This window comes from Amphiura filiformis, chromosome 1, assembly GCF_039555335.1.
Source record: "Amphiura filiformis chromosome 1, Afil_fr2py, whole genome shotgun sequence".
NCBI lineage: Eukaryota > Metazoa > Echinodermata > Ophiuroidea > Amphilepidida > Amphiuridae > Amphiura > Amphiura filiformis.
Window position 1 is genome coordinate 84,443,026 of NC_092628.1, and position 72,089 is coordinate 84,515,114.

General features: G+C 36.5%; 1 protein-coding gene across 1 annotated transcript; it reads left to right on the plus strand.

Annotated features, from left to right (window-relative positions):
* The first annotated feature begins 25,988 nt into the window (after positions 1-25,988).
* Positions 25,989-59,602, plus strand: LOC140155319 (1,4-alpha-glucan-branching enzyme-like). Its single transcript, XM_072178114.1, has 14 exons — positions 25,989-26,185; positions 30,410-30,579; positions 32,819-32,934; positions 33,534-33,801; positions 34,516-34,606; positions 37,618-37,827; positions 39,351-39,466; positions 40,879-41,006; positions 41,609-41,707; positions 42,379-42,661; positions 46,245-46,429; positions 47,025-47,155; positions 51,874-51,991; positions 59,352-59,602. Exons 1-14 carry the CDS (start codon positions 26,073-26,075, stop codon positions 59,397-59,399), a joined length of 2,076 nt encoding a protein of 691 aa, XP_072034215.1. The 5' UTR covers positions 25,989-26,072; the 3' UTR covers positions 59,400-59,602.
* Positions 59,603-72,089: the final 12,487 nt, after the last annotated feature.

The following is a 72,089-nucleotide window of genomic DNA, read 5'->3' on the forward strand; positions in this document are numbered from 1 at the left end:
ATATCTTATATACAGCAGCTTTTGAAAGTTTCCAAACTTTTTTTGAAGAGATTAGATGACACACCCCTGACGCCACTTAATTATCCCGGTGGCCCGTAACCAGTGGCGGCGCCACGGGGGCATGAGGGGGAGGGGGGACTAAAATGTTGAACTTCCAAACCTATTGTAAATTGAAAAAATGTAGCGCCCTCTGTTGATTCTGGATTTAACTAGCCAAATGCTAACTAGCCAAATAGCCATCCCCTAGATGAAGATAACATATTTAACTCGATATTAATGTGATATTTTGGCCTAAAAACGTTTGTTTAGCAAGATACGGCTTTCGAAAGGAGTGATACGTGCAGTTCGCCTATACCAATGAGTGTCTGATTTTTTCGTAGTTAATTCACCACACACTGTGAATGGAAGATGTTCTCCAACTTTTTCTAATGGTTTTTAGCGTTCTTTGGTAGTATGTATTCCACATAATTTTATTATCAGTTATTATGCTAAAAAACATTATAAGTTACCATGGTTAGGGTCACTTTCGAGTCGACGGCGTTGCAGATGATGGTGGATGCGATATCGTCATTTTTGACGACGCCATTGGATTAACACATAATCATGAAATCTTCACAAACAATTCTAAATTTGTTATGTGGTGTCAAAGCAAAATTCTCTTACTTTAAAACCGTTGGGGTACGACAATGTACCACACTGTAAGTATGTTATTTTTCAATTTATAACTGCTAACCGTATAATTTGAACGTCACGTATTGCGTGCCCTATGCCGCCTGCGGCGTTGTAAGGTTGAGTTTTTGGGCAGTAAACTAGGAATTACAGATATTCTGTTTTATTCAAGTCAGTTGTTTCTAGAAAAGATACAGGGTGTAATAATAAAATGTATACAGTTGCATTTTGACTTCTCAGGAAAAAAAGTTATGACACCAATGTTATATACAATACAATCAGAAATATCTTGGATAAAATAAGACGTTTAGTTGGTTTCTTTACTAGCTTGGGTTCAAAAGCTATGTCTGATTAACTAAATCGTCCAGAAAACGTGTTGGGCCACTTTTGCCATGTTTATCAAGTTTGCACCACGAAAAACATACTTTATGCTTATCGTGCATTAAACATCAAAGAATTATAAGTTGGTTTTCTTCATATAATTAACATGTACTAAACAATAATATGATATTTCTTTAAAATTTCTAATATCCCTGAGATATCATCATTGGTAAAACTAAGAACAGTTTTTACATCCATAAGTACAAAACAAGCGGTAATAAAAGTTACAAAATTAAGTTCAGCACAATAAGCATAATAATGAGCATGATCAGTAACGGCAGACATGATTAGGCTCATAATAAAAATTAAACAATTATTTCTACAACTTCGAAAACCCCATTGTTTAAAACTACCTATCATAAGAGCACCGACCAATTAACTGGTCCATGGTTCAACATGGTTCGACCTCACTTTAAACAGCACTAATATAATTATGTGCGTGGTGCTCATGCAAGTTATCTATTATGTTGAGTTTATTATGTTGTTGCATTATTAGTTTGTTATTTGAAGTTGAATATTTTATCATAAATTTGTATATTATAGCATTGAGGGCCCCGGGTAAGACCAGCGGTCAGCAGATTCGGTCCTACCCTAAAGATTATAAGTAGTAATAATAATAGATAGGGCCTAATTATTGTTTATTAAGTCATATTTTACCAGGATAGCCCAGTCAGAACACATCACATGAGATACGCAGGGCCCTGGATACACAACTTAACGATGAATTCAAGTTACAGATCAACTCACATAATCCCTTGCATTTTCGTTTCTGAACAACTAACAGAAACTGAAAAGATAAAAGACCATGTGTGTGGGTTTGTCGTGTAACTGCGCTTCGACATTTACACCAGCATGTCTTTGTAGTAGGAGCATGTAGTCCAATGCAGATCGGGATGGATTCGATCTATCACAGTCATCCATTAATTAAATGGCCATCTATCACACTATCACTAGGTGGCAAATAATACATTATACAACTCGGTGACGGCACGGCAAATCAGATGGTTTAATTAGGTGCAAATTCACTTACCACACTCCTTTTAAATACAAAATAGTCAATACACATTTCTAGCTTCATCTTACATTTAAATATAAAACTTCACTTTAACAAGAGTGGATTGGGTGATGATGGCGTTTTTATTAAAATAGAGTAAAGCGAGATGCCAATTATCTGCAATTTAAATAAAGCGAGTTGCCAATTATCTGCAATTAAAATAGAGTAATTGGGTTGCGAAAGATTATTCGTTTAATGCCCTTGTCAACTTCGTCGCTGTAATTGTAATGCAATACTTGAAAAGCGACTCACTTGGTTCCAACGGGATTCGAACGGATGTATCTTTACAAAATGACAAAATGCAAGTAGTCTGCTACATATGTATAATAAATATGGTCGGCATATAAGACAAATAGAGTCCTAGTAGTCAGATGTTCTGACGTTTTCTATATTTGCGATGGATGAATTTACCAAATATGTTAACGTGCTTCCGGTTATGCAATAATCATATAAACAAAAGCAACAAACTTGCATTCATGTTATCAAGAGATTTGTTTCGATTCCTTCGATTTCAATGACAGCTAATTTTCAAATTTAAACTGTGAAAGCTCAGTGTTATATAAAAGATGTAAAAACCTTATCCTCTTGACACAGCAAGCTGATAGCATGTATGAATTTCAGAACCTGTCCTAAGCCAAGGAAATCCGTGTTTTTCTCACAAATTCATATTGATTACATTGAAATACCATGTCCCATTTATTTCTATCCATTTAATAATTTTCCCGAACTGGTCTAAGAACTAGGTTTTTATTTTGTCACCCATGCACCATGAAGACGATGTGTAATCTCCATCGTGTTACAGACAAACAATCCAATCCCACAATTTTTTGCAGCATAATCAGACTTTAACTTGTATGTGTATTGGTTTTTACAGTTAAAGATCCTTGAGAGGAGAATTCAATCAACGACCTCATCCTCACTTCTTACATCAAAATAAAAATTTTGGTATCAGTGGATTCGTCTGGATTGTGTAAGCCAAAATGTGCAAAATGGGTTATATGGAAGGCTTCATGTGAGACACACTTCTGAGTAATTTAAAGTCTCTATATCTTTAACAATAATTAGCTTCCTATTAGGGACAACTCGAACGAGCATTTCCATTATCAGAGAGATGTAACACCCAGGACGTAACATTTTGATTCTTGTTTTCTAAAATTAAAAACATGACTTACTAATTTTCTATGTCTTTTAAGACATGAAAGTTTTAAGATTATACACATGAACATGTATCTGGCAATATAGTTTTATTATTATTCATGAGCATATCATACCACTTTATTGGTCAGAAGCAAATAATAAAGCTAGCTATTTCCCTGTGCGATAGTTTTGACTATCTTCCCCAAAGTCCAATATCGGTGTAGTAAAACAAATACTACATGATTTATAACTTGGAAATGGAAATAGGTCAACTATATTTTCCCTCGACTACAGTACGGGCCTATCTACCGTAGACAGTGCAGAAGGGAAATTAGTTTTCCCAGTTATTATATACAGCTCTATTTCCCCTCTTAGTAGTATTTTTATCCTTTATAAACGTCAGAAAACAATAACTCAAATTTATGTCCTAATTGGTAACACCTTTTTTCAAACGGAGACAGCAGCCGAATTAACTTATTGAAAGGAGCGAATCGGTGAAATTTTGTACATTTTGATGGAAATGGCCTGTAGAACAAAGCACCGTAATGAATTATAGAACGATATTATAACAATAACAGATGCTTTCCAGAAGAAAGCAGACATGTCGAGATACACGCAGCGACAGTACCACTTCTTCACTACCGATAACAACAGAAATATCATGTACCACATTGCAGGCACACGTTTGCAAAAATGTGCTGAATGCCATTCTGCACCATATGCCTCGCGGTAGTTGTTTCAAAACGAAGTATGAATAAAGCCAAGTCGGGGAGGTGCCAGTATATGCTGCACCCAAGGTTTGATCTACTTTGGTGCGACAAAATCCACGATAAACTCGGAAAATGACGAATTAAATCAGCAAATCTGTATTTCCAATATCCTGGCGTAAAGTATTTTCCTGTAATTACTTCATACTAACCTGATTGTTTTTCTTATAAAATAGTTAATTAGAATATAATTTTAATATAGAAAACAATGTAAGTAGATTGACATCAGATTAATTAAGAAGACAATGTTCGTTCAATTTAAATTAGCATATCCTAATATTATTAAATTAAATACTAATTATTTATTGAATTGAACGAATTTGATTCATCTAATTAGTTTCATTTAATTTTGATGAAAGTTCAATTTAGAGAATCGATTTCTAGTAGCATAATGGCTCAATTTGATCATTTGGGTTTAAAGTGGATCAAAGCCTAAATGCGATTGCATTAATTCTAATGCCCTTATAATAACACCTTACTCAGTTTACCTGTTAAGCATGTTAAAGAACTTTTTTTTCTTAGAGCTAAGAGATTTTATATTAAAAGTGATTGAAATATTTCCAAATACAGGCAAGAATGTAAGTACACAATTGTGAGGCACGATTAACACTGTGATTTCAGTTAGTTACACGGTATGAAAATGGCACCTATTATTATTATATTCCAATTGAATCATTTATTAGTTGTGGTGAACCAATATTTGTTCCTCTAATTAAAAGCCTTGTACCTACAAATTGAAGTAGATCACCCAATTTCGACTAATAATCAACTTAAGGCAATTGTGGTCAATCAAGTGATGTTTGACGCAATTAGTTGCTCTAAAGCAAAGAATATCTACAAGTAGAAGATTTCGGTCTTTTTTTATTCAGTCAATTGTTTTTACATTCGACATTTATATGAATGTTCATGAATTAAAATCATTCAAGTGGGCGTTCAAGTTAGCGCTTCAGTTGTATCTTTCTCTCTCTCTCTCTCTCTCTCTCTCTCTCTCTCTCTCTCTCATAACATATCAATTTGCAAGCGCTCTTTAGCAAAGTCATAGTTCATTACAACCGTATGACAAAACAGGCGAAAATAGTCACTTTTTGCACAAGATTTGCAATTTAAAGAGATTTTGGTCAAAAATCGAGCTTGCATAGGTCGTTTTTAACAGATTTACCACATTCCATTGAATTGCGTTATCTGTCACCTAATGAAAAAAAATGTGTTTTTAGGGGGAAGTGTTAGCTTTCGTTCGATATACAAAAACTTCTGATTGGATGAAGGGAACACTTGAGGTTTTGACAAAAACCAATCACAGAATCCTATTTTCCAGCTACAAACTCACACAGCTCTTATGATGCTATGCACTCAACCATCTAGTGTAATCAAAGACTCTGTAGAGATAATTAAATTAATTTGATTGGAAGCTCTTGGACGAAATCAGCTAGGTGTGTCGAGGTGGAAACTGTGCATAGGGCCTAGATGTTTTATAAGAAAATCGTTTTTGTAGCCAAACCTTTCCATATATAATAATAATAAATGTTTGTCTTTTTTGTCTTTCAAGATATACCCCAAGCAGCCACTATTATAGCACCAAATCGCAAAGGTGTCTATCTTCTTGTCATTCTTTGTCATTGAACAGAATTCGTATCAGGCATGCAGCAATTGAGAAGACTGTTGCACGAAGTAACCGTACTTTGAATCCGAAAATAGTTAGCTATTTAGGATTCAAGGTAAAGGTGATCTTTTGTGATTTTTTTTATGATTGCTATGTAATTTTTTTTGCGTGATTTCTTGAAAAATAAAAACACTGAAATATAAAAAAAAAATGTAACAGTACCTTGAGGTTGATTGATAAAACACGGCTCTTCCAGATCTTTGACATACTGTGAGTTGTTGTTCTTGCCATAGCTAATCTGCTTTTGATCTCAGATGTGCTATTACCTTTGTTATCTGTCATTGAACCCAAGTATTCAAATTGTTTAACCTCCTCGATCTTTTGACCATCTATCAAAAGGTCCTATCCGGTATCGAGTTTCAATAACCATTACTTTAGTCTTCTTGGCACACTTACTTGAAATTGACAGATATATTTAAAAATCAAATTCGCACCACGAAATAAGTATCCCTATAGAGGGAAATAAAGTTGATAATTCTTCGTCAAATGTTGACTCAGTCATGGCAGACTAACATTTCCATTGCTTTTAAAAATTTTATATTTCTTCAATAACGATTCTCATGAGTAACATGTGACTAAGACAAATGTAGATTTTGCACTTTTTGTAAGAAATAAGCCACCTGAGATGATATTGTAGATTGCTCAATATCAGACTTGTTCAGGTTTACTGCAAAAGCAATATTTTTTGTATTAATAATAAATGCAATTGCCACCATTGTAGCCATATAAAAACACCTCAACAATTCTGCATTCGCTTTATAGATTTATTTTCTAATCCCATTGCAACCTCTCCAGAATCACAAATGATTTGGTTTCAGCTTAAACCGATTAAATTGGCTACAATTAATCTCATCAATATCCTGCTTGCATTGGCCTACAGTGTAGCTTAACCTAGATTATCCCTTGCCTAGGTATTTACCTCATACTTTGAAGATTAACTCTCCATACGCGTACAACAGTTAAAGGTGGGTAACCTGATTGACAGCCTCATCCCCACTTACCCCATCAAAATGCAGATTTTGGTTTCAGGTGAAAGCTCACATTTTTCTCATTATACTGAAATTAGGCATTCCAAATCAGTATATTTCTGAAGAAATCATTAAAAACTGTCGAATTAGTCTCAATTTTGGCATACCACAATTGAAAGTAATTCCACAGTTTTTTGATGATATCTTCGAAAATACACCGATTTGGAGTTAACGAGAAAAATAGGATCTTTCATTTGATATCAGTTTATTACAGGATCATTGCAAGTTTCAATAATAAGCAAAACGTCGCTGCAAACTGGCTCCTGGGCGGTAAATCCGGCATAAAATTTAAAAGGTTTTTTTTTTCAGAGAACCGCAACATAATATGATGTGGCCATCTCATCATTTTAAGTTCATTTTAGCTTTCCAGAAAAAAAATTGATAAATAATAATAAAATTACGTTACCAGTGCTCGTTCAAAATTTAATTATGTTATAATTGTTTTTGGTAAAATGTGCAAATTCAGATACGGAGGTCATCCTTGTCTTCTGTTCTTCTTTAGGCAGGAACTCTGTGTGAGGGGTTTGATCGGCGATGAGTTTTAGCAAGTTGATCGTTGATAAACAGCATTACTTGGTGGTCACTTGATAGTTGGCCCAACAATAACTTCTTAAAATATTCTTGATCCTTCACATAGCTCAAAGAGTTTGCCACGATTTGAAATGGATAAGTTCTGTATATTTAGTCCATTGACTAAGGTCAGTGACCAATCAAGAATATATTACACTCGATAGTAAAATATTGTACTCGTCTTCAACTCTTCATTCTTCATTAGACACAGTGCATCCCTCAGAATTGAGTATTGCTGCACCTTGAATATTAACATGGCGAGGCGAACAAAAGTGCTAGTGATGAACGTGAAGAAAGTTTATTATATACAGTGCTTCGTGCAAGTAAAAATAGCATCAGCAATTATGGAAGCTGGATGCTAGCAATTCCGTGCCGAAATGCTTCTACGGACGGAGCTGCACAGAGGAGGAAGATTATTCCATAGCTTGATGGTATATGGAAAGAACGAGTACTGCAAAGCTAAAACTCTTGCACGCGGTTGGATGAACTTATGACTGTGGCCTCTCAGTGAGTCAATGTTCCTGCCACTTCTGATGGTAAGGTAGTCAGCAGCTGGAATATCCACAATGAATGCTACAATAATTTTGTAACACATCACCACCTACGATTTCATCCTCCGTTGGTGTAGTGTATCCCACTGCAGTGACTGAAGCATGTCAGTGACGCTACTGGTACGGCGATAATCACTGGTTACAAATCGTGCTGCCCGTCTCTGAACAGTTTCTAGAATCTGGGTATTTCGGTGTGTGTGGGGTGCCCAGACAGATGATGAATACTCATGAATTGGGCGGACAAAGCTCTCGTAGCACTTGGTCTTAATCATGTTAATGTCAGAAGCACATTTGCTGACATTTCGCCGCAGGAAACCTAGTGTCTGGTTTGCCTTTTTGGTATGGTGTTGATGTGAGCATTCCAGGATAAGTTAGAGCTGATGGTTACTCCCAGGTATTTGGAATTGGTTGTTAAGGCTAGATGTTGGCCATGTAGTGAATAATTGGTGTGAATGGGAGATCGCTTGTTGGTATTACGCAGGACTTCACATTTATCAGGATTGAATGACATACCCCACTGCTTTTCCCATATCTGGAGACAGTTTAAATCTTCTTGTAACAATCTGGCATCGTCGGGACTTTTGATGACTCGGTAGAGCAGAGAGTCATCTGCAAATAGACGCGTGGTTGATGTGACACACTCTGGCAAGTCGTTGATAAAAACCAGGACGGACCCCTGCGGGACTCCAGATGTTACAGATGAGACTTGCCCCTCAAGTAGAACACGCTGGGAGCGAAGTCCTCAATCCACGCCAAGGTATTACCACCTATCCCGTAGTGAGATAACTTAATATGAAGGAGGCGCTCATGTGGCACAACATCGAAGGCTTTGGAGAAATCTAATCAATTTGTCAATTTGTTGTCTCTCATTCAATCCTTTTGCCAAATCATGAACAGTGCGTATCAGGTGAGCCTCACGCGACCGTTTTTCCTGAAGCCATACTGGGCATTTGACAAGATATGGTGATCTTCAAGGTGTGATATGATGGTACTATGTAAGATATGCTCCATTAATTTGCAACTGACAGATGTGAGAGTTATAGGACGGTAGTTGGATGCTTTGTGTCTGTCTCCCATCTTGAAAATCGGTGCAACATGCCCAAACTTCCAGTCAGTTGGAATTTCACTTTGAGCAAGTGAAGCTTGAAAAATCAAAGTCAGGCCATAGTGCAGTTTTGTCCACGGCAAATTCACCGTGACCTTTTCAGCCATAAACCCGCTTAGTGAAGATTAAACCGAAATATGCAGTACTAAACCATTATAGTAATCCATTGTCCAATGCACATTTCTTACCACGTGATAATATTAATCCAATGAGCGGTCGAATCGTCCGCTACGGGTACGGGTGGAGCTCCACTGACTGAGTTTTGGGGATTTTTCACTGGTTTGCTATCATTTACTCATCAAGGCGCTCCACCGTTATTATAAGGACTATGCTAATAATTTAAAGATTGACATGTAGAAAATAAACCATACTTGATTGACAGAAAATACTAAATGTGTACCTATTACGGTTTAATGGTACTCTTCTTCCAAACGCGACCAAAGTCAGGGCGGCCCGGTGAAGCAAAAATTGTGACCCGGCAGCACAAATGAGCTGTAAATTCCCTAAATTGTATTCTGAGTTACAGTGTAAAATGTGTACGAAGGTCATATTCATCGGTAACTTAAGCTGGCCCGACATCCGTCTCATTTTGATAGTCAAAACTAATCAATAATCCTATTGTTGAAGTGGATAATAAGCTTCTACCTTAGATGGCTATAGAACTTTTAATAGCTCTGGTCTTTTTGCTTTTGCTAAATTCTGTTCAAGTGGTGGGTTACCAGGCATCGTATTTTGTACAGGTATGCATAACCAACAATTAACAAAGAGAGAACTTTCTTAAACCTCGTTGACTTGGGGATGATTTGAAATGACCGCCAATTATGACTTTTTGATATTTATTGCCAGCAATGTGGAAAAGAGACACATGTAAAAACGTAAAAAGCTATAATTTTGTTGAAGGAGCAAAGTTTAACAGACCATAACCCCGCTTCTGGATATCGTTTGAAGTCAAATGATATACCATTTTAAGTTTATGATGTTTATTTTTAAACACGAAATAAAACAAAATTGACCGGGGAGGAATTTACGGCTCATTCGCCGTGAACGGTCACAAATGTGCATTGGATTAACACGGGAGTTTGGATAAGATGAGATGGTAGATTTCCTTTCTCATACAAATGCATGCTCCCCCGTTATTAAAGCTTGTACCGGATTTAAAAATCAGTTATTTTGAAAAGAATGAGTAATTGAAACATAGAGCAAGTACTAAAATCAGAGCTTTTACACTTTTTGATATATGACGATAACTAGTTCATCTCCTATACCCACAGCACAACACTACTAGTACGGGTCAATTACCTATGTGAGAGTCCTTGTGTTGTGTGCATACATTGTAGTTAACAATAACTGCATGATGCATGGTGCAAGCTCATCTGCATATTCTTTGAGCAATCTGGTTGGGATGTTATCAGGGCCAGCAGCTTTGTGCGGCTTCAGATATTGAAGAAGTTTCAGAACACCTTCACAGTCAATGGTGATGTCAGGCAATTTAGGGTAAGGTGATGAAGATCAGGTAGATTATTGGTATCTTTCTTTGTGTAAACTGATGTAAATTGCTTATTCAGGTGATTCCATCTTGATACAAAGGGGCAACGCCATTGTTGCCACATCGTTTTCTCTGTACTGTACAACTCTCCAAAATTTCCTTGGATTCTGATCAACATTTCTCCCCATGTCATGCAATATCTTTTCTATCTCGTGCAATATATTCTTGTATCACACTCAAAGCCATTCAGTATTATATAAATATTGCATGGTACATTATACAGGAAAAATACCTCAATGATGTCAAAATTTGGCTCAAATATAATTTATGGTTCATACTATCGAGTGAGTTTGATATTTTTATGAATGAACTGTAAGCTACTGTACGATTAACGGTAGCACACAGCCTTTTGCACATGCCGGCGCTGAACGCATCGTGCCATGTATTGTTAATGGCATTATCGGGCCTTAAATCACAGTGAAATTCTTGGTTGAAATTACATCAGGTACGTGTATCGGTTTTTAAGTTTTTTTAAGTTTTTATTTTTTTTGCATGTAATATGAAGATAACATATTCAATTCAATATTAATTGTGATATTTTGGCCTAATGAATACATTTATTTAGCAAGATACGGCTTTCGAAAGGAGTGGATACGTGCAGTTAGCCTATACCGATGAGTGTCTGATTTTTACGTATACATTCACCACACACGCTAAAAGGGAGATGTCCTTGAACCACACCTTGAACTTTTTCTAATGAAAAGAACCTAATTTGAAAGCTTAATTTCTAGGAGTTTAGAGCAGTTATTCCAAATATTATTACATATTTTAAATATAAATTTGTTTTAGAATATATGGTGAAAAAATGAGAGACAAAGAAGCTAAATTAACAAAATGGCAGCAGTTTTACGTCAATGGGTCGAAAATCACTTTGTCCACACATTATTCAATGAGATTTATCCGATTACCATCAGCATTAAATGTTTTATAGCACTTTTGAATGACATGTCGACGCGTCGGCATGTCATTCAAAAGTGCTAAATGTTTTATATGCATAAATGAATTACAATCATCGCTATAATAATAATAATAATAACTAGAAACCACAGTTGTGTTTGACCAAACACGAATATCTATGCCCGTGGCCCACACTCTCTCTAACACCCCACCAGACCATCACTCTCTTATACTCCACCAGACACTCACTCGCTCTAAAACACCACCAGACTGGACCACACTCTCTCTAATACCCCACCAGACCCTCACTCTCTCTTATACTCCACCAGACACTCACTCGCTCTAAAACACCATCAGGCTGACCCATACTCTCTCTAATGCCCCACCAGACCCCCACTCTCTCTTATACTCCACCAGACACTCACACGATCTAAAACACCACCAGGCTGACCCATACTCTCTCTAATACCCTACCAAGCCTTCACTCTCTCTTATACCTCATCTCTCTAAAACACCACCAGACTGGACCACATTCTCTCTAATACCCCACCAGACCCTCTCTCTTATACGCCACCAGACACTCACTCGCTCTAAAACACCACCAGGCTGACCCATACTCTCTCTAATACCCCACCAAGCCATCACTCTCTCTTATACTCCACCAGACACTCACTAGCTCTAAAACACCACCACACTGGCATACACTCTTTCTAATACCCCACCAGACCCTCACTCTCTCTTATACGCCACCAGACACTCACTCGCTCTAAAACACCACCAGGCTGACCCAAACTCTCTCTAATACCCCACCCAGCCATCACTCTCTCTTATACTCCACCAGACACTCACTCGCTCTAAAACACCAACAGGCTGACCCATACTCTCTCTAATACACCACCAAGCCTTCACTCTCTCTTATACTCCACCAGACACTCACTCGCTCTAAAACACCAACAGGCTGACCCATACTCTCTCTAATACCCCACCAAGCCTTCACTCTCTCTTATACTCCACCAGACACTCACTCGCTCTAAAACACCACCAGGCTGACCCCAACTCTCTCTAATACCCCACCCAGCCAACACTCGCTCTTATACTCCACCAGACACTCACTAGCTCTAAAACACCCCCAGATTGGCGCACACTCTCTCTAATACCTCACCAGACCCTCACTCTCTCTTATAATCCACCAGACACTCACTCGCTCTAAAACACCACCAGGCTGGCCCAAACTCTCTCTAATACCCCACCAAGCCATCACTCTCTCTTATACTCCATCAGACCCTCACTCTCTCTGAAACACCACCAGACTGGAGAATACCCCTTTAATCCCACAACATTGTGTCCCTTTAAGCGGTTAACCTCTTAACCCCATTGTACGTCTTGACGTATATTTGAAGCCTTCATCATTGCAAATACAGGTAGCTACCAAAATACCACCTATTGCGATACACTGTGTTAACCGGTCGTACCTATTCTGCTTTTTAAAGCATATGAACTTTGACCTCTGGGGTTGCGGCTAGCATAGCATACTTCTAGGGTCATAGGCCATCATTGTACCAAGTATGAACCCTGAGGGCGCTATAGTTTTTGAGCTAGAGCTGTTTGACATTTTACCCATATTGCCCCCTGTAGCCCATGACCTTTGACCTCTGGGGTCGGGGGTACCCTAGGATGTTTCTAGGGGTCATGGGCCATCATTGTACCAAGTATGGGCCCCGAGTCTACTTTAGTTCTTGAGCTAGAGGAGGGCAAAGGACTGATCTTGAGAAGGAGGAGAAGGAGAAGGAGGAGAAGGAGAAGGCGAAGACTAAACACAACAAATACAATATCTATGCCCCGTTGCACGGGCATAGATAATAATATGTACACTTTCACTTGTAAAGCGCGCAGATCCGCAATAAACGCTCGAGGCGCATACAGAGCAAAAACAAAATATACTAGCAGGAAAAATGGAAACAAGGAACAAATGCAATCAACAATAGAACATTTCAAGAAACATGAAGTAAAAAATAACAAAGTATACTACAAATTAATCCAGCTCATAAGCAAGCTCGAAAAAATATTTCTTGAGTGAGGATTTGAATGACTTGATTGACGAGCAACTGCGTATAAAATTGGGGAGACTGTTCCATATGCGAGGGGCTGCCACAGAGAAGGCGCGATCACCCTATGACCGAGATGATTTTGGTTGAACAAGGAGAGTTTTATTTGCAGAACGGAGACCGGGGCGAGAAGGGTTGTAAAATTCAAGAAGTTCATATATGGGGAGCAATTCCATTGACAACACTAAGTTTGTATTTAAGCCGGAAGTTAACAGGGAGCCAGTGTAAGTCAAACAAAACAGGAGAGATGTGTTTAGAAGGTTTTGTGCGTGTGACCAGTCTAGCAGCGGAATTTTGTTTGAGTTGCAGTCTGTGAATCTGATCTTTTGGAAGTCCAAACAGAATGGCATTACCCATGTCCAAGCGAGATGATACAAAAGCATGGACCAATTGTTCAGTGGCTTGTGGGCTTAGGTATCTTCGAATCTTGCCAAGGTTTCTGAGTTGAAAAGAGGCAGATTTGATAACAGATGAGATATGAGGAACCAGAGTCATTGTACTAGCAATAATAACACCAAGATTGCGAACTTGTGAAACGGGGAGCAATAGTTGAATCACCAATTTCTATGTGTGGTATGGTGATCTTACTGAGATTATGTTTAGAACAAATGAGTATGAACTCCGTTTTATTGTCATTAAGTTTCAGGTAGTTGTCTTTCATCCAATGACCAATATCTTCAACACATGCTTCCATTCGAGAAATACAGTTGTTGGCAGCCTCTTGGTTTGGGTCAAAAGCAGAGTACAATTGGGTGTCATCAGCATATACTTGAAATTCAAGTCCATGTTTCAGGATTATATTGCGAAGAGGAGAAGTATATATGACAAACCACTGCGGGCCTAGCACTGAACCCTGAGGCACAGAATAGTTCAGGTGTACAATATTCGAAGATGATTCGCCTACACGGACACACTGAGCTCTCTCATGGGCTATTTTAGTGGGGAAAAGTCACTGCACGTCGACAAATGGTAATTTAATTTTCGGACGGATTTTGTAAACCACTGTCGTTCACAAAGGGTTAAGTTGTCAGGTGGTGGGGGTGTGTCATGGCGTCGCGCTTGCTCCACAGAGGGGGTGTTTGAGTTGGAAAAAGTTGACAAAATAAAGGTCCGATTAAATTTTGGTGCACCATATTTCACACTAATATAGCTTTAACAAAAAGTGTACATGCATGTTGTCTGACTAGAAACCAAAACGGCCACTATATTTTATCCATATCACAAATTTACAATATAGCCGACGTGGCGTTAAAATAATCCTAGACCTTCCACTCCAGTGGGAGTTCGGCACCTCTAAAAATGTTTAAAGAATTTTAGGCGATTTTGACAACATGTGTGCAAATAAATGTTCTTCTAGGATTTTTACATGATTGGGCTCTCAGCCCCTTTCCATTTCAAAACCTTAATCTTCTCCCGGGATCTTCCCCTAATAATTAAAGGAGTGCAAACAGGAGTCAAGAGATGATACAAAGGAAGAAAGTGGAAATGCTTGGCAGATATAAAAAACAGCTATTATGCATGCAACATTTTTCGCATTATGAGAAGCACTTTGAAACAATTGATTAAACAACTGCAATTACACCCAGAGGTGTATTGTACAAAAGCACTGTCAATTTATGTGTAGGGGTGCGTCTGTTAAAAGGTTTGTGAAAACGGTATATCTCTCCTAGCACAGGCTCTGTGCTGTACTCTGATACCTTATTGTATGATGGTCCAGTGGGAGTTCGGCACCTCTAAAAATGTTTAAAGAATTTTTAGGCGATTTTGACAACATATGTGCAAATAAATGTTCTTCTAGGATTTTTACATGATTGGGCTCTCAGCCCCTTTCCATTTCAAAACCTTAATCTTCTCCCGGGATCTTCCCCTAATAATTATACCTTGTGTCTTGTCTAGTCAAGAGATGATACAAAGGAAAAAAGTGGAAATAGAAGAAGAAGGAAAAGAGACAAAAAGAGGAAAAATCTACATATAGAAAAAATTTACATAATTTCGCCGCACCCTGCTTGGCAGATATAAAAAACAGCGATTATGCATGCAACATTTTTCGCATTATGAGAAGCACTTTGAAACAATTGATTAAACAACTGCAATTACACCCAGAGGTGTATTGTATAAAAGCACTGTCAATGTATGTGTAGGGGTGCGTCTGTTAAATGATTTGTGAAAACGGTATATCTCTCCTAGCACAGGCTCTGTGCTGTACTCTGATACCTTATTGTATGATGGTCCATCATGTCCAAGCAAGATATTCTCGCTGTTCGAGAGGCGTCGCGGTTTGTGAACGGGGCGAGTTCTAATCTCGCCAATCAAAGTGCTGAAGAAATGCCAAACCTGTGCTGGGTTATTTGCAGCAGGCTACCAGTTGATACTGAATCACAGTATAATACACCTTTTGGCTGTTTGCACCACAAGATTTCGACATTTTGGGGAAAATGCCATAAAACTTCGACCCAGTTCAATAGTTCAGTAGAACATTGAAATCCTCGAAATAGTCACGATAAGATTGACATAACCTTTTTTTCACTAAAGTTGGCCCACTGACATATAGCTATGATATTAGTTGTTAACGTTTTAGCTACAGTAGTTAACCCCTTAGCTTAGCCTTTTAACTGCGTTGTCTTTTTTAAAGACAGTTCTTGTTAGACACTTTGTACTTTTAGACAAAGTACAAACTCTTTCATGCGTCAAGATATGTTATGATTAAATTACATCAATACTTATGTATCGCTTGATTGAAATTTATGTACAATATCATGCATTTTGCGAGATGTTTATAGTACCGGTACAATATAACAGATGAATCGTAAACATATCATGAAATAATTTATTATTGTGATTTGTGTTTGTGAGATTGTGATCTAATGTTGTGTTTTAGTTTCCATTTTAACATAATACGTAAATTTTTATGCACATACATTTTGATCAAGGTTCTTCGTTTCTTTTATAATAGTATTATTATTATTCATTTATTCATTCAACATATTGAGCAAAATAATTATAGTAATCTATTAACTTAGGCTTGTACTTTGGGGTTTCAGCACTTTCATGATGTTCATTCAAAACAAGAGTTTATACGTCGTCAAAATATTGAAGAGTCTATGATTTAACGAGTCAGTTCACTCACAAAATGTATTAATATCTCCATTCATAATTTGCAGAAGCATAGAGTATGTTATGCTGCACGTAACGTTCAATCCGATTCAATCACAGCCTGTCACAACTCTCCTCATCATGTTTACCATACAAACGCAGCTGATATCCTGCTTAGGAATCCTGACACTTGAGAAGATCATTCATGCTATGATTGCACCTTTAATAACTCAGTGGGACTGGGCAACAACTGGACAGCACTGTAACGACACATGTGTTTATGCATCAATGCCGAATGCGACACAAATACTGGATACACACGAACCTTTTATATCATCTGCTGGATATGCAACTTACCCCAATGGCACAGTTACCTTGGGAGATTACTACCCATCTTGCGAAGAGTGCAGAGAAGAAGGCTCTTCCAACACTCTGAAATTATCCGGATTCATCGCAGCATTTTTGCTGATATCACCGATTACAAATGTGGCATTTTCCCCTCTGTCTGGTTATTTTGGCGACAAAGCAGGGTATGATTTCGCTTTATTACTTGGATTATCAACGTCGGTGGTAACGACGTTATTATTTGCGTTCTTCTCGAATTTTTCTGCGCTTTTCAGCGCCAATTTATTGATGGGTATTGCTGGTGCTTTTAATACGCCGAATGCATTCGCCAAGCTAAATAAGCTGTACCCACCTGATAGCGACAGTGGTAAAACTGCTTTAGGAATGGCAATGACTACGAATGTGTTTTCATTCATCGGGCCTGCTATAGTAGGAATTCTGTATGAGCATGCCGGACAACTGTTATGTTTTTTGACATTGTTTCTTCCCTTACAACTTATCCTGATTTTTGCAACTTCTTGGTCAGTTTACGTTATGATCCATGAAGCAAATAGACAAGATGTTTTTGACAAAAACAACAGTAGCCACTTCGATAACGAAGAAGAGCAAGACATTTTGGATCAAAGAAAGGCAAAATGCTTCGAAAAGGTGCTAAATCATCCCAAAATCTTGGTACTTTCGGGAACGATGCTAGTGGGTTGGCTTCCACGTAAATGTTTAGAAACGTGTTTGACAGTATGGATGTATGACAATTTCCATAGTGGACCTTCCGAAGTAGGACTCGTCTTAAGCGCAGGGGCCATCAGCGTCCTTGTAGCTAATATTTTTGCAGCGTGGTTTGTGATTAGTTTCCCTCAATATCTTTGGAAATTCATCTCCATTAATTTAGCATTTTGTGGCGTTCCAATCGCTTGTATATGGACAGCAAACTCTCCTATTGTAGTTTCAGTTTATATTGGTATATATATTTTCTTTGCTTGTTCCACAAGGTATGTAGGGATGCGAATCATGTCAACATTAGCGGAGACGATAGATAATGTCCCAAGGAGCAAAGTCATGAGCATCGCCAATATTGGGATGGGTTTGCCCAATTTTATTGGGCCAATAATAAGTATACCTTTGTACAATTACTTCGGATTTACTGTTATGACTTTAGCAATTGGTATCCCGTGTGTCTTATATGGAATTTTATTGTTGGTAGTCGGACAAAATTGTCAAGATGAGAATGTTGATTATTTAGCAAGCTACGTCCATTTGCCCCAAACACCAAATATTGTCACAGAGTCGATTCAAATTCAACATACTTCTGAACAGTGAACACAAAAACAATTTAATAATATAATACCCCTAAAACCCCTTTTTGATCGACCACCGTTCACGTTTGTAATTAATTCACATGCATGGGAAGATTTCTACTCACAATTATTTGACTATTAAATTGCACAGTGCGTATAATTTGTCTATTTTGTTAATTTTTGTTGTGAATTGAAAATCTGAATTTGCACTTAGGCAAATTTATAACTTTCTAGATTTGCCGGCAGTGAGTGAACCAACGCAATATGTAATACTAATAATGCATGAACTTGGAACCATGCATGGACCATCACCTTGCATTATTATTTCTGAGTCAATACACTTGGTCATTGTCCCAATTTGTGTGTGGTATATTGAAGGTAGGCTATGCTAATGAATAATAGCCACATTTCCAAACAAAAAACAAATCATACAAAAGACCGATTTTTGCCCAAATTTCTAACATTTTTGGTGAAGTTGGTCAAAATTCCAAAAAAAAAAAAAAAAAAAATGGCTCCTAGATATTTTTATCTAGTTTTTAATAATTAATGAAAACAGAATTTTGGCCCAAGAGGTTTTTTTTGGTTACGTTTAACGAAAAGAAGTGGGCCAAAACCCCGTTTTGGGAGATCTGGACCCAAAATGACCATTTTGGCCCAAATTTGACTTCACAGATGAACCAACACATCTTAACAACCTAAAATCACATTTTAATCATATAACTTTTATTTTGTAGCCAAGATTTAAGAGTATAATCATGGGTAGTTTCAACTTCCTGGAACATACGATAACAGAGATATGACGACGGAGGTAGAACTTTTTGAATTCAAAAAGTCCATCATCATATCTCTGTTATCTTACACACTCATAGAAATGTCTTGTTCGCCTTGTTGGCGCAATTCAAAAGGAGTAAGTTTGGACAACTCAAAAATAGTGTAAAAGTTGCCAAAACAAAATTCATTTTAGTTATCCGAACTTAAAAAATGCTGAAAAAGCTCAAAAAGTTCCGTCAACTAATCAACTTTGTTGGCATTACTTAAAGAGTTGATGTAAGTCGTTGCGTCAACTTTTTAAGTAATGCCAACTTTTGAATTCAAGTTCAGGGAACTTAGAAAAATAAACAAGGTTCAAAGACCCAATTAGTTGAGTTATTGTAACTCAACATGTAAGTTGATGTAACTCGTTCATATTAAGCTACTGGTACTTATTGTTTTGAGTTATTCCAATTTGGTACTTCGTTACTTAATTCACGTAATTTGATCATTTTCTGCACAATTAGCAGTATTCAAATATTTATTTTTGTAATCAGTGCAAAATTTTGTATATTATAGCACACCTCTAGAAAATTATGCTAACCTAGTTTCATTTTCTGAGTTGTAACAACTCAATAAAGTAAGTGCAAATGAGTGCGACCAACATAATGATATCGAGTCAGCATTACTCAAAATTGTACGCGTTGGCATAACTCGGAAAGTTGACGCAACGACTTACATCAACTTACTAAGTAATGCCAACGAACAATTTCTATGAGTGCATGTACCCGTCATGATATATTAAAATTACCCATTATTATACTCTTATTATCATTTACATAGCTCAAGGAAGGTGTGAGCTAGTGTGGTCATGGTGATGTTTAAGAGCAAGAGAGGAGGTAGAAAAGCAAGATCAGTGGAATGCTGCTTGCAAAACAATTGATTGTTATGTAGAATATGAAAGTGAGAGAGAAGTTTATCTGTCATATTAGCCTTAAAGGAATATAATTATCTGCCTTTGTTTCACTATGGGTTCACGGTCATTGGTTTTAGCATAGATGATCTATGGTTTTAGGAACAATAACAGAAAATGACATAACCTTAGCCTGTTCAATTTTGCACAGGTTTGAAAGATGATTTTGTCAGTTCTATTAATCTATTAATATCTACTGAATCATCTTCCAAACACCGACTCGTCGGTGTCACCGATGGTTTGCCTTAGTTTCCATCTTTTGTTATGTGTTGTGTGTATCGGTTTAAACTCTATCAATATCTTTTGTTATGTTTTTAAAATTGACAGCCAGAACGCTTCAAACTTTTGTCGGCAATCACCTCCCTTTCCTGCCCTTGTTTCACGGTCATCGGTATAGACTTGGCATGTGACGTCATTGCCCGGCAGTATGCGCGCGCATTATGGCAATTTCCATTGTTCGTTGCCCTGCAGTGTGCGTACGCACAGGGGCGACACTCCGGCACTTGTTGGAAGACATGAAGTACAGCAGACAGTTACATGTACAATGTGATTATTAATTAGGATTACGTCATTGCCAGAATGCCAGAGCTTGTTTCATTTGTTCATTAGAATGATTGACAGCGGTGGGCGGACTTATACTCTAAAAATGTGATTCTCTAATAAATTATAGATCACTAGTTTAATTCGGACCGTCTCTTCCTCAGATCTCTATGTAGGACTCTATGGTATCTTCTCATTACACGTTCGTAGTAAGACTTGGCCGGCGACGACGCTTGCGAATTGCATGTCTTCAACTGCTGTATAGCATGGTATAGGCAGTTTGTACAGAGTGTCGCTTCTCTATCTCTTTTTCTCGGGTACGCATCGTAGTCTGCTAAGGGCACGTGCATTTTAAATCGCCCGCCACATTTCATATAGTACAGAAAAGCCATTGAACAGTGTAGCGGCTCATTCGAGCATATCGATAAACGAGTCCCTCGCCTTTGTTGATAAACAGTGATGTCAAGTGGTCTATAGGAACAAATGTGACGTATCATGTCAAACGGAGACACTTTTGGGCAGGATCGCAAATGGAGAAATAGCCAAAAATCTGCCCGAGGGTGATTTTTTTACAATTTGGGTTTGTTGCAAATTTGTGATGTTATTAATGTTTAAAATATTGTCTGATAGTTTCAGACCGGAATATAACTGGCATATTGTATTTTTGACACATTTTTCAAGGTAAATCCTATTCTCAACATAATAATATTTTAAAGGCCGATATCTCAATTTTCAATTTTATAATAACATAACTTACTAACTCAATATCTTCGCTTAGGAATGTCCGATTTCATTGGGGAAAACGGCGTTGTGGAGCAAAATATCTATATATTTAAGATATGTAAAAACCTCAATATTGATAACCTGCCCAAAAGTGTCTCCTTTTGACATGACACGTCACAAATTATGACACGAAAAGACCAGTGAGTGGCATCCTAGTATGAAGGTAACATTGTTGTTTGTCAAACGGTATTACAATGTGATATGTTCAACAAATTATATTCAGTAGATTGTAGTTAGGCCAGTTAACCTTTTTGCCCTTCAATGAAGCTGAAAGAGAAATTGTAAGTTACGGGAAAAAAGATTCAGTTTAAGTGTATTTTATAGCAAGTTCTTCTTGACTATTTCCTAGTTTCACAAACAATAAAGCTATCATTAAACAGGGCAGGGGCTATTTTAGTGGGGAAAGTCACTGCACGTCGACAAATGGTAATTTAATTTCCGGACGGATTTTGTAAACCACTGTCGTTCGCAAAGGGTTAAGTTGTGAGGTGGGTGGGGTGTGTCATGGCGTCGCGCTTGCTCCACAGAGGGGGTGTTTGAGTTGGAAAAAGTTGACAAAATAAAGGTCCGATTAAATTTTGGTGCACCATATTTCACACTAATATAGCTTTAACAAAAGTGTACATGCATGTTGTCTGACTAGAAACCAAAACGGCCACTATATTTTATCCATATCACAAATTTACAATATAGCCGACGTGGCGTTAAAATAATCCTAGACCTTCCACTCCAGTGGGAGTTCGGCACCTCTAAAAATGTTTAAAGAATTTTTAGGCGATTTTGACAACATGTGTGCAAATAAATGTTCTTCTAGGATTTTTACATGATTGGGCTCTCAGCCCCTTTCCATTTCAAAACCTTAATCTTCTCCCGGGATCTTCCCCTAATAATTAAAGGAGTGCAAACAGGAGTCAAGAGATGATACAAAGGAAGAAAGTGGAAATGCTTGGCAGATATAAAAAACAGCTATTATGCATGCAACATTTTTCGCATTATGAGAAGCACTTTGAAACAATTGATTAAACAACTGCAATTACACCCAGAGGTGTATTGTACAAAAGCACTGTCAATTTATGTGTAGGGGTGCGTCTGTTAAAAGGTTTGTGAAAACGGTATATCTCTCCTAGCACAGGCTCTGTGCTGTACTCTGATACCTTATTGTATGATGGTCCATCATGTCCAAGCAAGATATTCTCGCTGTTCGAGAGGCGTCGCGGTTTGTGAACGGGGCGAGTTCTAATCTCGCCAATCAAAGTGCTGAAGAAATGCCAAACCTGTGCTGGGTTATTTGCAGCAGGCTACCAGTTGATACTGAATCACACCTTTTGGCTGTTTGCACCACAAGATTTCGACATTTTGGGGAAAATGCCATAAAACTTCGACCCAGTTCAAATAGTTCAGTAGAACATTGAAATCCTCGAAATAGTCACGATAAGATTGACATAACCTTTTTTTCACTAAAGTTGGCCCACTGACATATAGCTATGATATTAGTTGTTAACGTTTTAGCTACAGTAGTTAACCCCTTAGCTTAGCCTTTTAACTGCGTTGTCTTTTTTAAAGACAGTTCTTGTTAGACACTTTGTACTTTTAGACAAAGTACAAACTCTTTCATGCGTCAAGATATGTTATGATTAAATTACATCAATACTTATGTATCGCTTGATTGAAATTTATGTACAATATCATGCATTTTGCGAGATGTTTATAGTACCGGTACAATATAACAGATGAATCGTAAACATATCATGAAATAATTTATTGTTGTGATTTGTGTTTGTGAGATTGTGATCTAATGTTGTGTTTTAGTTTCCATTTTAACATAATACGTACATTTTTATGCACATACATTTTGATCAAGGTTCTTCGTTTCTTTTATAATAGTATTATTATTATTCATTTATTCATTCAACATATTGAGCAAAATAATTATAGTAATCTATTAACTTAGGCTTGTACTTTGGGGTTTCAGCACTTTCATGATGTTCATTCAAAACAAGAGTTTATACGTCGTCAAAATATTAATAAGGGTTGTTTGTTTACACGATGTTTGTTCTACGATTTTCTACGACTCGCATTTGCACAGTTTCTGAATCTGAGAGACCCCCCCCATGATTAAAAGGGTCGTATTTGCCGTAAAATTCGGATCCGCCCCTTCGTCTCTTTGCTCCCTTTTCTCTTCCTTTTTCTCTCCTTTCGCATTTCTACTCGTTGTCCTCCTTTTCTTCACCCCTTTCATGGGGAGGGGGTACCCCATGTCCGTGCCTGCTCTAAGGTAAAGTAGCGGTTCCTAAACTCGGCAAATACCGGTAATATTTTTGGTTTGTATAAAAGAACTTTAAAATATCGCTTCCTAAACTGTTTTTATATGCATAAGGCCATATGAAATGGTTTTCAAGAAAAGGAATGCTGAAGTGTCAATGAAGTGTTGAGTGCCCTCAAAAGCGCGAGAAGATATTGATATTTTACCTGAAAGTTGGCGTAAGAAAGGCTCTACAAGCATCTTAACTGTATAATGTTAAGCACGGATTTTCAATTGTCACTGCACGGATTTTTAATCTCACTGCACGAACGTGCCAGGAAGCACGTTAAAATAGCCCCTGAGCTCTCTCCTCAAGATAGGATTCACACCATCTCATATTCATGCTAGATACAATAATGTACTCGAACTTCACTCCCGTGATTGACAAAGAATTATGGAATTAACAAAAAAAATCACAATTTATTTTAAAACCTTTTCATCAAATACTCTCAAAAAGATGTTGCATCTATAACTGATGGGTTTGGGTGGGGATTCTCATATTCTGGAAACGAATTCGGATTCACACAGCACGTCTAAATAAAAATCCCTTTAAAGGGAGAGCTTGGCCTTGGAATACCCAAACTGAATGAAATATATCAAAAAATAAATACAAAGAACATACTACACTACACTAAGGAACTCATATTGCAGTAGGCCTATACTCGGTTATATGAAACGATCTGATCCAATTAGTCCAAGTCAGCACTGGCCCTTAATTTACACACCTGCTCCAACAGCAACTACCATCTAGGAGTACCTGACCTATAGATGCATTGTTACCTTCCTATAGGCCATAGGCCTATATACCTACAAACATAGACCATATAGTCTAGATGGCCTGTGCTATGAAATACCTTACCTATACCTACATGTATACAATCTACTACCAACGCACAACCTAAATACCCTACCTATAAAACAGTAGCTATCCATTCTCCCAAACGTCAAACATGACTGACAAACGCCACATATTAAATCAAGAATTTTGCAGTAACATAGACCATGGAAGTAAAACACATGAATACACTGTGGTAGTACACTCTCTTAATATACCATGTATACTGTGATGCGAAAGTTCATTAACCACCAAAATTGTTCTTGGTCAATTGTTCCATGTCCAAGGACAATATAATAATTATTGGAATTTGGTTAAATTTGTCTTGGAAACCCAAGCAAGTTCCATGTTAGGCTATATTGTAGGCCTACACCTGTAAACAGTCATTAAAACTCATCATCCTTCAGGTCAAAACACAATCACTACTGACCACTGCTTTATGAGGGAAACAAGGTTACCTGGGAGGTTGCTATTTCATCCCTGGGTTAACATGGTCAAGTCAAAGAGTTCACTGCTGAATATATAGCTAAATGAATTAAGTCATGGGGGAGTGAGGCTACTCTTTAGCCTCCTGCAAACCCACAACTTAAATTTTAATAATTATCCTACAACATTGTTTTACTGAGGATGAAGCAAATGCATGTTAACAAGACTAGTTTCCTACTTCAGGTCAAAGGTCGAGGTCGCAAACGAATGATAATATTGCTTGGCTTGTAGCCAAGCAAAAAACTTCCTGTAAAAGTCCTGTCTTGTATTGTAAATTGCTTTGGGACACTCGCATATATTGGCACACGCCATATGCCTGTCAATAGACCCCCTTTTTTCTGCCGCCACTAACCCCCCTTTTTATACCCGATGACAACAACAAAAGAAGGGGGAGCATTTGCTGCATTTGGGTGAGGTGTGTAGATGAACAGGATGCAAGTCAAGATACACAGAAGAACACAGCGACGAACAAGAACGAGAGTGCCCTGGCAGGGAAGACCAAATAGTAGCAGCATGCCACTTTCGATGTGGTCGGCCTAAAAAGAAGTGTCCCCGGAACGGTTGAAAAAAATCAGTCAGCTGAGTAAAACAATCGGCAATTGTTAATTAATTAATTTGCAATTAATTAGACCTAATTAATTCATTTATTAATTTATATACATTGTATTTATTTATTTATTTATTTATTTATTTATTTATTTATTTATTTATTTTAATTGACGCTTTTGAATCAGCGTCACACTCTTAAATTTGCTGTGCTTTCATATAAATAAATAAATAAATAAAATAAATAAATAAATAAATAAATAAATAAATAAATAAATAAATAAATAAATAAATAAATAAATAAATAAATAAATAAATAAATAAATAAAATAAATAAATAAATAAATAAATAAATAAATAAATAAATAAATAAATAAATAAATAAATAAATAAATAAATAAATAAATAAATAAATAAATAAATAAATAAATAAATAAATAAATAAATAAATAAATAAATAAATAAATAAATAAATAAATGGGTGTATGGATAGTTCATTCATTCATTGACATTGACATTCAATTTTCCCAGGTTTTCCCAGGGGCCTCGGCTGAAGTGCGTAGGAATCACGAGCTGTGTTTAGTCCATGCAAAGTCAAGAATTCTCGATGTGGACGTGTGGACTTACTGTGTAGAAATTTGACAAGAAAACACCATGGCAGTAAATGGCATGTTTATTGACCATACCAAGGTTGTAATACCTGATGTTGGCAACTTATTTGAGCTTGATCCGTACTTGAAAGAGCATAGCAAAGAGCTTCATAGACGGTAAGCTTAACTTCACTTAAGACAGAAGTATTCATCCAAATTCGACACCCTTGCTTGTAATCATCATGTAACTAATGGTCATTCATTCATTCATTCATTCATATTTTATTATCATATATCTTGCTAGCTCACCGATAGCTTCACATTCTAGGCTAGAGACCTTTGCATTCAAAATCTTAGTCTACTCTAGTCGGATTCGCAGAAGCATGACACCGTGTGAAGCAATGGAAGTTCAGAAGTAAAGACAGCCGATCAGGACGGGCGATTGCATCAAAAATGTTGCTATAATTACATTTCAGCAAAATTTTATACTGTCCAAAATAGGCAAATCTTGCTCAAAAGATACAGTTGACTCATCGAGATAACTTTCATCCATATTTTATGATTAACATTATAAATAACCACCGGTGCAAAAAATTGCACCGCTGTCCGACCGAAAAACGATAGCAACACACTCTAGCAGCGAATGCATTTATCATGTGCAAATTTGAAGCTAGAGTTCTCGAGTAACATATATCACATACAAACAAATCATATAAATCAAATCAGTCGCATACAAAACTATAATAAAATTAACTTCAGCAATAAAGTAAATCAATATAAACAAGAAAATAAGTAACATGCATGATATACATTGTAGCAGATCAATTTATAGTTCACCATGTAAATTTGTATGGATCAAAATTCGGACCACTCTCCATTAAGTTTTCTGTCATCCGTATTTTGAAATCTTGATGTTTTAATGATCCCTGATTCCCGTTCAATTATTTTAGCTGTGTCACGGCGCTTATGGGAACCAGCCAAATAAAAAAACAATCGCTGATATTGATGTGATGTGGGACTTGCATAGGATTGCACAGAGATTAAATTTGGCAAAATTTGACTTTTCTAGACATGTGCAACGCTTTTGGTGTTTTGATGTTTAGGGAGACTGTGAGGGCTAGGGATCCCAAACAACAGGTGACGGGTCTTATTCTTTACTGTAATATTCCATCAACAACTCCCCGTATGGTAACGGTTTTACATACACGTATATGTTGTCCAGTTCCTTGTACTAGCAGATCAATATGATCAATACAATGTACAATGCTAACATCAAAACATGGGCAATAACTTGCATGTACGTTTTATATAATTACACTTTAAAGAATTTTACATGGTGATCAATATTATGATCAAATGGATATTTCAGAAAAATAAAGCAAAAACTTAAACATGGAATATTTATTCGCCGGAGTAGGTAGTACAAGGAACTTATATTGTCCTCTGTCCAACGTATTTGACTCATACCGTAATAGGAATTGTTGAAGGAATATTACACTTACAGAATAGGACCCGTCATCCGCGGGTTGGGATCCCTCAGTCTCCCAAAACACCAAAAGCATTGCACATTGTATGTATGTACTACTGTCCTTTATCATATTATTCACACACGTTTGGTCAACTTGTCTAGAAAGGTCAAATTTATCAAAATTTAATCTTGATGTGGTTGCTGCACAAATCGCCCCAGTATAGTGGCTGTTGATGTGCAGTTCCGCATCATGCATTACTTGGTGTTGCTGGTGACATCTTGCAGCATAGTCTTGAAGCACTGAACTTAAGCTGCTGTTTTTGTTTCAGGAGGGAGAGAGTTCCATTAGGGGATGGTACAGGGATATTTTTATAGGGATTTTCTGTAGCAGTCTTTGTTGGATTGGGGGATATTGTAATTCAAATTATGTGATGAACAGGTGCATTATTACTGGTAGGGAAATTGCCAACCTGGAGATAACTGATATTGCTTGGGATGAGTCCATGAGTTTCCTTGAAGATGGTGATGAATTTAGGCTATTGAAACTTGATGTTGAGTTTAGTGTCCCATTTTTTTCAGCTCATAATAAGACAACTATTTCATTATTCATTATTCATTATTTTCAAGGTTTCATTATCAGCGGCCTTTTACCAATGCTTACACGCTTTTGCTCATTCTAAATGGGTCGCAATATAATGTCACAAACACACATAAACATTTATAAAAGTATAATTATCTTGCTTTTTGTTTTTCCAAGTTTTAAAACAAACTAAATGTATTCCGAAGTATACCATGCCAGTCTTCTTCACCCCAATTTGTACTAACCTCTCCGTATATACATTTGAGGAGGCGGAAATGGGAGGGGGGAGTGACTGATTAAATACAAAAATAACAATCATGCAGAACATTATGAAATAAATTTTTGGCACCAATTTGTCAAAACTAGGTCTTTCCTAGTTAAATTATTTACAACATCAACAATGTCCATCTGGTAAAAACATTTTGGCTAGGTTGATTTCTCTTTTAGTCTACCCTGGTATCCCAAAAGTATAATTGAAATAATTGGATAGAGCAAGGGTCAAAAACCTGTATATTTTTAATGCTAAAATATTTAGATGGATTCATCTAATGCTTTCTATAGTTTTTGAAGGGTTCAAATACAAAAAAAGGGGGTTAAAAATTTTGCAGAACAAATTTTCTTTCTGGTTTAGTAGTAATTTACAAATTAATGAATTATTTTCAGATTTTACATCTCAAACGCGGCACAAAATTCATAACGCTGGCGGTGGACGCTGAACTCAGAATCAAGTTTCAAGTGCCTTAGCATTCATGAGTTATACGAGTTTCCAGGGTGTCCCACACAAGTTCTTGAAGCATGTTTGTAACACTACTTATGCACCTATAATCACTTTTTACAAATCTCGCAGCATGCCTTTGCACTTTTTCAAGGCTATCTTTTAATGCCTTATGGTAGGGGTCCCAGATTGGACTAGCATATATATTCAAACTTGATGAGGCCAAGAATTTTGTTTACCTTTAAAGTGACAGTTTGGTTAATGTGCTTTGTCCACGCGAGATCGTTTGACAATCCTATGCAAGTCCCACATTGCGCGCGTCAATATTTTTTATTCTGTTTAGCTGGTTCGCAGGGCGGTACTGGTTCCCACACGTGACGTGGCAAATAATCAATTGGAAATCGGGATCATTAAAACATCAACAGATTTCAAAATACGAATACAGTAAATTTATTGGCGAGCGGTCCGAATTTTTAACCATTATTATGTTTACATGGCACCTGATCTAGTCTAGGTTAATACTCAAGAAGTCTATTTTGAATTTGCTCACCGCGCCGATAGCTTCGTGTTTGAAGATAAGAGTCCCATATATACCAAACTATACAAATCGAGACAGATGCGCTCTACTCGCTAGAAACAGCGGTTTGAAAATTTACTGTTGGTAGACATAAATCGAACTACATTTTCAATAAGGGGTCATACTAAGATTTCATTTTTAATTAATTTTTTTTAAATTAATTTTGTTTTGTGGAATCAAATTTTTTGGAAATTTATGTGTTTATTTCAACTGGTGATGTAGGATCGCAAGGTGAGTGAATTTGTGAAGAAGTTTCCTTGTTTGAGCGATAGTAGGATAGGAGACGTAGGCTAAAATAGTACTTTGACTGCTCTGAACTTTCAATTGATATGGACTCGTTTTGAATTTGCTTATGGTATTGACTGTGTGGAACCAGACATACAGAAGACTAGCTATTATCCAAATTTAAACATCAACAGAATATTTAACTTGTCAACTCTGATCTTACTTGAGGGGTCTAGCAACGAATTTGTTCACCGATAGCTTCACATTCCAGACTAGATTAGAGAAGATTCCAAAATCAGAAGCATGACACCATGTATAGAAATGGAAGTACACGGTCGATCACTATGGTTGATCGCATCAAAAATGTTGTTAAAATTGCACTCAATTTTAGACTTTTTAAAATAGGCAACCTTTGCTCTAAAATATTCCTTCCCTCCCTACTTGCCAAGGTCTTAGCCAGCCATGCGTCCACCAGTTTTTAAGACGGGCTAATCTATTTTTAGACGGGTGGATTTAATGGATTTTACAGATGTGATAGCTCTAAAACAGATGATTTTAAGGTTATAATATATGAACTTGAGACTAATTCAGAGTGACATGTAAAGGCCAAATCAGGACATATTTGACTCCAGTGACCCTTCCATGGGTATACACTTGAAGTTGTTTTATATGTAAGTGTCAAATTTTGGTATCTGCTTGGACGGGTAGTTTCTGATTTCTGGCTAAGACTCTGCTACTTGCTATACCAGTCGACATATACATACAATGTATGTGTGCACTTCCAGGTGGAAAAACTCCTTAATTTTGTGCTCATTTTGTGCTTTTTTTCTTCACAGCTATGGATGTTTCCAGTCTTTGGTTCAGGGTATTGAAGACCATGAAGGAGGATTAGATAAATTTACCAAGGGATATGATTTCTATGGCATTCATGTTACCGAAGATGGTGGTGTTGTGTGTAGGGAATGGGCTCCAGCTGCCAAGGCTGTCTATCTGCGTGGTGATTTTAGTAAGTGACTCCTTATAATTTAATATTGATAATCCAAAGATATTCTTGGTAACTTTAAAGTGTGTACATGTAAAAGTATTGGTATTTTTGAAGGTATGATGGTGCCTTATCCTACTGTACACATACATGTTGAAAGGTGATCAGCTCATTTTGTTTGCACCTTTATGAAATCTTATACATGTATGCAAGATAGAGCTGGTACATTGTATGTTATGGCTTCCATAAATAGGCCTATATGGACTAGTTATATTAAATCCATAATTTATATGATTTCCATCAAATATTAATTTAGTTTTGTTTTTTTACATAAAATGATGATTTATTATTAGTAGAGGAAATGTTTCTGTCCATAATAAGACAAAATAACTTGATAAAATCAGGTTTGAAAAAAATAAAAAAGAACATTTTAATATTATAAGATTGTACGTTATGGCTTTGATTTATTCAATTACTGAGTATTAATTACCTTGAATAAAATGATTTAAGTTGAACAACTTTTGATCCAAACACAAGAAATAATTCCTACCTCAGAAGGCTCTCCATCTTTCATCAGCTAAAGTTAGACTGTATGTACTATCAGCTTATGACCTTAGACTTGATCACAGTCTCATACAATCCTGTCTGAGGAAGCGATGGTGACAGTACCTTAGTCGGTTGATGAGAGGCTGGGTGTCGGTTATAGCCACAGAATTGAAAGACAGAGAATCGGGACTTGACCGCCATCTTGATACAGACATGGAGCAAAAATTGGGGGTATTCGGTTTCCCTCGGAATGCACTTGAGGCATTCGTTGTCATGCAAGCAGCCCTCGAATTAAGGATCTGAAGGGGCACGGCAACTTTTTTAGGGCAATTTGAAAATTGCCTTGGATTTTCACTGAAATGGCAAGGCAGCACGGCAGTTTGTAATATTTCAAGAGGGCATCATGGCAACTGTTGAAAATTTGAGAAGGGCACCAAGGCAATTTCTCAAAAGTGAAGAAAACACACACAAACATAGATAGATGATTTTATAATGAAGGCGCAGGGCTGGGGCACCGATGGCAACTTCATTAGAGGGCACGGCAAGTGACTGCCTTGGGTAAAGGACATATTTTGACGGCATTACGGCAGTGGGGGTGGGCACCCACGGCAAAATGCCATGGGTGCCGTGGGTTAATTCGAGGGCTGCATGCAAGCGTGACATGGATGAAGGCGCATTTGAGAGACACACTTGATGCGACCTGCACGCAGTACCAAGACGCTTCAGATGAGGCGCAGAATTGTTTTCGTTCGTCTCCGCACACCGTCGGCAAGGACCCGAATACCCCAATTTTCTCCCCATAGCTGACGGTAGCGATTGTATGTGGCGATATAGGGAGTCCTGGTTCTCCTTCTCTAATTCTGTGGTTATAGCATAGATCCGGGTATTGCTCACACAGTTGAGGCAAGGCATTAGCCAGAGGGGTGTCTAGGTGTCATTTGGATGCCCTGTTTTCAATTTGGACACCCACAAATTCTGATTTTTATAATGGAGTGAATAGGAAGTGGACACCCTGATTTTGAAGAATGGAATGGACACCCTTAAGGTTATTAATTATTTTAAACTGTTGTGATTTGGTAGTTCACAGCATCTTACGAATGGTAGTGAGCTTTGGCAAAAACTGTATTGCTCAATTCATAGCGAGTGTGTAGAAGAATTAAAATATCACAGATATACTTTTATAGGTGCTGCGGTTCTTGAGTTACGTTGTAAAGAGGGCTGAAACAACAACACTTTTGTAAAACGTACATAACTAATTAACAACAATAAATTAAGCAAGTTAGTAAAGTATATGATTTGCAGAATGAACTTTTGCAAAACATCAAGGTGTTATTTTTCAATAATATATTGATCTAGATAATGAAAATCGATTTTTAGGTTGCTTCGACCAACAATACCTCGTCTACCCTTAAGACACCCCTCTGACTAATGCCTTGAGTTAAGGTGCTCGATGTTGATCAAAATCCTGTATCATGATGTGGCGAATGCAGTTATCTTATTTTCCATCACCAAATATTGCCAAGGATTCACAGCCATATTGACAGGTGCTGTTGGAAAGCCTGATTTTGGTTGCGATGGAGATTGATGGATTTCTCCAAAGGTGCTCTAACTTCCAAGCAATTGCTTCTAAAAGATCAAAAGTTGTCAACCTTTAATAATTCATTATACTAACATAGATGAACTTTTATGAAGTTATTTACCTTGTTCTTTCTTTCAGATGACTGGAATTCTAGTCAGTATGAGTATAAGGACATTGGTTTTGGTAAATGGGAGTTGGTAATTCCACACAAACAAGACGGCTCATGTCCGATCCCACACAACAGTCTTCTTAAGGTAACTACTTTATTTTTCCAAATGTCTTTTTTAAAAGACTTATACCATAGATTTTCAAACAGGATTTTGAATTGGATCTCATTTCTATAACATTTCACATTATGCTACAATTTAGGTCCACCAACATGTATGTCTCTCTCGCACCTGTTGGGTTAACATGTTTAAAAAGGGTGGTATTAAATGCAAGTACTCAGTAATGTATCATCAGTAAACTGCAACAAAAATTATAATTACAGAATTGCAACTAATGAAAATGGTTATTTTGATTCAGTTTGCAGTTAATAAAATACATGGATATTTTCGCTATTTTCAAAGCTAAATAAATGTACCTTTGATTCATTCCCGGGGAATCAAAGGTACATTTATTTAGCTTTGTGTATTATTTATATGACACTGATATGGTACTGATAACATTGTACCATGTGTGAAGTTTGCAAAAATTGCATGATGTTATTTTTAGCATTGATACAAAATGTAAACTTGATTCAAATCAAATTTTATCTGTCATATCATGTTTGTCCTAAACTAGACAAATGCCTTTGTTTATTTAAATGATTGATTGATTGATTGATTGTTTTGCTTTACCTTCTCCTCACCAGCTCTGCATCAGGGCAGCAAATGATGAATTGTTGGACCGTATCCTACCATATGGCACATATGCCATTCAAGACCCCAACACCTATCTGTTCTCATCCTGCTTCTGGAATCCTCCTGAAGATCAGAAGTACAAATATAAGTTCCAGCATCCTCCACGCCCGAAGAGTTTACGCATCTATGAAGCACATGTGGGCATTGCATCATGGGAAGGAAAGGTGTCTGATTATGACCACTTTACTGATCATGTGTTGCCAAGGATCAAAAGACAAGGTGTGTAATTTTTAGTAGGACTTTAAATGAAAGGGTTTGCAGTCTTGTTTTATTGGTTTGTTAATCCTTTTGTTGATATTGGCGGCATATGAGCAACGGAAACAATGGACTTAGTAAATAAAAATCGACAAGTGCATTTGTGTTTTTGAACATAATAACAAGCTCTTATTTTGTTTTGTTGATTCAGACAGTGAATTTGATCACATTTTGCAACTACTTAAAATAAGGTATATTGCTGGTAGCAATCATTAGGCAAACATGATGCATGCTGGGAATGAAAATGACTCAAAAGTTATTGAATTCATCAACCTCAACAGCCAATTTGAGCCCTTTTCATTCCCAGCATGCATCAATATATCTTATGGTATAGATGAGGTGACAGCAATAAATAAAAGCAAAGGACTTGTCTTTCGATCAATATAATTGAGAGAACAGCATACAATACCATGCTGTGTATTTTTGATGTATTTTTATTTTCTTTGTACAGCGCATTGGTCCATGGGAAATGTGCTTTATAAGTTCTTTGAAATAATAATAATAATAATACAATCACTTCATTTCTCAATAGCCTATTTGTTCATTCTCTGATTTGGCGGGTTTTTTTAAAGTAGGTCCTCAACCGAACATGATGCATGCACATACATGTACAGGAAGGCAATTAACAATTACAGATGTCGACCAACTGTTTGATATGATGTTTCTTTTTAATTCTAGGTTATAATTGCATACAGCTCATGGCCATAATGGAACATGCCTTTTATGGAAGCTTTGGGTACCAAGTCACAAACTTTTTTGCACCATCAAGGTATAGTAAAATAAAGTAATGCAGCTGTCAATTGTAAGATGTGCTAGCAGATTCCCTAGAATGATGCATCATGAATATGTCATTTACAGGCCCATTGTTGATGCAAGGTATGCCAAGGAATCTATTTGGTCAGTCACACCCATGAGAAAATGCTGCATCTTTGTCCATCAATAGACTGTTATTATCAATCATGGTTTATCCTTTGCAAGCAAATATTTGTCCATCATTGTTTTGACATAGGGGTATGTTATAGACAAAGGAAGCGCCATTCTTGGGTTCAACTTATAATTAGCAGCTGCATAATGCAAAAAAAAAAAAAAAAATTTTGCTTGTCCTCCACTGACCGACCCTAATCTGGAAAATCTGGAAAAAAGTTGGACTTGCTGTCTTGGCTGTAGTGTTGCCAGTTGATTTTTCTTGGATAAGCTGATTGTATGCATGACTGAGAAAATAATGAATAATAAGAATGAAAGAACATCAGAAAGAATCAGATAAAATCAGCCAAAGGACATGCACCACAGCCGTTCGGTTATCATCGATTTCAGAACAACACAAGTCTGCCATTTCAGATCACGTCGCAGAGCACAACCACATCATAGACTGGGAGGGGCCCAAAATTCTTCATCGAGAAAGTGATAAGTTCCCAAGATGGATAAGAGAGTCAATCTGGATCAGGAGACGTAACGAGCAAGCTATGAACAATGAGGGGGGCGCAGCTTATTCTCTCAGTCATGCATACAATCAGCTTATCCAAGAAAAATCAACTGGCAACACTACAGCCAAGACAGCAAGTGCTAGTATTGGATACAGCTCAGTCAAGAAGAAGCAACCAGCCAGTAAGGTTGCGAAACGTCACTACTAATTGTGAGTACCTGGATTTGTTATGAGAACTCTAGTAATAATTTATATAGACAATCCTGATGAATCCCTTCAATGACACTTCTAAACTGTTTGAAAAACACAAATGAAGTGGTATACAGTAGAAAAATATCCCAATTCACAACTATTTGGGCTATTTATTAAGCTAATTAAAGGCATACAGTCATGTTTTGGCTATGACCTGTAAAAAAATATTTAGAAAAGAAAAAGTTGTGGAGGACAAGCAAACAATCTTTTTTGAGGGGCCTAATTGAACAAAAAGAAACAAGTCAAGATAGAAATTAATTTCCATAAATTAGCGTAATATTTACAACACAACGTTGGTTTTAAAATACAATTCATTTGTATTTTGATTTGGGATTTGTAACAGCAACACATATATAGTTGAAAATTATATACTTAGTTCTCTGGGTAGATAGGATGAGCAAATTTTATTCTTTACCCAGAGCAGCCAGCGCATATAAACGTTTTAAAAAATGTGCATCATCCGCTCTTCTCCAGTGTGCCTCTGTGGCTCAATTGGCTAGAGCTAGTAATACAAAGGTCGCTGGTTCAAATCTGGCCAGATGCACTGGTTCTTTTTTTCAAGGTTTATGTGCGTTGGCTGCTCTGGGTAAAGATTAAAATTTGTTCACATTATATAATTATGATCAGTAAAGAATCATCAAACACTTAACGATGGGTTGCTTACGCTACAATATATTAAAATTTGGGTGAAACATGCCCATGGCTTAAAACCATAATGTATGATTTTTTAAAAGGAGTGGTCATTTTTTTCCAAACCTGATTTCTTATGTCCCAAGTCACACCCAATTAATTGGATTCAGCAAAATCCATTGTATTTTAGGACAGCAGATCAAATTTGAATTAAAGTCATAATAAATCCCCCATATAACACCACAGTTAAGCGGCTAATTATAAAAGTCTAGTTTTCTTTCATTTGACCTCATTAGTTTGGCTTAAAATGACCAGAAAACTTTCCTGACAGTTGTCACTAATAATAATTTGTAATATTTTGCAGAGAATAACCACATAAAAATTTGATCGAAATTGTATATTAAGTCTTTTAAAGTTGTAAATTCAGTGAGCAAGCTGTAACACTTGTCTTTGCTTGCCCAGATATCAAGTTGTGTATTTGTGCCAGTAAGACAAAATCTCACATGAAGACACTGATTATAACACATTTAGGTATGTTAGTGATATGCCTCTGGGCATGTTTGGTAGGAATTCATAGATTACTATAAAACATGTCCAGGCTAAACATGTCCAGGCTTGTTGTAATGCTGGCAGAATAATTGCTAAAGAATTCACCAATTAATTGACCCTTAATTTGGTCAGTCACCTTTGTGAAAGCCTTCTGGCGCATTCCTAGAAAAGCATGAAAAACAAAAATTCACTTATGAGCATGTGTTTAGGGAGAACCTTGTTTTGGTAATCAGATGCGGGATCCTTGCAAATAACTTGACACAACAATGTAGACCACATGGTGGAGTGGAATAGTTCTATGACTGCATTTGTTCTATTCTTATTGATTCACAGGCCTTGCCGTTTGAGGCGAAAGATCGCTCTCGCTCATCACCGCTCACCCAAACTCGATTTCTAGTGAGCGATTTTCCACTCGCCAAAGACAAAGACAATATCACTCGCTGCGAATCTCCCAAAATCAGCCATGCAGTGAATCAGCAAATTCAGTATTTAATCGAATCTGTAACCCTCAAAGCGGAGAAAGGCACAGATTTTAGCTAGGTTCGCATGCATTAGGCCTATAACATAAATACCATTTTAAAACCGAAGCTCTACTTCGCATATAAGTGTATTATAGCTAGTGTATTGTGAAAATTTGTGAAAATTCGACCACTCACCTAGCACCATGCTAGCGAGTGATTAACCACTCGCCTTTAAAATCTAGACGGCAAGGCCTGATTCACATGCTCAGAATGTGTACTTTGCATTGTTTTATTTCATACAACTGATGAAAAATAGAAGAGTTTGGGCCCAGAATACTTCTGATGCTTCCTCCATTCCGTCCACGGACGATTGATGATGATGATGATAAATTGATAATCATACTTAGTGTTTAGTCAACTGCCTTCCTCATGTAATTTGCAATAAAGATTTACACTTTTTTTCAGTCGCTATGGCAACCCTGAAGGTCTAAAAAGACTTGTAGACACAGCACACAGTATGGGCATAGTAGTCTACCTAGATATTGTGCATAGCCATGCTGCCAAGAATGTACTGGATGGCCTTAATGAATTTGACGGCAGCAAATCATGTTTCTTCCATGACGGATCTAGAGGAAACCATGATCTGTGGGACAGTAGACTCTTCAATTACAACAGGTGAGTTGATTTAGGGATTCAATCATGTTTCACCATTGTTCATTACCGATTAACATCGATGCGTCCGCGTCGTCTGAGTGGTTTACTTCGCGAGGGCAGCTTTAGCTGTCCGAGCGAAGTAAACCACGCAGACGCCGCCGGACGCGAAGTTGTTAATCGGTGATGGCTAACAGTGAAACATGATTAAATCCTTTCAACAATGAAACAAGTTAAGGATGTCTAAATTCACGTGATTCTCTCATTCGGAATGTCCGTTTGTCATTCCCACTCAACCTTTAATAAAGAAGATTGCGTTATTTCTCTGTTGATATCAGCAATAAAACAAAAGAACAAAGCGGTAATATTTAACTACTACAGCCAACATAAGAGGGTTCAAGTTTATGTATACATTCCAGGCATGACGATTTTTACGCGCTCACGCGTAACACGTACGCGTAACCTTGCATTCGCGTATACGCTTCTGGACTGTGGATTCATCACCGATTAACAATGCTTGGCTCCTGTACAAAGGTATAGGAAGAGTTGTTGAAATCATTGTTCAAGCCATAATGTTTGATATTTTTTGTCAAACCTGATTTTTTGGCATATTTGTAATGTTTATCTATGTCCCAATTTAAATACATGTAAATGAAATGAGCCACATTTGTTGTGTGTGCAAGGTCAACAGAGAAATTTTGATATAATGTCGTATAATGACATGAAGTCCCACATAGAACTTCATGTTAAATGGCCAAAATAACCAGTGGGGTTCCTTTCACTTATTAGCCTTGTTATTTCAGCTTAAAATGTACAGAAACATTTCCTGACAGTTATTACTAATATTGTTTCAGCAGTTACAGTAAAGAATAACAACATTAAAACTTGATGGAAATCATACATTATGGCTTTAAGTGTGATAGAAGGATTATTGCCAGAGAGAAAATGATGTACAATAGGAAACAAAAGTGCAGAGCTGATGGAACCTCATATTAAACATTCATTGGATATTCTTAAATAATTGTTGTTTTTCCTTTAATTTCATTGGTTATCTTGCTTGTGTCCTATGAGACAATAAAGCTGGGCATGGGGGTAAATTACATCTAAACATAATTGTACAATTAGTAATAATAGTATTGTTTCGAGACCCATCTGTGTATCTATTGCCTGATAGAACATGGGAGATGCCAGTATTTTTATGTGGAAAATTGTCGCATTTTACCTTGCCAATCTACCACACATGCTTGACTTTGGCTGCTGTACTGGGAGCTTTTTAAAAAGTTAATTTGCAATTGGAACGTAGTACTACTGACTGTATTGAATTTGATCGCAAGCTTTTTGGTATCATTTATAGGTTTTTCTTGTTAAGCATGTGGGGTAGATTACAGGCCTATCTGTCAGATAAGTGAAGCAGTGAAGTCCTTTAATCTTCATGGACAATGTGTGTGATGGTGCAAAGGAAAATATTGATGGGAAATAACAGCATTTGTGAACAATGTTTAACACTTACAAACTATTATATTGTATGCATGTGATTTCTATTACAGTTGGGAAGTGCTGAGATTTCTGTTGTCCAATCTTCGTTATTGGGCTGCAGAATTTCATTTTGATGGCTTCAGATTTGATGGTGTTACATCCATGATCTATCATCATCATGGAATGGGTAAGTAACTTAAAGGCCCATTCAGTGATTTGCTCATCCGAACAATCGTAAAAATCATCAAAATTCAGATTTTGGTACCTTTGTCATTGTCATAGATGTGCTGACATAGTCTGTGAGTGGTTCAGCCGAAAGCCGTGTATTTAAGACAAAATAAGACATTTTACACGAATCTGTAATTTAGATACTGACAGTATTTAAATTAGTTACATATTTGAATGGGCTTCAATTTCGTCAGTACTGTTATAGTTTTTTGCCAAATTTGTCATTTCAAAAATACCAAATGACAATTTGAATGACTTATCCTTCACTTTTAAGCAATTTATAAACAATTTTAATTTTTTTTACACTTGCGCTGGGATCACTGAATGGGTCTTTAATAACATTTAGTTGGTCATCTAATGCTATTGGCAGCCTGGTGACACTATAGCATTTCCCGTACCGATAGAGGTACCCATACATCATGTGTGTATCTTATAAAAAGGACAAAACATTTATTGGTAATGGTAATATGCAAGGGAGGTCATTTACTTATTGGGTCCCACTTCACAAAGGACCACCACAACAATTTGCAAACAGTTACAAACATTGCATACTTATCTGTGGCTTTTAAGTTGTGTAATAAGGTTTGAAGTGGGTAACAGTTGAAAGCCGATTTGTAGAACTCTTTGCGGTCTGTAAAATGTTTTGCCAAAGTCCTTTTAAAAATTCAGGGTACTGTTATCCATCCAGGGCATATTATTTTGCACAATGTCCGAGGACAAACACCTAAAAAAGACTTGGCAAAACATTTGAGAAGTTATCCCCCATATCCGGTACCGTATCAGTACCTGCAACAAGTTACTCTAGTGTTTCCCCTTTGATAAAAATTCAGTCACAGTATAAGACATTGGTGATAACTAATGGCATTATAGGACCTAATGTCACACATTATGCAGCTTTCAAGGTTTCCGTTGAAAGAATTTAAATTCATTTTTGATTTAGCTGTGTATGATTCAGACCATCAAGTTGGAAGTAATGGCGTGGTATTTGATCAGCTGTTGCTTTCCCAAGATGAGATGTACCAGGTTATTTTAGAGGAAGAAAAATTGTAATGGCACTGTTGTATTTAATATCTACTTTAAAACATGCAGAAACTACTTTTCACTGTACCTTTTAATGAAGAATTATATTTTTACCAGTTTCTTCTATGTACATACTATTCATAATTCAGAATACAGCTTTTATATTGTACAAAACTACTATTTTTTTTATCAATATGTCACAGTCAATTGGAGAGTAGTTTCTGCTATTTTTTGCTCAAACTTTTGATTGCTATCTATGGCTGCAGCAGTATGGCTTGCTTGTGCTTTTACAGACATATTTGATTTGAAAAAAAATATTCAAGTACACTTCGTCAATATTTCACCTTACAGGTACTGGCTTCAGTGGTGGTTACCATGAGTACTTTGGCTTAGCAACAGACACTGAAGCACTCTCTTACCTGACCTTGGCCAATTACATGATACACAAATTTTATCCACATGTGGTCACTGTAGCTGAGGTATGTAGGAGAGACTATTTTGTACATAACTGACATTATTCAATTATCTCTAACTTCAAAATATAACATTGTGGACATACAAGTTTGCAAGCAAGTGACCCAGACATAGAACAACAATTTCAATTATAGTAAATGTACAAGGGAGACTCAGAAGTGTTAATGAGCTGAAAATTACTTTTGCCAGCACCTGCACCTTTTTTTTTGTTGAAAAGATTTAGTGTTTAACATGCTGTTATTGGTGTAGGAATTCCCATTCCTATTAAAGAAATAATATCAGGAGTCTATTTCTGTGTTTTTAAGGATGGAAAATATTTTGCACTTGATACTTTCCTCTTTTCTCTAAATCTCAAAAGAAGGGAAATCAAGTTTGAGAGGTCTTTATATTTTCTGTAACCTGGGGTATATAAAACCACCACATATGTGACATCAGGGAAACATTGGCTAAATTTTACTCGCAGATTTTAAGGTATGAAAATAGTTGATTACATCTGCGCATGCATCCTTGAAACTTCCTTACTTGAAACTAGCAGAGCGTGCCAAAGATTAGGAATCCACTAGCATTATGAAATAACAAATTTGTGCCTGTGTTTTCAAATGTACAGGATGTTTCGGGAATGCCAGGCCTGTGCAGACCAGTAGCAGAAGGTGGTGCTGGGTTCGACTACAGGTTAGGAATGGCCATACCTGATATATGGATCAAGGTGAGTATCTTATGTTTGTTTGCATTCGCTTAAAAGCTATCCCAACCACATTGGCTGGTCACATTCAATTTAGCAAATCTGATTGTCCCTTTTATACACAATTGTGAAAGTAATTGTTACAGGTGATGAGTCCCCCTTTGGTTATCAGTATCATATCTCTAGATTTAGATTCCAAAAAGGTCCATATGCACAGAACAAGTTTGACCAGGTCTAATGTGAGGTCTGGTCTAACTATTGAGGTTAGACTTACGGAGGGATCCTTTTACTCTTGTCTTTTCCTCCTTTACACCTAGCAAAGTCACTTGTTTTGTGCAAAGATTCTAGGCACAGAATAGTACTGTGCAGTTAATCCCTTATAGTGAGATGTCACATATGGAGATCTATGTATTGGCAAAAGCTTGATGACAAATGATAACAGGCAGCTCTAAGCTTGTATGTCATGAAACTGTGCACATGTAGTGCTTAGCACATGTCATCAGCAGAACGCATTACAGGCAGAAAGCAAACAAGTATGAATTTGAAAATAAAGTTTACCAGGAGCAAGGCAAAATAATCCATCGAGGCATACTATATATTTTGCCATCCATGAGCAATACGCAAACATTGCAGAGTTGGGAACTTTTGAGGCTAAATGCTTGCACCTCTGATGATACTCTCAAACTTATTTTCAGATGCTAAAAGAGCAGAAAGATGAAGATTGGAACATTGGAAACATGGTGTGGACACTCATCAACCGTCGCCATGGTGAGCTGACCATCACTTATGCAGAAAGCCACGACCAAGCCTTAGTTGGAGACAAGACAATCGCATTCTGGTTGATGGACAAAGAGATGTACACCAACATGTCTGTGATGTCAGAGATGACTCATGTTATTGACAGGGGAATGTCACTTCACAAGCTGATACGACTTGTCACTCACGCACTTGGTGGTGAAGGCTGGCTCAATTTTATAGGTAACTTTTTTTTAGATGTGTGAAATACCCATTATGCTTATATGTGACATGGTCAAGGGGAATGAGTCACATGTCGACCCTGGTCAAAAATGGGTTTTATAATAGAGGGCATTTAGAGCTTTCAGAAACTGAAAACCCTATGTTGATACGGCTTCTCTTTACAAAGTTACGTCAATTTATGATCTGTTGAAAACAATATAAAACAAAAGAATTTTAACACTTCATTTGCCAATATCTCATAATCAATATTAGCGACATCCGACTCATTTCCCTTGATCGTGTCACATATGTGACCCCACGCCACAACTGAGCCCGGATGTCGCCCCTAGAGCATTTTGAGGTTTTGGCATACTTGCAAAGGCCATACCATAAGCTTTAAAAAAGCACTTCAACCAGCTTCATAGCATATCTAGAAGTACAGTTATGGTCGTTCAAAGGTGTCACGGTTTCAAAACGCGAAACCGAGAAAACAGAGTTTAAAGTCGGGGTTTCAAAATTTGCCAATTTTTAAATGATTTACAACTTTTGACCATAGCAACCATTACCTTCCATACATGCTATTACCACCAAACTTTGCACAGACACTTATTATATCCTATCCTAATTATTAAAAGAGAAAGAAACCACACTTCATCTTATTTTTGCATATTTAATGAGTTATTAATTAGATACTCATTAATCAGTATCGGATATCGTTAAAAATAAACGGATGAAAATTTACACACATAACCATGTCCAATAATGTTGATATCAGCTGTGTTAACGAAAGCTTTTAGACAATTTATACAATAAACGCAAATAAGAAACACTTAAAACAAATTTAAAAAATATAAAGATAAACACTAATTAATACTAATTAACATCTTACACCATCACCATAGCAACAGAACAAATAATAAAACTTATGAATTTAGATGCCATTTCGAGTTTGTACCATTTTTGCATTGCGATTTTTAAGTGTTTTATTTTTTCTGTGAATTCTACAATCATCAAATACATGAAAGACCGGATTATAGTATCAATTGGAACACTAATTAAAATTATCACCACAAATGTGTCATTAGCATGATGACCCTCGACAGCACTTATTGAACTGCCTGCTCTGAAAAGAGCGCTAGGCTGCCGCACAGTGTCATCGCCCCGATATCTTCATGGCAGAAAATGCCATGGTAGGTTGAATCCACAGCCACGCATGGCCAGTGTGTTCCCACCTGTTTAATAGTTTTTAAATGCATAGTGGGCTGAAGAACATCCGACTAAGGCTAATGACATTAGCCTGTGACTGACCTCTGTACGGTCAGCGAGCATACATTCGCCATTGTCATCTGCTTATACACTGCCTCTACGATAGTCTCCTACACAGCCAGTTTGTGTCAGTCGGTCTGACACTCGTCGATCCTGTATGTTCGTGATAGCCACATACAGTCTGGCCCGAGACTACCTCCATGAGGGTCTACGCTGCGCTATTTAAAATCTTGAATTTTTGTCACTTTTTCAGCTCAAGATGCAAGCTACTGTCTCAAAGCGCAAACTAAACGACTATCATATCTGTTCAAAATATATATTCAAGTGCAAGGAACCACATCTGGTTTCTTTATACGAAATCATTTACGGGAGATATTCATCATTTTCCACCCCGGTATCCAAAGATTTATCGTCTGAATATCAATCGTGCATAGCACATTTACGTGTATTGATCCCGTGTATTCATTTCAGTGTCTCTGGTTGTATAATGTAATTATTAACCGGGCGATGTCGGTGTGTGCCGGGTATAATGCTTTTTGTAATGTTAACAGCAAGTTTAAACATTCTTAGTATGTAACTTCTGTGCTAAAATATAAAGATAAACACTAATTAATACTAATTAACAACCATACTGCGCAGAATCATTGGGTCAGCTGACGTAATTCGACCAATCAAACAGTCCATTCGCACGATCTTGGCAACAGATGAACCAGATGTTTATACTAAAATAGGGTCATGTAAAACGGTCTCTCATTGGCTAATAACAATGTTTACATGAAAATATCCGCTAGAAAATGAATCTGGATATCCCCAGCTTTCCGGCAATACCAAACATGGCGGCACTCGAACGAGAGAATTTTTCGTAGCAGTGGACAAATTTCACGATTATTTCGACGCTCTAAAACACTTTTTATTCAATTTTAGGAATATTTTTTGAACGACAAGCTTCAGAAAATGAGGTTTTTTACTTGTTTCTACTCTATATTTTGCAATGAAACTTGGACTAGTGTAAGAAAACATATTAATCATTTCAAATCTTTAAAAATCTCATTTTTCATCGGAATGACCTTTCAAGCCAATTTTCACTGTAGCGCAAAATCAAGTTTAGCGACATCCGGGCTAAAATTGGTAGAAATATACAGCACTAATTTGTTTAAAATATTATTTCCAGATACAACATAGATCAATCCTAATCCAGGATTAGTACTCATTCCTAATCCAGAGGATTTACCCCCCCCCTCCCCCGGAATATCCTACACCGCCTGTCCAGATTAAATCCCTTAGCTTCTCACCCTTATAAAAGTACCTCCACCCAGTCACAAAAAGATCAGATATACCCACATTGTCAAAAACAAGGCAAGTATAGATGAGTTGACCTCAATGTTTATCAACAAAGGCAAGGGACCGGTATATCGATATGTTCGAGTGAACCCCATGCAAACACTACACTGTTCTATAGCCTTATTGTGATTGGGCGGGAGTTTTTAAAACACAAGCCCTGAGCATAATATGAATCGCGCGCATACTGCCAGGCACAAAAACAATGGAAATTGTGATGATGCGTGTCAGAAGTCAACTCATCTAATTCAACCCAATGCTAATTAAAGTACAGATATTATATCTTATTTCATGAATTACTACCCTTGATCCTACCCTTCCTGCATAGGCGGTCAATGCAAACACTTGCAACTCTTCCATCACATACCTACTTAACCCATAAATCAGTCAATAAAAGTGGACTGATTTGTCTTCATGGGTTAAGTAAAGAGTAAAGATGTGATGGAAGTACATGTACGAGTTTGAAAGAGCAATCAGTGGGTGGAATTTAGAGGTGGTTGAACCCGGGACCTCCAATTGCAGTTGCAAGTGTTTGCATTGCCCGTTTGTGCAGAAGGGTAGGATAAACAGTAGTACTTCATGAAATAAGATATAATATCTGTACTTTAATTAGCATTGGCTTAGATCTTATGCTTCCCTTATTCTTTTTGTCAATGTGGTTTATAGTATAGTTGTGTACATTTGTCCCAAAATATTCATTATCTTAGTGTACTTAATTCTCCAAGGTTCTGCAGATACCGTAAAACCTTGTCTACAAACATATAGAGTGCTTCTGATGAAAGCTACATTAATCCAGGCGCCATTATGGAGTTTGAGCAAATAAATTACGATCCAAGCATATACAAACAAGTATCATTTTAAGACCAATTAATCTATGGTATTGGTATATTTACGCTTGTTTCTAATTAATTTCATAAAAAAACACTATATGCTTGTAGACGAGGTTTTATGGTATTTTGTGAAACACCTCTATTAAATTGTAACTAATTTTTTTTTCCAGGCAATGAATTTGGGCATCCTGAGTGGTTAGATTTCCCGCGCCCAGGCAATAACAACAGCTTCCACTATGCGCGTCGTCAATTTAATGTCCTAGATGATGACAACCTTCGATACAAGTTCCTCAACAACTTTGATCGTGACATGAACCTCCTGGAAGAAAAATATGGATGGTTGGCTAGCCATCAGGTAAGCTTAAAAAAGTAGCTGGAAAAAGTTAACACTTCTTTGAGCACTCAAAATTCAATTATTCAGAAGAAATAAAATGGGTATTAACATATGAAAGACTATTGTGTTAGCTGCAAATTGACACCTCACTTGTGAACAAAAGAATTCTAAATGTTTTAATGTAAAGATGTGTATTGCTACCAGGATTAATGGTTGACATTAAAAAAAAAGAAAAAAAGTAGGCCCTAGTGTTCTTAATACGCAAAGTTATAATTTGTTTTCATGTCATACTCTATTATGATTTCAAAATGGATACAAATTCAATGCATTTTGAAATCATTAAGACATGAAGACAAATTATAACTTTACATACCGTATTAAAAACACTAGGGCTTATTTTTCTTTCTTTTTTTCATTTTCTTATATTTTTACATACGTTTACACGGTTAACCGACCAGATTGTGGTCCGTTTGAACGGGTAGACAAATAACTGTTACTTAACACCCCTAATACATTGGCACTAGATTTAAGGTGAGCAGGTGACTGATAGTGACAGTCACTAATGAGACAAAATATTGAATTGCTATTATCTTTTTTTACTTCTTTTTTTCCGTAGGCATTCATTAGTTGTAAGCATCAAGATGACAAGGTAGTAGTATTCGAGCGTGCTGGTCTGGTTTTTGTCTTCAACTTTCATACGTCAAAAAGTTTCAGTGATTACAGGATTGGCTGTCATCAAGCTGGAAAGTATCCTTTACCTAAATGTCTGTAATGTATTCTGACACTCATCTGGAAAAAATAGGTGGAAATTGCAAGATGTAGCTTCCCTGTCCTGATAATTGCAAACAATTGCATGAGCTTTTGTTGTAGTTCCAATTATAGGAACTCCTTTTTTTGCCACAATCAGTGTGCACATCATGGTTACTTTCGATCATCTCTTGTCACTCATTCATTTTGCCATGTACCCAGGACCTATAGCTACCATTCAAAGAGCTTGCAGTCACAATATCTGTTTTTTTTGGTATGTATTTGATGACATCTTTATAGAGGATATAACCATCAATACTGAAGCATTGATTTCCATATGGGCCTTATTTTATATGTAACCAGTATGGATTAGGACAGTAAGGCTTTTTATGTTATTCTTTTAGAAACTGACTGTGATATACGTATGACCCTCTATACATGGGATTGATGATTTAACAAGCCCCTCTTAGTGGCAAGGTTCTAATTATTACACAGCCGTGACGTTTTTTCTTACAGGTTCTTTCTTCTTTCTTTCTTTCTTTGCACAGCCGCCATCGGCACTGTGCATTGTTTTTACCGCATTCTTTCTTTCTTTCTTCTTCTGTCAACACTATGATCAGCCATCATAGCCACATGCTTTCAGGCATGTTGACCATACTTGGTCAGTATAACCGTTTGGTGGTGCCACAGATGTCACATGATCAACTTCCGGTCAAATGTCATCCACTTCCGGTCAATGGCCAAAACTTGGATTTTCACTAAAAATGCTACTCCTCCCACATATTACATAGCATCGTGACATCACTCACACACATGCATCATCTATATCCAGTGTCTAAAAGTTGTTCACAGAATTGGGATCAAAGGCCATTAAGGGGTCACTTCCGGTAAAAGTCTGACAAATTTGCAAAAAATATTCAAAAAATCACTGTCTTTACAAATTACATAGCAGAGAGTCGCCATTAGCACACATGCATTGCTACTAGCTAGGCTCTTTAGGATGCCTACAGTTTTGGGGTCAAAGGTCATTAAGGGGTTACTTCCGGTCAAAAACCAAAATTATCAAAAAAATTTTAAAATTTTTTATCTCAAAATGTAAACAGACCAGAGTAATATAACCATCATACATGAATCAGTGTTACCTAATGTATGCATGGTATTTTTATTTTGGGGTCAAAGGTCATTAAGGGGTCACTTCCTGTTTTTAGCTAAATAACTTCAAGAATTTTTATCTCGACAACTAAACATAGTAGAATTTTTTAATTAAAATTGGAACAATGCATTTTGTCGGTGTACATAAGGTTTTATTTTCATTGAGGTCAAATGTCACTAAGGGGGTCAAAAGGTCAATCATAAGTTTTTAAAAAAATCAAAATCCATGTATAAGTTCCGATTAAGCTGAAATGCACCAGGAATATTCCTTATGACATCCTAAGCACTATGTAATATTTTTGCGGGGTGAAAGGTAATTAAGGGATCACTTCCGGTTCTCACAGATTCATTTGTCACTGCTGGCTGTGCATGCTCGCGGTCGCAGGCGAACGCAATAAGATCTCGTTCTTCTTAGTCTAGCCGAAGTGGCGGCTAGACTCCTGTTTCAGTAGTTTCTTTCTTCTTCTTCTTCTTCTTCTTCTTCTTCTTCTTCTTCTTCTTCTTCTTCTTCTTCTTCTTCTTCTTCTTCTTCTTCTTCTTCTTCTTCTTCTTCTTCTTCTTCTTCTTCTTCTTCTTCTTCTTCTTCTTCTTCTTCTTCTTCTTCTTCTTCTTCTTCTTCTTCTTCTTCTTCTTCTTCTTCTTCTTCTTCTTCTTCTTCTTCTTCTTCTTCTTCTTCTTCTTCTTCTTCTTCTTCTTCTTCTTCTTCTTCTTCTTCTTCTTCTTCTTCTTCTTCTTCTTCTTCTTCTTCTTCTTCTTCTTCTTTCTGTCAACATTTAACATAATTTGCTCTAGCTCCTTTATTATTTGACCGATTATGACCATTATTATGTTTTGATGGATCCAAGTGTGTGAAAATATTGGATCCAACACATAATAATGATAAAATTGGATGCTTTACGCCCAATATTTATTGGTCTCGCTATGAGTTATAAAATATTGGACTCGTAAAACTCATAGCTCGACCAATAAATATGCGCTGAACCGATCCAATTTTATATCAAACTTGGGCACAAGCTCCACTACCCCAGCCTTTACATTTGACATTACCCATTTGGGGTCAAGCGTCATGCATGAGTAATTTTGGCTAAAAATGTGATTTTTACCAAAATGCTTCTTCTCCTACAGATTACATGGTACAGTAATGAGATTTATACATTGACCTTGGCTATAGCCGGGGCCTATGGGGTCCTCACAGATTTGGGGTCAAAGGTCATTAAGGGGTATTTCGGCACATAACCAAATACCTTCAAAATGCTTCTTTTCCTACAGATTCTATGGTACAGAGATGCGACTGACACATATGCATTGACATTAGTTGGTGTCTATGGGGTCCTCACAGATTTTGAGTTCAAGGTCAAAAAAAAAAAAAAAATGGTTGATTACTGAAAATCACTTTAAAATTCAATATTTTCTGCATATTACGTGCTGTGATCATCAGAATAATGCCAAAAGGGCTCTAGCATTATGTTCATATACGATTGTAATCAGATTTGGCTTAAACATGGAGGAGGGGTCTGTTGTGGGGTCAAAAGGGGTAAAATTCTAAAGTTTGTCCAATTTAAATGAAAATTAGTATATGTGATCTTGATATGATTCAAAATATATTGGAGGTCATTTCAAGGTCACCAGAGGTCAACGAAAGGTCAAAAGGGGTCAAATTCTAATATTTGTCCAATTTAGATGAAAATTAGTATATGTGATCTTGATATGATTCAAAATATATTGGAGGTCATTTCAAGGTCACCAGAAGTCAACTTAAGGTCAAAAGGGGTCAAATTACAAAGTTTATTCAATTTGAATGAAAATTAGTATATGTTATGTGGATATGATGCAAAATGTGGTGAAGGTCATTTCAAGGTCATCAGATGTCATTTCAAGGTCACGGCTAGACTTAGCAGCCTTACTAAGGATGCAATATATCTAGTTCTTTCTGCCGACCACTACATTTGCTCTAGCACTTACATGCTTACACCGATTTTAACCTAACTTGGTCACAACCATCATTGACCATGCCCCTACATGTCATATGAAACTCGTGGGGTCAAAGGTCACGCAGGGGTCAAAAAAAAAAAAAACGTGATTTCAACTCAAAATGCTTCTTTTCTCACAGATTACGTAGGACCGTGACACCACTTGCACACATGCATTGTTATTATCCAGTGTCTATAGGGTCCTCACAGATTTGGGGTCAAAGGTCATTAAGGGGTCACCTTCGTATAAAACGAAAAACCTTCAAAAATTTTTTATTTGCTAAGAAAAACATAGGACAGTAACGGTATGTTCACACATAAATTGCAGTTACCCTATGGTATTTTTAAATTTAGGGTCAAAGGTCATTAAGGGACCACTTCCGGTATAAAACAAAATACCTTTAAAATGCTTCTTCTCCCACAAATTACGTAGGACAGTGACACCACTTGCACACATGCATTGTTATTACCCAGTGTTTATGGGGTCCTCACAGATTTGGGGTCAAAGGTGATTAAGGGGTCACTTCCGGTATAAAACGAAAAACCTTCAAAAATTTTTATATGCTAAGAAAAACATAGGACAATAACAGTATGTGCACACATGAATTGTGGTTACCCAATTCATATGTGGTATTTTTTTTATTTGGGGTCAAATGTCATTAAGGGGTCACTTCCGGTCTGAGACGAAAAACCTTCAAATTGTCCCTTCTGCCACAAGTAACATAGCAAAATGGTTCCATGTGCACCCATGCATTGACATTAGCCAATGTCTATCTGCATTTTCATATATATTTGGGGTCAAATGTCATTAGGGGTCACAACACGGCTGTGTTCGTGGGTTAGACCACAGCTAAGTCTAGTTAGTCTTTAAGACGGGTTGGACGGTAGTAAGACCTAGCGGTGTTTGCACTGAAATATTCATCAAGGTGACTCACAAGAGGAGTGGTATTGATTCTATAAAGAAGACCATGTGCATGTTTTTTCTTGAGATGGAGAAAATCCCCGAAACTTTCTTTTTGATATAATATTGGCTCCAGCTCAAGCCATATGCAGATATAAATCCAATTATATTCTCCTTTGACTCATTTCCTATAAGATCAATTTATTAATATTAAGAAGTATAGCCTGCTGTTTTTAGAAAAATCACTAAAACTGGAAATATATAATTCCTGCCATCTCACTTTCCTTAATTAAGTCATATTGGATCAGAATTCCACCTGTCTAATATTGATGAACTTCTATCCTTGCGGAGATAGCTGTTATACTACAGCATACTATCTTTCTCTTTGCATCCTCCTTAACAAATCAGTGTCAGATTCCTCTTTCATGACTGCATTATGATCACAAGTTTACAGATTTGAACCCTAGCAGGAATATTGTCTTGTGCTCTTAAACATGGCTCATAACCTCTAAGTACATCATCAAGGTGTTTAAATTGGTAGTGGTATGGAAGGTTAGAGACATATATGCAGGAGGAATGTTGTAACCCCTCTCAGGAGATACTGAAGACCAACTGTATAGAACTAATTTCTCCAGGGCATATTAATGTAACAACTGAGCTCTTTAAAATAATTTCTTAACTGATACTTTAAACAGATACAGAATTGTGCTAGATTCTGATGCAGAAGCATATGGAGGCCACAAGAGACTGGATCACAACACAGACTTCTTCACCACCCCAGAGCCATGGCATGAAAGAGGCAACTCACTAAGGGTACGTTATGTTTGCATGGAAAATAACATTATTCAATTGATGCTTAAACCATTTTGAAAGCTTCTTACCAATCTAAGAAAGTAAAAATGAATTCTGAGATGTGCTGAGAAGTGTAAAACCTAAAAATACCATTTTAATCTTTTTGAGTTAAGCCCACCAATAACTGCCCTATAATACTGGCTTTAAAGTGACAAGACCTTAGAAATACCAAGAAATGATTGGTGACCTGTAGATTCAGGTCTAGGGTAGGTCAGTGCATCGATATCTGTATAGCAACCAAATCATGTGTAAGTTTCAAACTGCAGTCTGTGCTTGGGTCTCCCATAAAAGCTGTTGTTTTCTTGTCCGCAAAGACACCACGGTTGTCCGATGGCATGTATATAGAACTGATTTCATTTTTAACGAAAGTTGAACACTGATGGCGCTATTTATCTGAAATCGTGTTTGTATCTTTACAAGGGGTAGACACTTGAATAATGGCATTAAAACATCACAAAAATGAGTAACATATAGCAAGAAAATTTGTCAAACTACTTTTTATTATAAATTAAAGGAATAATTCATATTATTGGGCTAAATTAAATTTGAAATAAACATCTCAATATGCAGAAATAAATTCTGCTTCCAACGCATTTTGCAGATTTGTAATACAATAGCCCTTTTGAAACGTGGGCAATATTTAAAGGGGGGGTTTTACTTATTATGAAATGTTTATATGTAAATAGCACCCTCAATTTGCACACAAATGTATAGTTTATAGAATAAAAATTACCGCAAAAGGGCAGAAAAAGATGAAAAAGTTGATAAAAAGAAAGAAAATGTAAGTTAAAAATATGTAGCTATAAAATATATATTAGTGTGATAGCTGTTGGTATTGTGAAGGTCTAGAATTGAAAATTATGTTATGTTTTATTAGAAATATTAATAAATGATCACATCAAACAACAGTGACACCTGGTCATCTTAAGGTAATCTTTTTGCTTAGAATGATAGAGTTTTGAAATGGTTATCAATCATAATCATTGCTGCATATAACATTTTCAGGCATAGTCAAGTTTTTGAAGTAAATGTGACGTGTCTGTTATGTGTCATGTCAAAAGCAGACACTTTTGGGCAGGATCGTAAATGGAGAAATAGCCCAAAATCTGCCCGGGGTGATTTTTTTCACAATTTGGGTTTGTTAGTGAATTTGTGATGTTATTAATGTTAAAAATATTGTCTGATAGTTTCAGACCGAATATAACTGGCATCTTGTATTTTTGAGACATTTTTCAAGGTAATTCCTACTCTCAACATTGTCAATAATATTTTTAAAGGCCGATATCTCAATTTCCAATTTTATAATACCATAACTTACTTAACTCATTATCTTCGCTTAGGAATGTCCGATTTAATTGGGGGAAATGGCATTATGGAGCAAAATATCTCTATATTTAAGATATGTAAAAACCTCAAAATTTATAACCTGCCCAAAAGTGTCTGATTTTGACATGACACGTCACAAATGTCCAAAAATTGCTGTAATTTTGTTATGCATGTTATTCAATAGCCATGTGACATTCACATGCATACTGTAAAAGAGACTGATATCCAGACCAATCAACTAAGTGGTCAAAATATAATCTGATTTAGAGTAGTTACATAAGCCAAAAGAAATCAAATTATACCATTGTCATGTATAAAATTGTAATTACCAGTATTAAATTCCCTAGTGGTAATGACTTTCATAATGACTTACTATTATTATTATTAGTTAACCCCAGATGTTATGAAACCACCAAACATAAACAAAAAAGACTAACAGACATGACAAATTACGGTGATCGCTGCATATAACATTTTCAGGCATAGTTAAGTTTTTGAAGTAAATGTCCAAAAAGTGCTGTAGTTTTGTTATGCATGTTATTCAATAGCCATGTGACATTCACATGCATACTGTAAAAGAGACTGATATCCAAACCAATCAACTAAGTGGTCAAAATATAATCTGATTTTTAAATCAGATTATACTTTAAAAAGTAGTTACATAAGCCAAAACAAATCAAATTATACCTAGTGGTAACGACTTTCATTTATTTTTATTATTACTATTATTATTATTAGTGGTGGTAGTAGAAGAACAATACTACTTAGAAGAACAATATCCATCACAAAACTAGACAAAATGACAAATGCTGATTTATATACAAACACAAATACTGATGAACCATGAAGCAAAACCATCAAAAGAAGAAGACTAAACTGAGTGGGTCATCTATACAGACTCCCAGAAGAAACTCCAGCACGTCAAGCCCTAGCTGAATTTCAAAGAAAACTAAGCGCCCTGTCGGACGCCCAAAACCAACGTGGGTGGCGCAAATGCAGAAAGAAGTAGATGAACAAACTCTTACACAGACCAATGACAGAATAGCCTGGAGAGCAGTAGTAGCGTGCGCAATGGCAACATAGCCGGAAAGCGTAGACGATGATGATGATATAGTTGTAGTAGTCATTCGCCTGATGATCGTTTAGCAACGTGAAACACAGTGTAGCGAGTCCAATACATACTGTATTGATATACGTGTAATAGTTGTAGTAGTAATATTATTATAATTATTACTTTTATGGCGATCCTGACTTTTAGACCACCCGCGCTATATAGGGCTAAAATATTACTATTTCATCAAGGTTTAATATTCTAACAAGCTTAAACTAAAAGTTTCATCTAAGGAGTCAAGCTTTAAACTATTTAGCAAAAATATCCAACAAGCTAAAAACAATTTTTTTACCTGTTTTTTAACAAGCTAAAACAAATTTTTGAAAAGAAGCTTAAAACGTCAATTTTTCATCGTAAAATCATCTAAAAAATCTTTAAAAATACAGTGACCTACCTAATATTACTAATCTATGTTTCCGATGATATCCAAGAAGCTAAAATATTGTGAAAACGGGCAGGGCTTTGAGTAATAAGGGAAATTTCAGGGTAAAATGTATCATGTTTTTCGAGAAATTCGCCATTTTGAATAAACAATGTAAATGCAGAATTGCGTCACACAGTAAAACGATGTCAAACGCGCTTGAAAATGCATGATACGCTAGCGTAAATTACCGTCAAAACGAGCGTACATCAAGCGCTTGTGCTAAAAGGTATATCTGTACAGTTGAGAACATGTTTAACCTTGTTGCAAAAGTTTAATATGATAAATTTGCAATTTGTACCTTATATAGCTCGGGTGGTCTAAAAGTCAGGATCGCCACTTTTATTACCTTTCCCTTACGAAAAAAACCCCAAGATGTTATGAAACCACCAAACATAAACAAAAAAGACTAACAGACAGTATGACAAATTACGGTGATCGAGAAGGGCCTTATTGTACAGAGATAAGATTTTTTAAGCTGTTTGCAGAAATGTTTGACTGACTTTGAGTTTTTTTGTTTTGTTTTTCTCTAGAGAGTTCCAAAGAATGAGCCCGCATGTAGAATGGAATGGTTGGAAAAAACTCTTATTTTTTGTTAACTGGAGATTATTAGTTTGTCTTGTCTGGTAGTCATGGATGTCAACGTTTTTTAAAATACTCATTAAATGAATTCAGTAGCTCATGTACAGAATATCTGTACATAAATACACCCAGTTCAAGAGAATACATGTCTTCTACATTTAAATTGTTGTATTTTGCAAATACGAGGGGGTATCCAAAAGTTTTTGACATCGCCCAGAAGGAAAAGAGCTATATTGATGAAATTTTGCCAGTGTAATCACTGGTCCTTATGTACATTATGGTCCAAAAATGGTCTCATTAGTATGTTTACTTTCTTTACAGGTGGCGCTAGATGGGAAGTAGGCGCATAACCTTTTCATGATAAGATCCTCCACTTTCTTGAGTTTTTTCACTGTGGCCACATCATCCGTAAGTGATGGACGTCCACTTCTTGGCTTATCTGTGAGGGTCATGTGGCCAGTTTGGAAGTTCCTTTTTCAAAAAGCAACAGTGCAATATGATGGGCAATCATCACCGTAGATAGCTTTCATTTTATCATAGATTTTCTGAGCATTGTAGGCCTAGCCCTTCAAATGCAGGAACTGAATCGTGCTGCATGCCTCAATTTTCACCATTTTGTAGGTTATGCGCCTACTTCCCATCTAGCGCCACCTGTAAAGAAAGTAAACATACTAATGAGACCATTTTTGGAACATAATGTACATAAGGACCAGTAATTACACTGACAAAATTTCTTAAATATAGCTCTTTTCCTTCTGGGGGATGTCAAAAACTTTTGGATACCCCCTCGTAAAGGTCGGGTATGACTTTTATAATGATTATTAAAAATTGTTCTTATCCCCCATTTTTGGAGTTCGGTCAGTTTATCCAAGTAAAGTTTTATATATTCTCCCAGATTAGAATTCCATAATTGAGGTACGGCAAAATAAAAGTACAATAAAGAGTATGTAATATACAATGATTACAATCCAGAATAAAGTGTTTTAATTTGTTCATGATACCTATGTTTCTCGACAAAGTTTTAGAGATACAGTCAATGTGACATTTCCAGGTGAGGTTTTTGTCTAATTTGGTATACATCACTCGGTCCAAATGTGTGTTGTCTAGGGCAACCTTTAAATCATGCTGCACTTTGACTGATGTCATATGAGGAGTATCTAGTAGCATATAATTTGTTTTGCTTGCATTTACTGATAACTTATTTGCTCTAAACCAGTTGCTTACTTCTTTCAATTCAGCATTCATGAAACGTATTTGACTCTCAATATTTTCATGTGAGAAAAGTATAGTGGTATCATCAGCAAATAGTCTAAAATCCAGAATGTTACAGGTACTAGTTATATCATTAACATATGTGACCGTCCATTACAAACCGCTTGTAAAGTCGGCAAATTGTATTTCGAGTTACAGTTTAAAATGTGCATAAAGGTTGTATTCATATGTACCTAATGTTTTTCCTATATGTTTCTCATTTTAGTCCAGTCAAACACCAATCTTTAATCATATTGTTGAAGAAGATAATAAGCTTATACTTATGTATAGAATTAATAAATCGCTTTAGTCTTTGTTTGCTTTGGCTAAATCCTGTTCAAGTGGTGGGTTAACCAACAATTAACAGTGAGAGGACATTCCTGAACCTCTTTGACTTGGGGATGATTTGAAGTGACCGCCAATTATGACCATTTGATATTTAATACCAGCAATGTGGAAAAAGAGAAATAATGTAGCACCAAAATAATGTACCCTTTTACTGAAGGAGCAAAGTTTAACAAGCCATAACTCCGCTTCTGGATATCGTTTGAAGTCAAACATATCAATGTAAAGCTTATGATATATATTTTCTAAACACGGAAGAAAACAAATTTGACCAGGGGCAGACTTTACAAGCGTTTTGTCGTGGACGGTCACATTTTGTCGTGGACGGTCATTATTATTGTCATCGTCATTCCCACTTAACGTCAGATCAGAATGTTCAATAGTTAGCTATGTACATATTTTTTGAAGTCTACAATAATTCTTGAAATTAAACATAATTCTAGAATTGGAGAATAACAAAATCACAGACAGAAACAAAGAATCACAAAATATTAACAACTACAACAAAGTCACACCAAAAGAGCAGCTGAGTCCAATGTCAAATGAAAGTTATAATAAGAAAAAGTTTACACATCAAAATGTTAGCTCTTTTGGCAGTTAATGCAAAATAATGGCCAGTTATTATACATGTTTAGATTTTCCACTTAACTATACAACTTGAAGAGTGATGGTAGAGGTTAATGACTGCACATCAGAAGTTTTGAGGGTATTGCCCTTGGAACCAACAAATATCATGAGCATCCCAATAATTATTTAGAGATTGCAAGCAACGAAAAAGTCCAGTGCATCGCTTAATATATTCATGAGATTATGATTATTTACTAACTAAAGTGCCAAGAAATTAAATTATTAAAGTAGAAAATAATTATTGTGGTATTCTCAATTTCATTTGATTTGTAATATTCTTGCAAGTTAAATTGTAAACAAGCAGTTACAAATTGGATGACAGTCCTGTGGATTAGAATGAAAAGCATTCACCAAACAAATTATAAAGCCCATTGACAGTTAAATTAGTGCGCATTGTGTTGTACTTAAATGATTTATTTCACAAACTTGGAATGAAGTGAATTATCGCATGCGTTATGTAATCGCTCATTTCTTCGCGATCAGTCGACCGATTCGAGTAAAATTAGCGTATAAGATGCATAATAAGATGCGCTACATGCTGGTTTTTACATTTTTGGATTCTAATGCCTATTTCTCGACTTATGACCAAATTCATTCACCCGGTAATTTTTCTGGGACACCCTGTATGCAGAGCGTATGGGCTCCTTTTTCACTACTTATTAAAAGCTTAAAACATTTTAGTGCGCCTGTTATGAGTTTTGGTCTTTCAAAAAAGGTAGAGTTACTTTTTGTGATGTGTTTTGATTTGCTTAGGTTGTAACCATAGAGATGTATATAATCTGTTCTGAGTAAATGGCGTTTGAAAATCTTGGTACCATTCCATTGGTCATTCTCAAAATTGAGAACATTCGTGAACACTCATTTGAAATGTATATTATAGAATTATTTGCAATACTTACATGGTCTGAAACAATCGATATATCCCTCAAAACAGGTATTTCCAGCTATTGGGCTTTATGCTAAATCCAAAAATTGTCCACCGCTGCGCAAAGAGTTGTATGCTGGGACGAATCCGCATTCAACTATACGTGTAAACTATAGCACTCATTCTTGAATTAGGGCTTTTAAGTAAAAATTACTGGTTGTCCAAGGCTATAAATTCTAAACTTGATATAGAAGTTATAATTAATCATGTCAATATTTAGTGAAAATTCCGGTTGAAATCAAGGATTTTAGAGTAGAAATAACATAATTGACATAAATTTTGTGTATAATTTTCTGTGATTTCCCAATTTTGCGATGGCGCTCTGACATAATTATGCCATAGCGATATTGTGTAAGGAATGTTACCTATAGATACCCATTGGTATCAAATACTGTATAAGTGGTAATTTTCGTGAGGGTTTTATATTTGCAAATTTCATGATTAGAGCTCCAACCGCGAAAATAACACCTAATATATGCAATAATGTACTACAAGTATTAGGAAGGACTGGGCAATAGCGAAAATAACATTCGCAAAAATAACCACTTGTTCGTGGCCTTAAACCACAGCTAAGTCTAGTTGTTATTGTTTTCAGTGTTTTTCAGCCTATTTCTGAATCAAATTCACAGAAAATGGTAAAAAAACATGATTTTCAGTGGTCTTTTTCAAATGAGACAGTTGTATACCTTGTTTCAATAAAAACGATATTCTTTCCATTTATTTTGTCTTACAGGTGTACATCCCATGCCGTGTAGCAGTGATATTAGCACCAGTAGAGTAAGAAGTGGGTTTCTATTGGACTACCAGATGATGAGGCCAAAGAGAGGGAATACAATAATGCACAATGCATGTATTATACTGTGGTCATGTGTTATTATTGCTATTAATTAATATTACAACACACTAATATCAATGCCTCTGTGTGCAATTTAAATCAAGGGGAGCTACTATCCTTTAAAAGGATATTCACCCCTATGAATGCTACATGAAATCTGAGATCACCAAAATCTAGAATTGTGACCATAATCCATATTACTAATCCCAATCCTGATTGTAATCCTATAATCTTACCTTATCATATCCATAAAACATATATCTGTCATCCTGTAAGATTTGGTGCGGGATGTCCCTCTTGTACATTGTAAAGACTTGCCAAAACCATACAAAAACAAACATAAACTAAGGAAGTTAAGTGAAAAGTTATATTTTTATTAGTTATTGATCATGTTGCTTTATCATAGTGCTTGAATGTGACGGTATAGCCTGTACATCTAATGTAGCATGCTAGCTCATGCGGTTCTACTGTACTTGAGTACTTGAAACCATACCTGTATGAAGTTTAATCTCCCCACATTATGAGAAGAGACCTGAATATCTCTGCTGTGTTTCTGCATTGCTGTGATTATAGTATGCGATATATAGATTCGCATGTGCTATTTCTAGCACTACTAATGCTCAGGGCATATAATTTTGGTGGTAAAAATAAGGCAAATTGCATGAAAGATGAAGCCAATTTGTGCAGAGAGTAGAAAATTGCATGGATTTTGCACAGATCAAAAGATTTGTGAAAGTATTATTAATTAAGGAAATTCATGTGAACAGTTGTGTAAGACTTGCACAATGATACCATTACATAATCAAAGCTGATATATTAAGGGGAGAATGGATGCAAAGCAAACAAAAAAGTATATAAATCTTTAATTTCACATAAGAAATGTGAATTGTGTGAAGAAACATGAAAGTCAAATTGTTAATGTACATGAGAAGGTGAAGGTTTACACCTTGAAAAATGTTTTGGTAAACTGTAATATGTGATTATCACCACAAATGAGCAGGAATGTTGGCAGAACCTTTTTGTATACATTAAAAACCAAGGATTTCTTAATCCATGTATTGACTTTTTACTAGCTTGCTGACAAGCAATAGGGACATGCAATAAATCACTACAAAGCTTATCTTTTCGTGCTCAAAATAACTAAATAAAAACGTGTAATTGCCAGACCATTTGTGGTGGATGGTCACATAACTTATGTTCATGTTGTATATATGACCCTGAGCTACCCTGTGTACAGCAGCTAAAGAGAGTATCCCATCATGCATTGCAGTCTATCTGCTTGCTCCATAGCAAATGTATACAAAATATAAACAAGAGCCGCTTAGATATTGAGAGCTATACTTTAGAGATCATATTTTTTCAAACAAAAGTCTAAGCTCCCCTGATATAAGCGAGTAATTGAAAGAAAGTTGAAGTGAGGGATTTTGTGTACACTTTCTATGGCACAAACAGTTTTATTATGGTACTGCAGAGCATGATGGGATACACCTATCAGCTCTGTGGCCCCTGTGTGTAATATAATGAAATGAAATTGACTGTAGACGGTTTAATTGCATTTCTGCAGCTGACAACTTGGATCATGTGATCATAGTGTAAAACATGTACATAAAGCATGTTACAGAAATGTTGATGGAAATATTATTGCGCAGATGTTACTCTATTGTTTCTAATTAAGATACAAACAACTCAAGATTTTAGTGACTCCAGGGTGTTTCAATGTTATTGTGTTATATTTGATGTACATTTTTTTAATTAAGCCAGTTAAATATGAAGCGTTCAGATGCTAAATATCAGTTGCTGCCTTGTGTTGTATTGAAATTGTTATTTGGCCATGCGTCCAAAGTTGGGTACCCCAGTAGATTGTGATATTTTACTTGATAAAATTAAAGGTTCTGTTTTGTTTGTTTGAGAAGATGACTAGGTTTACTACCTATTTTGGTCATCCATTCTAATTTGATACCAGATTAAGTTCTAAACATCGCTGCTAATTACTTTCATAGTTAATTAAGCTGACAAAGTCCTTGGTTAGAGGAGGTGTGGACACAAAGCCATACAAACTGTATGGAAAGTCCAGCAGAGTTTAAGGACATGTTTGTTTTCCCTTTTATGTTGATTTACAAACTAAAATCCATGAATATTTAGCGCCAAGGTTGATATAGCAATTAAATAATTAAGTAGTTTGTGTAATTTGAATTCATTGATTAGACTAACAAGCTGGTTTGTGGGTTACCCTTTGTCCTTTTCCATAGACTTCTATGTAAAACAGTCAATTTTCAGCTTGCTTGCAGGAAGTCTGAAAGTGTCAAATGAAAAGAGAATTTGTACTCTTTCTGGGTTGTTATGATTATTTGTGACTTAAACCAGTTACTGAAAGTATTTTAAGCAGCTAATTAGCATTAATTCAGATTTTTGAATATTAATTAGGTATAATAGGGAAGAACATTTTGATCACCCTGTAAGCAAGCATTGCACCCTATACAAACTATATATTTTCTGGTGGGCTTTTTCAAGCTCTGTTTGATTTTGACCTCCTCAGATTGTGAAAATGCTCCTGAAAAGAAATAAGCAATTTAAAACTATACAACGTGTAGTGTGTGTACAACCCCTATTACTTTCCTATTCAGCGAGAATGACAATTTTGTTATCCCATGTCTGTTTACAAACAGAGAGGTAGACAAAAAACTTGTCAAATTGTTGCAGTTATCCAGTCAGATTGGATGGTCTACAATAGAGTGATCCATGCAGTATGAGTATGTTTTTATGCTTTCCAGCAATGTATATTTTTACATACCTGTAATTGGACAAAAAGTTATAGCCATTTACCTCAAAACTGATGTTTTCACCTATGAAAATAGCATGTCACAAAAGAGGGTCCCAACTTATAACACATGGTCATTTTAATATAAAGAAATACTTGCATGATAAAACTTTACAAAACAAGATACATTATTACACGATTGCCCACATTCAATCAAATTGAAATAAGTATTCTGTGCTGAAATATTTAGAAAAAATATAAATTACAATATAAATGCCATATCAATGAATATAACACTGGGCAGCCTTTTGATATAATTTGTGTTATGAACTGAGCTTTTAAAATTAGTGTTTGTCTTCGCACTTTGAGAGGTGAAAAGCGTAGGTTTTTTCACCTCAATATGAAATGCCCAATTGTTGTGAAACCCAATAACTGTGTCTAGGTAGTGCAAGGTGGTGACGAAAAAAAAACCATTTAGAAATAGTGCATCTTTTACAGGTGTGGAAACTGGTCTTCCAATAGTTATTTGTTTGGTGTGTAACCAGCCTCTGCGTGCTCATGGGGCAAAAACCCGGTCACTGATAATTTGGTTCCAATAGAGGGGAAGAACCTTGACCTGCTGACCTTATTGAAGATGTATTATGGTGGAATAATTGTATATATTCTAACTACCATTGGGAAGGTTGGTCATTGACTTGTGTACAACACAGTGATGATAGAAACAGATAAGCATGTAATACTGCTATAAGCAATATGACTAATGCATTCTTCTGGTCAAATTTGACATTTATATCCCAAGGATTAGGATTAAGAATATTTAAACGTTTTGTGTGTGTACACCAGCGATTTGAGCGAATGCTTGTGATTTTAGGCTGTGCCCAGTGATATGTGCACTGACATCACCATCACTGACTTGCCAAGAGAAAAAAGATTATGTAAAGAGTAAATTTTAAAATGATGTTGCTCGGGAAAAGAAAAGGAGATGAGCAAATAATGCAGCATCACAGACAACCCTTGACATATGTTGGACAATGGAAAGAGTTATTTGTCTTCAATTGAATGTTTTATATTTTATAATTACATTAATGTCTAACTAGATTTTACTGCTTAATTATAACTATATTTTTAATTACTTTTCCTTTAAGGTCCAATATGCATTAGGGTCCAAAATTTCTCGATGTCTTGTGATTTTAATTTCCTACTTAGTACTATAATTGAATTTCATGGTTCCATAGGGATTTTACAGATTTAGGCTACATGTTTGTGATAAAGTTCAAAGTCAGATTTGAAAATTGCCCATATCAGTATGATTTTGAGTATAATATCATAGATCATCTAAATAAATATGATCTTAATTATAACTATATTTTTAATTTCTTTCCCTTCAAGGTCCAATATGCATTAGGGTCCAAAATTTCTCGATGTCTTGTGATTTTAATTTCCTACTTAGTACTATAATTGAATTTCATGGTTCCATAGGGATACATGTTTGTGATAAGGTTCAAGGTCAGATTTGAAAATTGCCCATATCAGTATGTTTTTGAGTATAATATCATAGATCATCTAAATAAATATGATCTTTGATAATATAATATTTGTTAATGGTAGAGGTCTGATAAAGATTCCACATAAGGAATGTTGGTAATTTTAGAGTGATTACCAAAACCACAAGACCCTGTATACAGGGTGTCCCTGAATAACGTCAGAAACTTAAATGTCTGGGGTTTTTAATGCCCGAACCAAACGGAACTAAATAGTTGATGTGGTTGCATTTTGACAATTATTGTGACCATCTGTTCTTGAAATATAAGAATTTTACCAGAATACCTGACGTCTCATGCCCAGTGATTAGTACTCCAGGTACAGATCATTGATTGATATTTGAATCCGTAAAGTTGATAAACAAAACGGGAAAATTATACAGCCTGTCTCAAAAAAAATTGTGCAAGTGAAAAGCTCCCTCTTTGGCAATTAGAAAATACCGTTGTGACATGATGCTTACATCAACGTCAAGGGCACAGTCTTAGCTCTCAAATACCGTTTGTTCTGTTCAATTTGCTCTTTTTAATCTCGAGATATGTTTAGTTAACAACGAAAGGGTAAAATCACAATTGTGCCACTTTTACTAGGGAATAGGGCTGTTCATGTACATGTAATCAATGTAATCGGGCTCGTGCATTAGACGATCAACACCAGCGCGCGTGCATTATTTTGTCTAATTTCATTAATTTGTCAAATTTCATGAACTTCATTAAATTGTTTTTAACATGTCTTGAATGACAAAGAGAACAGTATTTACCATGGTAAAATCATTGACATGGACATGTATTTAATTTTAAAGCAGAATGTGAAATAGTTATTTATCGTTTAATTTGTCGTAAGTGGAAAAAGAGTAATCATTATATCTTTATCATGAAAAAACACTACAAACAATTTTGTATTGTTGTGTAATTGATGCATTCTTTTGATTTTACGAAGGAAAAACTTGATGCTATCATTGATTTACATGTAAAGCCCTCTTCCCTAGTAAAAGTGGCACAATTGTGATTTTACCCTTTCGTTGTTAAGTAAGCATATCTCGAGATTAAAAGAAGCAAATTGAACAGACTAAACGGCATTTGAGAGCTAAGACTATGCCCTTGACGTTGATGTAAGCATTATGTCACAAAGGTATTTTCTAATTCCCACAGAGGGCGCTTTTCACTTGCACAATTTTTTTTGAGACAGGCTGTATAGTCAAACATCCATAGAATTGTATTGAATATTTCCAAAAGACTCAGAATCGGCCTCCCTTTTATGCAAAAGTTTATACTTATAGGTCACTGAGTTGCAACTAAACGAGACCTAAATAAATGAGACCAATACCAAACACTTGTAATTTATAAATGGCTTTATATACCGGTATTAATTTTGTTGTGGGAAATCTTCAGTTTTATCGTTTTTTAATTGGGCCTACCTCAAATTGTTGCTTTTGCGTTCGAAGTTTGTTTTGTGAAATTTCAAGTCTTTGAATAGTACTTTCCTTTGCATCATGTTTGCTTGTGGAAAAATATAACAAAGAAATGAATGAATATTACCAAGTCATGCATGCCGTTTTAATTGTTGTAATAATGAATGGCAGCTCAACTTTATGTAGAAATATATTTTGAATGACTTCTATATTTTACCATGGTTTTTTTTTCAATAGTCAACCAATCATGAATGATGTGTTTTCAGTTTAAAACAATAAAGTTATATTGCAAATTAGATTGTCTTTAATAGTGCTGTTTCTTCGCTAAGAAATCATGTTTTGTTTTTCAATGCAGTTTACAGAGTCTTAAAACTACACATTGTTACAAGTCGTAAATGACTCGAGTTCAAAAAACCCTTTGACACAAATTGACTTCAGAATGCACAACAAAACACTGTTTTTAACAAGATCTGAATCTTTAATGAAAAGTATAATATGATTGCTAATGATACATAAATGCATGGACACACTTTATAATCGCACTAATAATTACTACTTATAGTAATTATACACTTTATAATCGCACTAATAATTACTACTTATCCGGCAGTCTTCTTGTTGATTACAAAGTTCTGTTGCACTCAATGTTCTGGATCAGTGATGTATAATCCTGATTCAATTTTGTCCTGCGAAGATCACTTTTCAGTGAATTCCACTGAGGACGTGAATTGATATATCCTTTGTGTACAAGATCCTCGCACAGATGACAATTTCCAAAATGGTGTTGCTTTCACCAATCACTTACTTTCTCCAGGAAACAGGCTTCTTCCGCACAGTTCCACTTATACATTGACAGATGGGTTGTTTCATAAAAACCAGACTTCAGCAAGTCAACAGAAGAATACTATATTCCCCTTTTGGAAGCGAATAGCTCTTTGTTGCACTCAGAATCGCCTTCGTTATATATTGCTGGAATAATATGCAAATTGACTGGCTCACAGGTACCTTACATTGAAGGCTACACAGGCTACAAACACATTAGGATACCAAAGTAGTAAAACTGGACATTCCCAGCTATGATTTTCCTTACGTGATGCAATACAATGGTCACATTGTGAAATATGGGGATTTCCAAAATCCAAAACTAGATATTAATTTTTTTCTCTGATCAAAACGGATTCACCCTAAAATGTCTTTATATTAAATCCTTGCATGATTACTTGTATAAGAGGGTTTCCGTATCCCTCCTGAAATACAGGGTGTCCCAAAAGTTTCGATACCATTTTGGATGTTTATAACTCTAGTATTCAGCAACCGACAACAATCATGGAGATGCCTTTACATAGAAAAACCTCGTACAATTATTTTGACGTCAAATTTGACATAAAAACCTACAGACATAATAAATAAGCTACTATATCTCATTAATTTGGCATTCTACCATTGACCTTGGTGCACTCAGCTGAACGTCTCTGACATCACAAATTTCCCACAGTTATAAAATATATATTTTTAGCTTTAAGTAAATTCAGTTTTCCTCGAAATATTTGCTGATGCGGGTTTTTATTAATCCCTTGGTATCCTATTGTATTTAGATGTAGTCTCTTAATTGCTACGGTACATTTCATAACATCTTGGATGGAGATCGCAATGTGCTATTAGTCAGATTATTTGATCTTATTGAGTTTTCCAGAGAGCTTCACACTATTAAATTCTGCGCGTTTATACTAGAGGTCAAATTAAGTAATTTAGCAACTTGGTCTGTAATGAAGATATTACATATAGTTTTGAGTCTTCAATACATGTTATCCCGGGGAACGGTTATGCCTCGGATTTGTAGCAAACACCCTTTGATTATCAATGTTTAAATTATATAATACACTTGGTAGTTGACCTTTCAAGGCTATTGAAGCAAGTTGACTTCCCTTTACTGTCATTTTATACCTAAGAATAACCACTATTGACAAATTTGTTCTATTACAACTAATTGCAATTTCCTGCCAAACCGTTTTTGTAAATTTCTTGAAAATAAAATAGACGAAAGGAAATGGAAAGAAAAATTGTGAAGCTTAACTATCCCTGGTTTACCCAAAACGATGATACGTATAAAATCATTTCTGGGACATTGCATTCTGAATACGAGGGACGTCGTGATATCAAATAATTTTGATTTTTTGAAATTCGCGATATAATGCAAAATTTTATGGCAAATTATTAAAAACTGATATTTTTGATATCCAACAGTCCTCGAAGTAAACTTTATAAATCTAATGATATGCATTTAAAGATTTAAAGTGTATAGTGTAGCTGGGAGGAAAAGCCGACGATCATTTAAAAAATTGACCTTTCGTATTAAAGATATACATTTTTGTTTTGTTTTTGCAAACGTTGTTATCCGAGCCCTAAGATCGTTATTATTATTCAAATACTTCTCTACCCCCACTCTATCATTAGTCTCCACGGCAGCCAGTTTGGTTCCGCTCCCTCCACACAAACAGTCTGCCAATGGCCTCTTATAACGCCGTTTCTGATTGGCTACACGTATGTAGCTGTAGAGCTGTACATACGGGAACTTGATTGACCTCAGTCAGCTGGCGAGATGGCGGGTCAAAATTGCTCATGAATAATTAAGTAGCCGTCTAGCCGATCGACCAATTGAAAGCTTTGTTTGACGTCAAGCTGGATGACGTCGTCAGAAAACCGTTAGCCAATCAAAAAGGACCAGTTCGCCATCATTGGCAGACTGTTTGTGTGGAGGGAGCGTAACCAAACTGGCTGCGAAGGAGACTACTCTATCATGGGAAATGCAGGAAAAATTCAAATGCAGTAGCGTAACTAGACTTTCGTAATCAAGGCGGCAGCTGGGGGAATCTGCTATCAGGAGGTGTACAAACGGTCATCTAGTGGGCAAGACAAGGTTTGGGTTAGCATGGTTAGGATGCACTCCGGCCTCACATTCCAGGAATTGTTAAATGGGCCGGCTTCAAAAATGAAGGTTAAAACTATCTAGGCGCCAACCTGTCAGCTTTATTGTAATGATAAAAAATGTTATATGTCTTGACATAAACTATTTTAAAAAGGTGCTACTGGATTTCCACTTGGATTTTAGAATGAACCGAGGTTATTTAGTGTAGTGGTCTTCTCACTCGCTTATAACCACTGCGGCCCGGGTTCAATTCCTCGCGGTGCCACATGTGAGTTTGGTTGCCGATCCATGCTCGTCCCCGGGGCTCGTCCTCGCAGGTTTTTCTCCAGGTGCTCCGGTTTTCCTCCTCTATCCCATATCACTGTCCCGTAAAAGTCCGGTTGGCATCCCTTGAATTTAGTCGCCTCTAAGCACTCTTGGGCTTTGCCTGGCTTCGGCCGAATGTTATAAATAACAAAAATAAAAATGATAAAAGACCACACCTTGATGATAAGCGCAGACAGAATCAATGTGGCTTTAGAGAAAAGAGATCGACCACTGAGCAGATTCTTGCCTTGAGAAGGATTATTGAGGGCATTGAAGAAAAGAACCTCTTTGCAGTGGTAACATTTATTGATTTCAAAAAAGCTTTTGATACAGTCCACAGAGGGAAAATGATCAAGATCTTGAAAGCTTATGGCATCCCAGATATCATTGTGAATGCAATTGAAGACACCTACCAGGGTACAGAGGCTAAAGTGACGACCCCAGATGGTGACACAGATGAATTTGAAATTTTAGCAGGTGTGTTACAAGGTGATACGCTGGCACCATATCTGTTCATCATCGTCCTAGACTATTGCCTCAGATCTGCAATAGACGGCAGGGAGGAGAGATTAGGCTTCACAATAAAACCTAGAAAAAGCCGAGGAGTTGGTCCACTGAACATAACTGATCTTGACTTCGCAGACGACATTGCGCTACTATCTGATACTGCCAACCAAGCACAGGAACTGTTCAAAAACGTAGAAAATGCTGCACTTCGTGTGGGATTACACATGAATGCGAAGAAAACACAATTCATGGTGTACAACCATTCAACAGATGTTGAAATCGAAACCGAGGATGGCAGCTTCCTGGAAGAAGTAAAAGACTTCAAGTACTTGGGATCGTGGGTCAGGAGTACTGAGCAAGACATCAGAGTAAGAAAGGCAATGGCATGGAAAGCTTGTAACAAGCTCAATAATATTTGGAAATCGTCTCTACCCAGACACCTCAAAATACACCTATTCCAAGCTACTGTAGAAAGCGTCCTGCTGTATGGTTGTGAAACCTGGACCATTACCAAGAAAATTGGCAAAGCAATGGATGGCTGCTATACAAGAATGTTACGATCAGCACTAAATGTGAGCTGGAAAATGCATATGACCAATAAGGAATTGTATGGGGACATTCCACCTGTGACCTCAAAAATCAGCACAAGACGGCCACGGTTTGCGGGACACTGTAAGAGAGCCAAAGGGAGGATTACATCTGATCTGGTTACATGGAAGCCCACCCAAGGAAAACGAACCAAAGGACGTCCCAAGAAGACCTTTGTGGACCTGCTTCAACAAGACACAGGATACACAGTGGCAGAAATTGAGACCAGCATGCAGGACAGGCGGTTATGGCGAGCCATCATTGATGCCCGACAGCAAGAGTCGACGGAGTAAGTAAGTAAAGCCCTAGAAAGATGCTTCTAAAATGTTTTATAGACAATGATAAGATTTGTTTTTTGCGCTTTTTCTTCACAAAAACATGAAATTATTCTGTATTCGCCATATCTTCTATATCCCTTGCGAATACATCAATGCCCTGAATGCCTCAAGCTGTATCAAAGGCAATCAATATTAATTTTGGTACTCCTTTTTCCCATAATTTGATTTAATTACTCCTCTTTCCAGAATGCTTTACGATACACGCATTTACTTTCATATCTGCAGTGAGTGTATAGACTAAACAAATAACAGCACTAGGCAGCCATTCGATGATGTCAATGCTTTTCTGCGTTACGTAATTGATACGCCCAGTCAGATGTATTTCCCACCTGCCAAACACAAGTCACCCAATTTTGAAAACTGGACGTTGAATGTACACTTTTATGAATATTGATTGGCAACATTTTCCAATATGTCAGCGCTCAAATCGGACACAATAGAACAATAAACCATGCAGTGTGCTGGGTCAATCAATGAATCATCCACATAAATTACAAATGAATTAATCAATGACACAATCACTTAGCTATCAATCACTCATTTAATCAATTAATCATTAATCAAGCTAATCAAGCAAACAAACAAGCAAGAAAACAAGAAACCCAATGACAAGTTCCCATTTTGGTAACTATTATCGATCATTTTACCCAAATCAATTATGGTAATGAAATAAAAATGAAAATTTTTTATTACGCTACAAAACCCAGGAAATGTTTCTTGCTACACTGATGAGCAGGGACAGGCGATTTGCGCGGAAAAAAATAGCAAATTGCGCGGAATTGTGCGGAACTCTTTTTTCAGTGCAAATCATGTATCCCTGCCCATAGGAAAAAAAATAGCCAATTGCGCGGAATTGCGCGGAAAAAAAGTTCCGCGCAAATCGCCTGTCCCTGCTGATGAGCCAGTTTGCACTGCTCCAGTAAACAAACCGGATTACCCCCATATTATATTTTAGCCAGTTAATAAGGCGTTTTACACATCCTACACCCCACACCCCACAGTCAACACCCACCCCACACCCCCCCCCACACACACACACACACAAAATATTTCTTAATAATTTGCAAGGAAATAGAAGCATTTGTTTTTCCTCGAGGACTCCCGTTTCATTTAAACAATCTCAGAACTGGTAATTCTCGTATTTGTATGATTTCCACCCGTCAGCGCCATTTCTAATATAAAAAGTAAACGCATGGAACATGTACTCGTTCTTTCATTCTCCACATCACTTCCTCTAAACGGACATTCAAAAAAATTTACATTGTCCTTATTTTGACTTTTTGATGTGGTACATTAATTACACGAGGTACCTATTTCCCGCTCTATTCTATCGTATCTTGATGTAGAATTCGATTATTCATCTAGTTGATAAATCAAAAATACAGAAATGAAATCAAATGCTGGAACTTACGTTTCGTTTTGTTGACACGACGTTTCGTCCGAAACCATCGGACATTATCATTAGGTCGATTGGTCACGCGAGAGACGGCGATCAATTCCTTTCAGTGCCCGGTCCCACGCGTGCGAGAGTTGAAAGCGTAGTCCTCGACTCTCTCCCAGACGGCTTCGCGCACACTCCTTTCAAACCAGCATTCCTCCTTGTCCAGAATGATGACATCTTCGGAATTACAGGTATGGCCCACGGCTTTGCTGTGGGTGAAAATGGCCGAGTTCTAGGCTTCGTTAGAGCTAGGCCTGCGATGTTGGCCGATCCTAACTCTGGGACAGTGTCGAAAGCCCGTCACTGAACAGGACAGGAGGTCTACTGCTCTAAGGGATTGTTTAGTTTCTCCAATGTAAGAGTCTTTACAGTCCCCGTACATGAGATACCATCTGGGAGAGAGTCGAAAGAAGAAAAAACACTCTTCACATCAAGAAAGGACGACAGCATCGTCATATATTGGCACCATATCAACATGATCAATTTCAATGCCCTGAATGCCTCAAGCTGTATCAAAGGCAATCAATATTAAATTTTGGTACTCCTTTTTCCCATAATTTGATTTAATTACTCCTCTTTCCAGAATACTTCACGATACACGCATTTACTTTTATATCTGCAGTGAGTGTATAGACTAAACAAATAACAGCACTAGGCAGCCATTCGATGATGTCAATGCCTTTCTGCGTTACGTAATTGATACGCCCAGTCAGATGTATTTCACACCTGCCGATGCCAAACACAAGTCACCCAATTTTGAAAACTGGACGTTGAATGTACACTCTTATGAATATTGATTGGCAACATTTTCCAATATGTCAG

Bases quoted from the DNA above. Each gene is read 5' to 3' on its own strand.
- LOC140155319 (XM_072178114.1), top strand. From the start codon at position 26,073: ATGGCAGTAAATGGCATGTTTATTGACCATACCAAGGTTGTAATACCT. The intron at 30,580-32,818 runs GTAAGTGACTCC...TCTTTCTTTCAG, and splicing joins CTATCTGCGTGGTGATTTTA to ATGACTGGAATTCTAGTCAG. The intron at 51,992-59,351 runs GTACGTTATGTT...TTTGTCTTACAG, and splicing joins AAAGAGGCAACTCACTAAGG to GTGTACATCCCATGCCGTGT.